This window comes from Chamaea fasciata, unplaced genomic scaffold (assembly GCF_029207755.1).
Source record: "Chamaea fasciata isolate MVZ Bird 193981 ecotype frontalis unplaced genomic scaffold, bChaFas1.0.hap1 SCAF_25, whole genome shotgun sequence".
Classification (NCBI taxonomy): domain Eukaryota; kingdom Metazoa; phylum Chordata; class Aves; order Passeriformes; family Sylviidae; genus Chamaea; species Chamaea fasciata.
Genome location: NW_027094110.1, coordinates 6,360,996 through 6,431,380, shown reverse-complemented (window position 1 = coordinate 6,431,380; position 70,385 = coordinate 6,360,996). Strand labels below are relative to the sequence as shown.

At 48.3% G+C, this 70,385-nt stretch overlaps 1 protein-coding gene and 1 long non-coding RNA gene across 4 annotated transcripts; one reads left to right on the top strand and one right to left on the bottom strand.

The window, feature by feature from the left end:
- The first annotated feature begins 31,918 nt into the window (after positions 1–31,918).
- IGFN1 (immunoglobulin like and fibronectin type III domain containing 1) lies at positions 31,919–69,329 on the top strand. 3 transcript variants are annotated; one of them, XM_066203764.1, is made up of 25 exons: positions 31,919–32,018; positions 37,179–37,316; positions 41,990–42,058; positions 42,513–42,635; positions 44,843–44,982; positions 45,526–45,625; positions 46,447–46,494; positions 47,042–47,087; positions 47,769–47,943; positions 48,492–48,605; positions 49,798–49,969; positions 50,581–50,853; positions 52,534–56,664; positions 57,886–58,010; positions 58,446–58,587; positions 59,067–59,363; positions 59,986–60,285; positions 61,175–61,348; positions 61,724–61,852; positions 62,291–62,590; positions 63,831–63,919; positions 65,019–65,214; positions 66,388–66,687; positions 67,148–67,474; positions 68,217–69,329. In XM_066203764.1, exons 3-25 carry the CDS (start codon positions 42,040–42,042, stop codon positions 68,228–68,230), a joined length of 7,734 nt encoding a protein of 2,577 aa, XP_066059861.1. In that variant the 5' UTR covers positions 31,919–32,018; positions 37,179–37,316; positions 41,990–42,039; the 3' UTR covers positions 68,231–69,329. The 3 variants fall into 3 exon arrangements, with proteins under 3 accessions (XP_066059861.1, XP_066059859.1, XP_066059860.1); XM_066203762.1 differs by lacking the exon at positions 31,919–32,018 and adding an exon at positions 32,091–32,256; XM_066203763.1 differs by lacking the exon at positions 31,919–32,018 and adding an exon at positions 32,094–32,170.
- On the bottom strand, positions 60,279–69,678 carry LOC136300992 (uncharacterized). Its single transcript, XR_010723783.1, has 3 exons — positions 69,330–69,678; positions 66,572–66,673; positions 60,279–61,081 (listed from the first exon to the last, which is right to left on the bottom strand). It is a non-coding gene; the product is annotated as an uncharacterized lncRNA (long non-coding RNA).
- Between the last annotated feature and the right edge of the window lie 707 nt (positions 69,679–70,385).

Here is a 70,385-nt window from a genome sequence, read left to right as displayed (position 1 = left end):
AAATATAATTTCTTGGGTCCTTTTAAAATGACCTGGACCTTTGTCAAGAGAGGTCCATGCTTTTCCTCCCCCAGCATTCCCCCCTCCTTGGAATGCTGCTTCCCTCACGATTTTTTGATTAGCATTGCTTGCTGCCGTGGGTTTTATTTCTTGTATCATCTTTCACCTTCCCCTTCTCCGTGTTCCACTGCAGCTACTGACCAGGACAATCTTTGGCCAGTCTGGGCAGGGCAGGACTGGATAATGTTGCTGACAGAAGACTTCGAGAAGCAATTAACAGCTTCTCCAGCATGCAGGCCCTGATTGGATAGTTATTCCCTATTTGTCAAAGAGCCTTCTTCTCCTTGAAAGGGAAGACTAAGGAGGGCCTGGACACAAAACCTACCATACATTTCTGCTCTGCTGGCTTTCTCTTTGGGCAGGATTATTTCAAGAATTGGTTCCAAGTGGTGTTTTTTGTCAGGAATGACCTGTACGAATGGGACACATCACCAGTGAGTGCTTCTACATCACTGGCACTGTGCTGAATGGTTCTGGACTTCTGGCCCTGTTGAACAGATGGGCTCAGGAGCAGTGGGAGAGAGCCAAAAGTCCCATTTCCTTCTACTGCTGTTCTGAGCTCAGTGACAGAGGGCTGGGAAGGATGTGTAATGCAGAGCAAGATTCAGCCCATGGCTAGAGGAGTGAAGAACATCTGTGGAGGGCTGTGCTTGCTCTTTCTGTGGAAACATGGGGACCTACGGTGCTGGGAATCACAAACCTCTGAGAGCAGCCTTTGTGCTGGGAAAGGGGTGGGAGCTGCTGTGCCAGCAGGCATCTGGTGCAGCACTGGAAGATACTGCTAGGTTAGGGGAAGGTGCTGGCAGGAGGTGGTCGTGTCCTGCTTCAGAATGCACCGGCAGGGATGGAAAGACTGACACCAATATCAGTAAGCACTGCACTGGATGTTCTGAGCATGTCTTGAACCACAGTCTGCTTGCAGGGACGTGGAGTCTCCACTGGAGTCTTGCTGCAGGCGTTGGAGCAGTGCAGAGGTGCTGTGAGAGCAGAGAAATGCCCAGAGCCAGTCTGCTCCAGAGGGAGCTCTGGATTGCTCATGATCCACCAGGCTGCCCCAGCCTTGGGGGCCAGGCTTCTCCTGCGTGGTGCTGTGCTCTTTACTTACCCCGAGCTCTTTCCAACTCCAAGCGTCTGTCCTGGCCTCACAGGTATCTCGTGGGTGGCAGTGCACATCCCAGCTCCCTTCCCAGCTCCCTTCCCAGCTGGCCCTATTTATGGAGTTTCAATGTTGGCAGGTAGGGAAGTGAGACATTTGAAGCATGAGGGCCTGTCCTGGTGAGGCAGGGATATTCATTTGAGCTGATGAAACTTCTTGTCATTGCCCAGGGTTAGGAACCTGCACATGTGTTCTGAACCATCATTTCCAGGGCACGAGTGGGCTCATTATTCAGGACAAAGCAAACAAGATGTTGTTAGAGTGGGATTTCTATCCATATAAATTATACCTTGTTATCATCACATGGAGGGCAGTCACATGTCAGAACATTTTTCCTGAGGGCTAAGATGACTTCACTCCCTTTTTACTTCAGCAGTTCGATCTCCCAGAGTTGTGTTAATCTGTCTTTTCCATGAAAGGGAAAGCTGGGGGGGAAGTTGCTCAGACACAGGTCAGACGGGCAGAAATGTCTCCTGTGGAAAGATTTAAAGACAGTGGAAAGAGTATCTTTTACAGCCCCCATTCCTGCTAGATAGGGGAAAGTCTCCTGAAAATTGATCTAGCTTCAATAGGCAGATTTCACAGCCCCTTCCCAGGCTTTCCTTGTTGGGGAATGCTCATGATGGGTAATACAGGAATGACCAGATAGTCCCTAGGAGTGGTCCCAGCTCTGCAGGGTCTCCCAGGAGCAGGCATCACCATTGTGTTCACAATATCCAGCTCTTACTAGTGCAGAGAGATGTGATCTTACAAACCACTTCTGTTTTTAATGTTTGTTCCTGTTATCGATGGGTAGTGCGATGGTTGGCTCTCTCACTTAAGGGATGAATATTATGTGCATGTTAAGAGAAGATTTATTGATGTATAGTTATGTCATTGTGATTTGTTGTTTAGACATCCTCTGTTCTCTCCATAGTCCCCTTTAACCCCCTCTATGGTTGCCAAGGGACTGCCTTGGTAGTCGGGACATGTGGGAGGAGGGTGTGTACCTGTGCCCCTTGCATCAGGCATTTGGGAGGAGGGAAGGCTTGTTACTGGGAGCCACGGCATGACAACAACTGAGCTCAAATCAACTTGCAAGAAAGCAGTCTCCATCAATGGACGGCAAAGAAGAGTTGATTGGCAGACTTTGGGAGGGGTCAGGGTTACCTGATGCGACACCAAAGGTATAAAAGGTGGAGTAGCCATTTTGTAAATGAGCTCGTGGCTGCTGGGTCACCAACTCCTGGTGTGCTGTCCTTTGTCCTTATTCAGTCCTTTGTTGTATTTTTGTTAAGGTTTTTAATAAATCTTTGAAATTTTTAACAGTGAGTGTCATTTCTCACAAATGGCAACTCAGTCCAGGATAAAAACCTCGTCTTCATCGCCCTAAGAGATTTGGAAAGGGATGCGCACCCAGCAATGAGTTCAGTGGCTCAATCAGCTTCTCTTTGGGTCACTGGTGATTTGCAGGTCGACACCCTGGGGACAGTGGAGGACTGAATAAGAAAAAAGAAGAGGGGGAAGAAGGGAAAAAGCCCCCTGGTGGAAACCTGCAGATGATCTGGAGGACTGTGAGTATTGCACATGTATAAGATGGAGCCAGGAGTGTGCTTGGGGTGTGAGTGAGGTAGTTAGTGTGTGAGGGAAACTTGGAAGAAAAAGCACTATCCTCATAATTTATTTGGCCAGATTAATTGCCCGTAATCTGGGTGCATGAACCCAGCTTCAGATGGTACTGCACGAGATCTGTACCGAGTGTCCGTTGAAGCTTAAGGACAATAGGATGGTTGGGAGGGACCCATTAGCAGAGAAAACCACAAGCAGGGGGCAGAACTCAAGAGAACCTGGGAACGTCAGGTTGAGAGTTACTTGATTTAGGGGGTGTTAGATCGGCGAGGGCCGCTGGTGGCAGGAACTGCCAGTTGGTGGGGGCCATGTGTGTAGACGGGAAGGGAAGGTTCTGGGCATGCGGGGCTGCCAGCAGCAGGAACCGCTGATCGGTGAGTGCCTGTAGACCAGAAGGGAAGGTTCTGGGTGCATAGGGCTGCCAGTGGTGGGAACAGCTGAGCAGTGCGGGCCGCGCTCAACAGAGGCACGGGGGGCTGCTGCCAGCGAGAATAGTCAAGTGGCACACACCATGCTCATCTGGGGCACGGGACCACGGCGGCTTCCCTGTGATACCCACCAGCATAAGGCTGTGGGACCACGGGCATCCACATGGGCTGCAATTGGTGGAGCTGGGTGCAATGGAGCCCCGGCACCATGAGCTTGCCTGTGCAGGGCTGCTGGTGGTGGCTGGGAGGCGCTGAGGGTGGTGGCACTCAGTTGGGCTGACCCAGTTGTGCAGGTTTTCCAGACCAGGGACTGCATGGGCGCAGAGTGAACAGTGGCCAGTGGGGCTGGCAGCTTGGCGCTACCAAGCTTTCTGGCACTTGCCGGCCCACCAGAGATGGCGGCGGTGCCAGGCATGGTTGTGCCTGATACGGTCGTGCTGCTGAGCTTTCCGGCGCTTGCTGGCCCAGTAGAGGTGGCAGCAGGCGTGGCTGTGCACGGTATGGTTGTGCTGCCAAACTTTCCAGCACTTGCCAGCCCAGTGGTTGTGTGCAGCGGTGCTCGGCGCAATACGCTTTTGGTGCGCGCTCAGTGCGACTAGCTTCTAGTGCTGCTGACCCAACGAGAAGGGGGTGGCGGCAAATTGGTGTGCTGAGCATGATTGCACACGGTGTTGCTATTAGTTACGGACTGGCCGAGTGGTACGGATGTCCCCAGACCACGTGCAGGGACTATTCCACTTGGGGCGGTGATGCTTGGTGTGATAAGTTTCCAGTGTGCGCTTGGCATGATAAGCTTGCGGTGCGCGCCCGGTGCAGTAACTTCCGGTGCTGCGAACGCAGCCAGAGGGGGTGGCGGTGACTCAGACGTACTAAGCGCAGTTACACCTGGTGGTGCTAGCAGTCGAGGACCTGATCAGTTGTACGGGAATCTCTGAACCACGTGCAGGGATGGCTCCTGGATCACTGCAGTCCCAAGTCCAGGGCATCAGCCGTGACCCCAGGAGGTGGGAGAGAGAGAGAGAGAGAGAGAGAGAGAGAGGGAGAGAGGGAAGGGAGGCATGGGCCTTGCCCCTGGACTTCCCTGTGTGGGTGGCTGTCTGTGAACCCCCCATGCTTCTGGAGCAGGCTGCTAGGGTGAAGCTTGCCCTTCCTGGGGCTGCCACGGTGCAGTGGTGGTGGCAGAGGGGGAGAGCGAGGGATGGCATTGAAGGCATCACTGTGAATAGGGAGAGAGGGATGGGGGGGCTGGTGCAAGCAGTAAGCGATTAGACCAGGGCAGAGATAGCCTTAATTCTTTGTTGGTTCTCCAAACCTGGCCAGGTTGTTTTATTTTGCACTCCTAGAGGAAGGCAAGTTTCCTTTTTACCTTTTTCTTTCTTATTCTTCTCATGGCTGTTAGGAAGGCAGCTTTCGTAGTAAAGAGCTGCTAGAAGAATGGGACTAAGAGCAAATAAAAAAATCCCCAAAGGGAGGGAGAAATGAAAGGATACCCCTAAACCACCCCCAGGAAAGAAGACTAGTCTGGTGGAGATCTGACCCCAACACCAAGAATGAAGATAAAGTTATCCAGTATTGTGTGATAGAGTGTACTGAGAAGGAAGCTAAGTTTGATCATGTGCACCGGTCATGGTGTGAATTGGATGAAGAATGGATGTGTCAAGTTTTAAACATCCATGTAAAAACTAAACTACAACCCCAGTACAGATCAGGGAGAGGAGATTTCCCACTGAACAACTCTTCTAGCTCTAGCCTCTCAGTCCTGAAGCTCAAAAGAAAAGAAGGCCACATCCACTAGCCCTTGGAACACCCCTATCTGTGTAAAAACCAGGCAAGGAGATTTTCCTCCAACAGTTGGAGGCTCCTGCAAGATCTCAGGGAGATCAGTGAGGTCATTGAGGACATAGGCCCTCTGCAGCCCGGCCTACCCTCATCCTCAATGCTTCCAAGAGACTGGAAATTGGCAGCCACCTCAGAAATGCTCCCAGATTCATGTCCTTAATCTCATCAATTAATAGACAAGCCCCTCTAAAAAGGTATCATTGACAAGTTATCCCCCAAAGGAATGAAGAATTCTCCAACTATTTGCCAAATGTTTGCTGCCCACATTCTCTTGCCCATCCGAGAGAAGTGTCCTGACTTTGTTATTCTTCACTGTATGGATGATATTTTAATATGCATTGAGACTGACTATAATTTGGAGCTCATTTTTAAAAGGACTATTCAAGCAATTGAAGAAGCAGGACTTGAGATTTCCAAAGAAAAGGTTCAGTGCACCTGCCTGTGGACTTACCTTGGACTCCAAATTGGTGAGTGGACCATTGTACGCCAGCAGCTCACCATCAAGGACAACCCAAGGACCCTAAGAGACCTTCACCAGCTGTGTGGCAGCATCAGTCGGGTTTGTCTGCTGCTGGGAATCACAACCAAGGACCTTGCACCACTTCTGAACCTCCTGCGAGGCTGCGATGACCTCAGCTCGCCACGGACCATCACACCGGAGGCCCAGGTAGCAATCCAAAAAGTATCGGAGGCACTGTCCATAAGGCAAGCCTACCACGCTGATCCTACCCTGCCCTTCCAATTTGTCATCTTGGGTAAGTCACCCAAGTTTCATAGGCTCATTTTCCAGAGGGACCCCACTCTGAGGGACCAGCTTTTAATCATAGGGTGGGTCTTCCAATCACACAAACCAAATAAGACCATTACACAACACCCCAGGAGCTGATGGCTCAGCTCATTATAAAGGCCAGAGCACGTTTGCAGACCCTACCAGGGTGTGAGTTTACCTGCACATATCTTCCAGTGACATTAGGTAGTCTGGATGCTTTGCTCCAGACCAGTGAACACCACCAGTTTGCTCTTGACAGCTACCCAGGCCAAATTTCTATCCACCTACCAAAATACAAATTATTTAATGCGAGTTTTAATCTGCTACCAAAATCATTAAACTCCTCTAAAGGCGCTGACTGTTTTTACTGATAGGTCAGGAGGATCCCACAAGTCAGTTATGACTTGGAAAAATCATAACACTCAGGAGTGGGAGTCTGGTGTTCAGATTGTTCAGGGATCCCCACAAATTGCAGAATTGGCAGCCATTGCCAGAGCCTTTGAGAAGTTTAATCAACCCTTGAATTTGGCTACTGATTCAGCCTATGTTGCTGGGATAGCTGAAAGAGCTGAACTTTCTTTATTAAAGGAGGTGTCCAATCCAATTTTATACAGCTTACTCTTGCAGTTAATTTATCTCCTCTCCCACTGAGAGCAACCGTATCACATTATGCATGTGAGGTCACACACTGACCCCCCAGGACCAGTTTCAGAGGGCAACTGGAGGGCGGATGCTTTGGCCATGGCAGTGCAGACCACCCTGCCAGACATCTTTGGTCAAGCTAAATTGAACCATCAGTTTTTCCACCAAAATGTACCAGCCTTTGTTCATATATTTACAATCACAAGAGAACAAGCGAGAGCAATTGTGGGCTCCTGCCTCAATTGCCAAGATTTTGCTTTGCCATCTGTGGGGACTGAGGTTTAATCCCCGGGGCCTCAAGAGTTTACAACTATGGCAAACAGACATCACTCATTATGCTCCCTTTGGGACACTTAAACATATTCATTTGTCTATCAACACCTTCTCTGGGGCTGTGTTCGTGTTGGCCCACACAGCAGGAAAGGCCAAAGATGTCATCTGGCATTTTCTCCTAGTGTTTTCCACCTTGGGCATTCCCCATGCCATATAAACTGATAATGGTCCTGCTTACACCTCCCAAAAATTCAAGCAGTTCCTAAATCAGTGGGGGGTGAAACACACCGCTGGCATACCCCACTCCCCAACGGGACAATCTATTGTAGAGAGGGCTCACTGTACCATCAAGAGGTACCATCCCTTGATCAGCAGCGTGGGGAGTTGAAACACTATCAGGCATACAAAGACTATGCAAGGCTTTTTATGTCATCAGTTTCCTAAATAATTCATTTATGGAGCCAAATCTCCCCATCATCAGGCACTTCTTGAACACCAGCAGAGCTCAGAGAAGCTGCCTGTGCTAATCAAGGACCCTGAATCCGAGCAAATAATGGGCCCCTTTCCATTATTAACCTGGGGGAGAGGGTATGCTTGAGTGTCTACAGGATCTGGCCCAACGTGGATTCCAGGCAAAAACATCAGGCCGTAAATTGAACCACCAAATGCAGCACCCAGACACACTTCTGATAATCAATCACAATCTAAAAAAGGAAGATGATCCTCCGCTGCTTCACTTACTAGGATTGAGACTCTTTTCTGGATTTTGTCTAAAAGATACTAACAATTTGTATCCTAGTCCTTTATATTGTTACCTGTTTGTTGTACTGTTATACCCTCTTTCTTCCCACACCCCTTCTGCTCAATATAACCTGAGGGAATGGAGTGGGGAGATATGAGAAGTTAAAATTACATAAGTGTAAATGCCCACTTCTAAAACCCCGTTTTTTTAAACTCACACATCAACCTGTACTTCCCTCAACTTTTACTATGCCCGCGATGGAAGTGGACCATCAGTATAAAGCTCTGGATGCTCCTCATCCTTCCATCAGCTGGTGCATGGATTGTCCCTCAGCCCAAGCAAAACATCTGGGTCACACTGGCCAAGACTTTACAGCTGGAAAACCTATGCCTGTCCATGGGCAGCCAACACTGGACCAACTTGGACCATATTAAGTCCATTATTAGAAAAGATGTGACACCAATTAAGAAAATTTACAATCCAACTGTCCTGGGTTGTAGTGTAGGATGTGCACAAAGTATTCTATCACCATCTTCATGAACTGTTGAATCCAATTGTTGGAGCAGTGTTTTTCCAGGCCTCCTCCCTCTGGGCTATCTTCTGTTAATGGCCCATCAAATGCCTTGCTGCATGACTCATAGATAACTCCCTCCAGGAGCTATCTCTCTTTAATGGGCCATCAAGGACCCCCTGCATGACTCATCATCCCATTGTGAGATGCTCCACCCAGGGGGAGGAACCAAGGATTCTCACCTGGATATAGTCTGGGATTTGGGACAGTACAGGGGGCCCTTACCCACTGGATTCCCAGAGGACCAGAGCTACCAGACCTTTCTACAGGATCGCTTGCTTCACGAAGACCACCTCAGCTGGACTGCTTCCATCACCCTGTTCAGGTTGTATTCTGACTGTCAGTGATCTTTTGTACTATTGCATTTATTTTATTTTACCTTTTTTTTCCTTTCCTCCTATTAAATTGTATTTCTGACTTGGAACCTCTCATTTGTTTTGCTTTCAAACCACTACACCAACAAATTGGTGCAATTACACCAGCCTCACACTCTCTTCAGCCTTACACTCCATCCCAAAGTGTTACTGTGGGGAGTGTTTCTTATCTGTGGAGACCAGGCATCAGTCAGGATCCCCTCATGCCCCCAAGGGGGTCCTTGGAGCCTTGGCCAGCTTATTATCCTCACCCCAAATATAACTCTGCTTCAAAATTGGGGAAAAAAATGGGAAATTGGCATACCAAAAGAGATCATATACTGAATTTTGTGTTTTGAGTCCAAGATCCCCCTAATTAGGGTTTTTTTTATTTTCAAACTCCTGTGCCAGAGTTGGAAAGAAGAGCAGATCTCGCAGCTCAGCCTTGAAAGGTGTTTATTAAATTTTTTATCTGAAGGTCAGCACACCGCCCTACACCAGGCTTAGCACACTGAAAGACACCGCTGCCAAGAACACGAGACCTGGTGTCCATGGTCTCTTAAAGGTTTCTAACCCAATTAATTTTTGAAACGTACTATATTTACACTTTTGTACCAAAAATTACTACTAATTCTAGAAATGCAATTTTTTACATCACCTACATTCTACCGATGTCTTTGTGCCACTGTCACAGCAGAAGATGGAGTAGAAGAAAAAGGAGAAGAACTTAAGACACTGCCCAAAATTCTCCATCTTGCTTCTATCTACTTCCATTCTAAAAACCCAAACCTAAAAAATTTCACCCTGTGATAAACTAAACTACTATCTGATTTAAATTTTTGTTGTTCTCTTTTCATCTATAAGTGTTGGCAATTTTCCCCATGGGCTAAGGTCAAAGGCAATGCTTTCCTGGGGCTCTGGCAGGGGTCCCAGAGCCCCCAGGGCAGTTTGAGGTGTTTTCCCTGTTCCCTGGACTCTAACATCTCCCCCTCCTGTTTGAACCAAAAACACCTCTTTGACAACTTTGTCCATGGATTGCTGAATGCACCGAAGTAGACACGGAACAACTATTGAAAGGATTACAATGACAATTAATACACATACAGCTGTTCTATAAATTTCCTTCCACATTAGTGAAAGGTCAAGTAAATTGAACACACCATCCATCCAAGACTCGGTTTCATCTCCAAGTTTGTTCACTCCATTTTCCAATTGCTTTATACTCTCATGAATAGATTTTGAATGATCCAACAAATTCATACAACACTTTCCTTCAAATTGTTTGTATCCATGTCCATGCACTAATAACAGATAGTCAATGGTGGCTCTGTTTTGGAGAGTTGCTCGTCTTCCACTGTCAACATCAGTTAACAAATCACTCAGTGCGAGAGAGGTACCACAGGCGTGCTTACTCAACCAACAGCCCATTTGATCCAATTGTTTCAAGGCCGCTCCTGCTGCTGCCTGTGGCAGAAGCAGAGCTGTTATAAATCTTTGGCCTCTTTTCCATGTGCTAACATTATCATCACAATTGGGATCACATTGAGTAACAGATCTTTTTCCTCTATGTTTTTGTTCTTTTATCAATGCCATGTTGGGCGTTAGCAAAGAAAGTCTCCCAGTGCTGCATGGACCACCTTTGACATTTGCAGGGATGGCAGGCCAAAGTCTGTCCCCACAAATGAAAAAGATCCCTCATGGCAATTGTGCTGGAACGTGGTTGGATGGTTTGTTCATCTTCTTTGTGTAATTACACCAAGATGTTGCATTTTTATAAATGATATGATTTGGAGTGACACCTAACATTTTGTTCTCACTCTGTTTTGACCCTGAAAAACTGAATATTATACAAAAATCCATTTCCACTGAACCAAGAATGTCCAGTTCCTGAGGTTTGTAAAGAGCCACAGGAAGAAATTTGGTCCAGACACCCCATCCATCCACTGGGGTCTAAATGAACTGCAAAAATTTTGAAGGGATGTTGCCTGGAATTGGCCATTGGTCCACTGGCAAACCTACTAAACATGTTGAAAATGGCTTCTTTGGCCTTGAATGAGTCAGACAAAGGGTGTCCAAGTCTGACGCATTGGCTAGAGTTCCCAAACATTTTCCCTTGGATGATTCATGGGAAAAACCGCCGCATTGCTTAAGGCAATCAGTGAGATGACAAGGCACAAGTATAATACTTGATTGAACTTCATGTTCAATGGCCTTATTTTTCATGGGAATCTCTGAAATGCAGCACTACACCACATTCTCTCACAGAAAGAAAAAGAAAAACCAAGCCCAAAAGTCTTTGCACGTAGAACAAAAAGATGGTTGCAGTCTTGACACTGGTTCACGTCTGCGTGCTCACTTCTCTGTTTCCTGGGCCAGCCTCTGATGGCTTCTGGACTTGATAGGGCTTCACGTATCCTGCCGAAACCCACTTTGGTCCTTCTCCTGTTGAGACACAAGCATAACCTAGTTGGAATGGTCCTTCAATCTGCCCTGTCTCTGGGTTTCTGATCAAAACCAAAGGATTTTCCTTCAATTTCGCCTGTGTGCTATTCAAGCAATGCCTGATGATTAGTGGAGTAGGTTCTGCAAAAGAGCCATTCAAAAAGTTTAAAACCTATAAAGCTTTGTTCAATCTCATGTAAGGTGTTGCCTCTGCCTCTCCCTTCTTCTGTTTATTCAAAAGGGATTTCACAGTTTGGTGCGTCCTCTCAATGATTGCTTGACCTGTGGGGGAATAGGGAATGCCAAAGGTGTGATTAACAGCCCATTTTTTTCAAAAATTTATCAAGAATCTTTCACCTATAAGTTGGACCATTATCTGTTTTTATTTCTTGAGGTACACCCAATGATGCATATGCTTGCAAAAAATGTTGACAGGCATGTTGTGCTGTTTCACCTGTGTGCAGAGAGGCAAAAAGTGCACCTGAAAAGGTGTCCACTGAAACATGGATATTTTTAAGTTTCCTGAAGGATGGGTATTTTGTGGTATCAGCCTGCCATAATTGCAGACTCTGCAATCCTCTTGGATTTACTGCCCTTGTGGAAGCAGAAGGCTGCATGAGCTGACAGTCTGGGCAAGCACTTATGATTTCTCTCACTTGAGATGTGAAAGCTTTCCATCAGTGCTTGCGCATTCTGATGAAAGAATGCATGGCTCAACCTGGCCTGTTCAAAGATGTTTGGCAGAGTGTTTGAAATTGGCATGGCCAGTTCATCTGCATGTGCATTACCTTCTGCTAAAAATCCTGGAAGAGAAGAGTGTGCTCTGATGTGAGAGACAAAGTATTTGTGTTCTCTTTGCTGCAATAAGGTTTGCATGCAGACAAGATATGAATATAAATCCTCATTATCGACTTCTCTCAAAAGTGATCCTTCTATTCTTTTAACTAATTTGCCACAACTGAATTTGATGGAAATTGTGACAGCCAGGTTACTAACTGGAATAAAGGAGAGTTTCAGTCTCAGTGTTTTTACCTTGGGTGGCCGCAGCTAAGGCTCTCTGGAGCTTTCTCACCTGGGGTGTTGGCTTAATAAGCATGCAAACGCTGCTTCCCCTGCACTCAGTGACCTGCTTAGTGATACTGAAACACCCAGGCACACAACACTGCAAAACCGAGTGGCAATAGACTTTTTACTGCTTGCCCATTTGACATGGCCGCCAGGACGTGGAAGGGATGTGTTGCTTCAACCTTTCTTGGCACTCAGAATCCATCCACGTAAAACATCCAGAAGCTGAGGGAGCAAGTAAAGGACTTAAAAGTGGAAAAGATCTCAGACTGGGTTGATGAACTTTCTGGATGCTGGGGGTTGACAGGATAAAGTTTATCTTTTGTTAAAGGGATCCTGTGGGTTGTAATCATTGTTTTTATAATTTTATTTACGTTTCCCTGTTTGGTTAAGTGTCTGCAGAAATCCATAGGGGACGCCTTTTTAGTAAAACAACACAGGGGAATTATGGAGGCCCTTGGGCCTATCAGGGGAACTTCCAGGGCAGTGTCCTGCAAGAATCCACCATAGGCTTTGAGAATGCCTCACCCCTTAGGGTGAGAGAGAAAAGGGCTTCCTCCATGGTGCTCAGCAGCACTATGTTAATTACCTCAGTTTTGCTCTTCCCATTGGCCTTGCCCACCTCTATTGTTCATATATGTCCTGGTTCTAGAGGGTTCTCCTTTCCCTGTTTCCCCACTGGTTTTTGCATCACTGGTCGTCCGCCCTCATATTCCTTATTGGTCATTGCCCTTTGCCCTGCCTGTGCACCGCCCCTGTGCCCCCTGATCACTGGCCCCTGATTCTCTGCTCCACCCCCACTTGCCCTTGTACTTAAACTTGGATCCTCCTTTGATCTCTGTCTTTTTGTCCCTGGATCCCTTCTGTGCAGCTGCAATAAACCCCGCTGGAACTCTATACAGAAGACCCTTCCTGCCTTTCCTTTGCTGACCTATCCGTGGTGTGTATGGATTAAGTGACTGTGCGTGTGCCTGCCTGAATGGCTTCCTGAAGACACTTTCAGGGAGGTAGCGGCAACCCACCATCTACCCATGCTGCTACAACTACTCTGCACCCCACTCTGTTCAAAATAAATCCTGGAACTGAGAAAAACACTAGCGTAGAGTATGCTTTGTTTTACTCCTTCCTTTTGCCACCTCCCACCTTTTTCTCTTTCTCTATGAACACTAATTTTTAATCAAGTGTAACACGTGACAGTCATTTTCCATTCAAATTTAGAACTAACAAGTGCTACTCCTCTTTCAAGTTAAGAGAAGAGCTTAGGTGTCAAAGGCTTGGATGTTTTTCCATGCATATACAGTGATTTACCTTTCCCTCATTCAGTCCAAGATAATATCTTGATAAACTCTGTTTGAAAGTCACTGTCACCCCTGCAGAGAAGCCTGGGGCTTTCCTTGCCATGTGTTCCTGCTCTCCAGGGGACTGTGAGCTACCCTCTACAGTAATAAGGACCACAGGTATCCCCCCTTCAAGTAAAGGGTAAGAGGTGCCCCTTGACAAAACACAACAGTTTAGCTACTGTCACCCGCACTTTCCCTTCCTATCTTCTCAAAAACCACTGACAGTGATCCTCAATAAATCCCTCTAATCCTCCTCTTCATGCTGGTCAAGCTCTTGGAGAAGACTAGATAGCAAAAAGGCACTCAGTTTTGTGCCCTCCTGCCCTTGTAAGGTAAGAGGAAGGAGGCAAGAATCCAGCATGGTCTCTTTTTGAGTATTCTCTTTCCAGGAGGGCTTTGGGGAGTGCTGTTTAGATGCGTGCCAGTGTGTGTGAGTCTGCACATGCTGTGCCTGTAGGTGCTGATGTGCACTAGCTCTGCACATGTCCCTGGGTAGCATGCCCAGAGACATAGCTCTAGATACACAGCTCTGTGCATCCAACTGCTGTCCCACCTAAGAAAACAGATGAGTGTGTGTGTGTGTGTGTGTACCTCTGTGTGTGTGTGTGTGTGTACCTGTGTGTGTGTGTGTGTACCTGTGTGTGTCACTACTGAGCTCTGCTGGCTAAAGTAGCCCCTAGCTCTCTGAGTACACTCTGTTCTCGCAGAAAGAAGAATTTGCCTCTCTGTTTCCCTTTTATAACTGTTAAAGCAAAAAAGAGGCTGCCCACCCCGGAAAAAAGAAGAGTCATCTCAGGCATGGGCAGTCCCCTTTGTTTCTTTTTCTCTGGGAGAACTGTCCTTTCCATGATCCCAAGGGTTGGATAGCCTAGCACAGCTGAGGACCCAGCTGGGTACAGGAAGAGCAGGTGTCTGTGGCCAAAAAACTTTTGCTAAACCTGGAAAGTTTTGGGGGATGCTGATAGCAAATCCTGATATGATGTTGCCTTCCTCTAGTCACTGTCCCTGTGCTGTTGGGTGGGTAACTGCTTGAGGGCTGTCTTGGTTTAGATAGACTGGTATCTGCTAGGGAAGACTGGAGTCTCCCTTGGACTGTAAGCCCCTCCCCCATTTTTCCAAATTATTATAAATTTGCAATTAAAAGGCTGTCAGGCAAAGATTTTGGGAATAGGTATAGCAGTTCTTTACTAGGGATATAAAAACACAGATGTTGTAGTACAGAAGAATAAGCAAGCAAACAAACCAACAAGAAATCCTAGAAAACCCTGACAGAGTCAGAAATACAACCTGACACCCTGTTGGTCAGGGTGTTGGAAACAGTCCAGAGTGAGTCGTCCTGGAGTGGCAGATGTGGTCTTGTTGCAGTAGAGATCGTCCCGTCAAAAAAAGGGTCCAGTAATGGTGAGATGGGTCCGGTCTTCGTCCAGGGATCCAGTGGAAAACTGGATGCCTGGTGGTACTGTGGCTCCTTTTTATCTAGGTGAAGATGGTTTGGCTCCTCCTCCCTGTGTGGAGCAGCTTACAATAGTATGATGTAATGTGCCATGTCATTGGTGAGCTTTAATGGTCCATTAGCAGAAGATATCCCCGTGGGGGTAGTGGAACAATGAAGAGAGATAAGCCACACTCCACCATCTGATAAGGAACACTGACCCATTTAGGCAGAGATAAGCAACACTGCTCCACTTGGTTTCAGCATATGGAATAGAATAACATGGGGTTTTTTCGGTTACAAAACCCAAGGCAAGGGCCTTTAACAGTAGTTACCAATCCTGTTTGTCACCTTTGTCAAACAGTCACCCTCTTCCATCCTACATGCAGTCCATGGTGTGAATGTGGCTGTGTTCCCCATCAGTGACAGCAGTGGCCAGATCAGTGACAGCTGCTGCTTGTGTCTTTCACTTGCCAGCACAAAACCACGGCATCTTCTCTTGTCCCGGGAGAAACCCATGCCACTGGCACATCTCCACAGCCTAGTGGGGCAGACACCCAGGTCATGCCAGCGCAGACAAGCCTGGAGCCTTCTAGAGACCCTGAGAACCAAAGATTGGGAGGTGTGTGTAAGCTGGTGAACATTGCTGCCACAAGAAATCAGAGCCTGGATAAATCTACCTGTTTATTGAAGAAAAACAATTTGTGCTTTTGTTTTTTTTAATGCTGATGGTTTTGTTTTTCCATGTAAGCTCAACTAGGACAACTGCAGTGTCTCTGCCAGGTGCGATGGCCAGGGGACACCTGCCTGCAATAGCTCATAAGCCAGCATTGCCATTCTGGCCAGGCTGGCAAGAAGATTGCCTGACCTCTGCTGCTTCCCCTCTTCAGAGTACTTTCTAAGACAGAATTAAGAGGCCCAGTGAAAGAACCCAAGTAATAAACCATAACATCCAGATCAGGTGAGAAGTAATCAGAAAAAGCCCCCAAGATGTCCAAAAAGTAGAGCCAAGCTTCCACCATCCAGGTTGAGGACCGTTTTAAGTAACACTTTGGGTAGGGAATTAAAATTGTATTGATTATTGATGTAATTGTCCTAGTTTAGTAGATAGGGACTGCAAGTTTCTGTTGAGGGGAAGTACACCTGGAACAGTAAAAAGTGCTGTGGTGATTCACTTGGGAATTGACAGGTGGAGTAAGACACAAGAACTAGAGGGCAAGACCAGGTTGGCCCCTGTGCTCACCACTGAGAAGATGATATAGCACTGCTGTGGGCAGCAACCCCATAGGCATGGTAAGGTGGGGGTAGAAACTATACCAGACCTCTGTCATTCCTCAATTGTCTTTTCCCCTCTAGAATTCAATACAGGTACAATTGACAAGGGGAGTACAACAGGGACTAGATGACAAGACTGATTTTTGGCCTCTGTACTCATCACCAAGATACACCTGCTATGGGTAGCAACCCCATGGGCATGGTAGATGAGAGTAAAAGCCATACCAGACTTCTGTGATTTCCTTTTCTCTGCTCCAACCAATTCATGTCACTAACTCCACCAATCATTTTGCTTAAGGAATACCTAAAGGTTTTGGGTTTTTTTCCCACTGTCCTCACCCACATCAACAGATGCTCTTATGGCTTATCCAAAATTAAATTTGTCTCAGGAAAAGTAGGACTGGATCATTGAAATAAATAAAAAAAAAAAGAATTAACTGCTTGAGCCAAATAACTTATAGAAAAGGAAAAGGAGAGTTTGTTATAGATGGGTAATGTGATGGTTGGCTCTCTCAATTAAGTGATGAATATTATGTGCATGTTAAGAGAAGATTTATTGATGTATAGTTATGTCATTGTGATTTGTTGTTTAGACATCCTCTGTTCTCTCCATAGTCCCCTTTTCCCCCCTCTATGGTTGCCAAAGGACTGCCTTGGTAGTCGGGACATGTGGAAGGAGGGTGTGTACCTGTGCCCCTTGCATCAGGCATTTGGGAGGAGGGAAGGCTTGTTACTAGGAGGCACGGCATGACAACAACTGAGCTCAAATCAACTTGCAAGAAAGCAGTCTCCATCAATGGACGGCAAAGAAGAGTTGATTGGCAGACTTTGGGAGCGGTCAGGGTTACCTGATGCAACACCAAAGGTATAAAAGGTGGAGCAGCCATTTTGTAGATGAGCTCGTGGCTGCTGGGTCACCAACTCCTGGTGTGCTGTCCTTTGTCCTTATTCAGTCCTTTGTTGTAGTTTTGCTAAGGTTTTTAATAAACCTTTGAATTTTAAAAAGTGAGCGTCGTTTCTCACACTCCCAGAAGAGCTAAATATGCCTGAACAGGTAGAGCTTTTAGAAGAGTTTGGGTATGGATTAGAGACTTCAAAAGTTTCTTTCCTTCTGTGTTTCTATTTTGTGACACTGTGTTTCAAATTTGAGTCACGATTCAAGGCATTGCACAGGGATTAGTGAACAGCAGAGCCCCCTTCTGTAGATGTCTGGTCCAGAAGGGATTTATTTCAAACCCAGGGCAGATAATTACTAAAGTGTCTCTGCCGACTCACCCCGTGTTTGCCCCAAAGCAATCTCAGCCCATCCAGCCCTTGTCAGACAGGGACAAGGCAAATGTACATTACCTTGAGCACTCCTCACCCAGATAATCCACAGCTCAAACAGTGCTGCCACTGTCACCATCCATCACAGCTGCTGAAAACACCTCAGGTACTTCTGCTGGCTGACAGTTCTCTTGCTCCCTGGGACCTAGGAGGCCTCTGACACAGTTCAGAGAGCCAGGGCTGAAGCACCAGAGCTTCTGGAAAAGAAAGGGACTTCATTTGATTACTTTTTCTTCTCCTTTGACAAGTATTTCAGTGCAGATGCTGAAAGCCTTTCAATTCACTAAAATCTGCCCATGTATGGTATTTCTTCCAAAGTCAGTCCCTTTTCTGGGGGTCTCTCCATAGGGCTGATGAGTCACATTCTGTGTGTGTCCAGTCCTGTTCTGGGGTAGAAGAATCAATTTAGTCACCCTTCACAAAGGGCTGACAAAGTCCCTTGGTGCTGGTCATTCCTGTGAGCATGATGAGGAGCTGGGAGGGGCTGGTTGGCAGGACATTATTGGCAGCTTGTTTATACTCTGAAGAGGCTGCCCTGGCCCTCAAGCTCTTCTTTTCTTTGGGCAAGTCCTGCAGGACTGTAGTGCCCACCTAGCCCCCATTAGTGCCAGCCCCATGGAAATCCTGCTCAGGTCACTCAAACAGCCAAGGCACACCTGTGAAGGCCAAGGGTAGTGCCAAGGAGCATTCCAGCAGGGAAGGTGGCTTTATGCTTCCCCTGAGACTGAATCACAGAATCATTTAGGTTGAAAAAGACGTTTGAGATGATTGAGTCCAAGCTATGCCCAGTCCCCACCTTGTCCCCCAACCCAGAGCACTGAGTGCCACATACAGTTGTTCCTTGGGTACCTCTAGGGTTAGGGACTCCGAAGCTCCCTTGGCAGCCCCTTGCAACGTTTAATAACTCTTTCTGTGAAGAAATTCCTCCTAATGTCCAACCTTCCCTGACACACCTTGAGCCTTTTTTCCTGAGCACGCTAAAGCTGCAGAAGGCTCTGAGCCCTGACTGGACAGGGGTGATCACCTGTCCCCATCACAGCTGGTTGAGCTTGTGTGATCTGCAGGATTGAAGGGATAGTACACACCCAGTGTTGTGTCCTGAATCCCTCTCTTGCAGGGAAATGCTTGACTAACCCAAGCAGCCCCTCTCTGTGTAATCGTTTAGGCCCTGGCAGCAGAGGCAGGTCGGTGCTGCAGCCAGGCTCAGCTTTCCTGCTCCAAACCAGAGGCTGCCACAATGGTGATGGACAGACAGGGAAGGGACATGAGGGAGCAGAGGGGAGGGTGTGTGTGCCCCTTTCCCTTAGCTTCTCCCACCCCGAAGGTGTTTATCCTAGTGACAAGTGCTATGGGCCTTTCATAACTGCTGCATTAGCAGAGGATCAAGTGGCACTTAATGGGAGCAGTCTGCCTCATAAAGTGTGATGGGAAAGGTCGCCAAGGTCGAAGGGGAAACATTTTCAGCAGGCTGACACAAGCCTTGGCTTCTGCCTGACAACAGGTGCCAGTTCGCTGGGCTGCCCTCCCCTCCAGCGATGCTGCTGCCCTGTCCCCTCCCATGTGCTGGCTCAAGGCTCTGCAGCAGTGCCAGGGAGTGTCTGTGAGCTCCGTGTGTGGCACACAGGGAATAAACCTCCTGCAGAACGCAGGGAAAAGGAGATGTGAGGCCACCGGTTGGCTTCTGAACTAGGGAAAAAAGGGTGTCAAGGGTGTGACAATGCTTCCTTGTGAAGCTGCTCCAAGCCAAGTGGGTAGGTTGAGCACGGCTGGGCCCTTCACTTCAGAAGGAATGAGAGGGATCTGTCTTTACAAACAAACTGTGGGTAAAGCTAGATACTGAGAGATGAAAGAAGCAATGAGAGGAACCATAAATCCCATAGGAAAAGAAAATGGGGGTGAGGGGGTATACTTTAGAAGGGAGGTTTGTATGACGAAATTTGGGAAGTCAGCACCTCTCAAGTACATCAGCCAATGAGGAAAGAGAGAGGGAAATATGGCTGGGAGCCTGTGTCCTCTAAAAATTTGGGAGACCCCGGGGGAAATGCCCCATGTCCTCTTCCTTTATTTGGATAAGGTTACAGGACTCCTCTGTCTCCTTTTTGGACATAAACCTCTGGTGCTTGTGGATTAATTTTCCTGACGACTTCAATGCCACAGTAAACAGCTTCACTCCTTAAGGCAACTGGTTTTGCTGGGGTTTGTCTCTCCCTGTGCTGGACTTATGTTAGGTTTGCTGAAATGAGGTTGCTGGATCTCAGCCAATCTACAGTTTGATCACCCCCAGTTTGCCCAAGCCAGATGAAATCTTACTACTGCCCCTGGCAAGCCTATCCCTTCTGTCAGACACGTATTGATGGCTTTGCAAGTCTTACTTGCCCTCCTCTCTTGCAGCTTTGGTGTCCCATCTGTCTTACACAGTTTCATTTGGGACAATGCAGGGTATTCAGTCCAGGCCAAGTTGCTGATGACAAGCTAATCAAAGACCAAGCAAGGGAGGAGCAGCCTAATGAGAGAGAAGTGGGGGAGGAAGGGCAGTTTGCCAGGACTGTGCTGGGAGACTGGCTCAGTGGAACTAATTGTGTGCTGATGGTCGAGGGGAGGCCCTCCCCTGACTGTAGGGCAGAGGAACAGAGCCCTGCTTCCATGGCCTGTTCTGGGAGACTTGGGATAGGATCACACCTTCCCAGCTCCAGGGTTTCCTCTACAGGGTCAATCCTTAGCTTTAACCTGGAGTTTACTGTCCTACACCATTGGAAATAGGAGACCTCGAGAGGACAGTATGGCCATGTCAGTGCAAACAAAAAGCAAGGAGCAGGAGTGGCATCTTCTCAGGACCAGCAGTACTCAGGCTGGAGGTCCTGTGCCCCCAACAGCTCTGACCATGAGCCACAGGATCACAGAATCATTTATGCCGCAAAGACCTCCAAGATCATCCAGTTCAACCATTAACCCAGTTCTGCACAAGCCACCACTAACCCACATCCCTAAGCTCCACCTCCACTTGTTTTCAGGATACTTCCAGAGATGGTGACTCCACCACTGCGCAGGGCAGTTCTGCCAGGGTTTGATCACCCTCTCAGTGAAGAAATCTTTCCTAATACTCAGTTTAAGCAGGCCCATGCCATCTCCTTCCTGCAGTCCTGTGAAGGGAATGGGGCGTGAAAGGGAGGTGGATTCTGGCACTGGCTGGAATAGAGGCTCTGGTGGATCATTTCATTTGGAATGTGTGTGCTGGGAACTCAGGGGTTACCCCAAGTACTCACAGGGAGTCAGCACAAACAGCCAAGTGCTGCAGGTGGTGATGGGCCTGTGCCAGAGCTGTGTTAGCATGGCCCTGGTCTTAGCACCTCACCCTGGGTCCACTTCATCCAGATAATCAAAGCAAGGCAATTCCTCACCTCTGGGTAATGATGGAGTGCAAGAAAACATCATTCATGAGTATGAAGAGACTTTTATTTGGCTTGCTATCTGCTGTTTCCATGCTGAATTTCCTATCTGAATGGTGGCACCGAGACTTCTTTGATTCACAACCAAATTATTCAGTGCATCTCACCAAACATGAGGAAACAACTGAGAGCTTCTGCATGCTCTCTGTAGCTCCAAAAGGGACTGTGGACTGTAGAATGGTTGTGTCTTGTGTGTTTTGTTCTGAAATCTGGAGAAAGATTTTTCTAGCCTTTGCCTCAGGAATGCTCATTTCTCAAGCTAAACGGTGCAGGAGCTCTGCCCACCTCCTCAGGAAAGTATGGGGATTTCTGCTGCAGCAGACCGTTCCTAACCATAAGGCATGGCCCAAAGGCTGTTGTAGCAGTTGTGTTTGGCGCAGGCTCTGCCAGGGATCTATCTGTTTGCAGGGAGAGCTCTGTCCTTGAGGCCAAGTGCCCAGGGCAGTCAGTGGGTGCAGCCGCCTGCACTGCCCTCCCTGCGCCTGTGACCTCTCCTCGCAGCTTCTAAAATTCCTCTCACCATGGGGGGCATTTCCTTATTATCAACACCTGCTTGGACAGGCAGAGGCACTGACCCCTTCCAGAGCTGCTGGGACCAAGAGCTTTGGGGCATAATTCTGTGGAGGTGTTAAAGCTGGCTGTGGGTAATTTATGTTCTGCAGCAGGGACACAGCCCCTGGGTACAGGGCGCTGGGGCAGGAGCTCTGCTGTCAGCTCTGCTGTCAGCTGGGTGTAGAGGGGGGAGGAGGGGACACTCCTTGGTCACACCTTCCCACATTCTCTGTCACAAGTCAGCAGAGTCATGAACCCTAGGAAACAGTGGTGATTCTGTGGCCCCAGAGCCCCCAGCAGGTCCCATGAAATGCTGTCAGCGGCACCTGCACACAACTGACGGAAGGACCACCGTGGCAGAGAACTGGCACACACAAAAGGTGTATTTCTGTTCGGATGAAACACTCATCTGGGATTTCTGTCTAAAGGATGTGGAGGTCTTATAGTGGGTAAGAACTGGGACCTCCTGTTCCAATGGCTTTTCTGGCAGGATGTTGGCAGCCTGCTGTGACACTGCCTTGTTCACCCAAATGTGTGCACTGGGGTACCCGGAGCTCTCCCCATGGCCCTGCTGCTGGGCTGGGACATAGGGACCATCATGCTGTGCACACAGTTCACTGTAGGTTGGCAATTGAATGAGAACGTCCAAGGGTCAGGACAACAAATTGCCAAAATAGCTGCATAGCAAGTCACCCCCATCTGGCATTTACTGCAGCCAAGAGTTTCCGAGCTCAGTGTCTCCTGGCCATTTGTCCTCCCAGATCTCCTGTCCTTAGAAAAGGCCTCTGAATTTGAGTGGCAGAAAGCTGTGACACCGAGTTTCCATTATAAAATAAATCTATCATAACTCTGTCAGTTACCTTGTTATTATAACCTTGTTATTCCAAGCAGTAGGCTGGGCTAACCACATCTGGTGGCTAGAAGTCTCCTGATATTCCTCTTTATGGACAGTTATTCTTCTCTCACCCTGTCTCCCCTTCTGGTATTTATCTTTGTAAGATATTTAATGTTTTTTATCTCCCATCTCTCTTTTGTTGGGCTGAACAAAGTAACCTTACTCACTCTATTTTAATACAACTTGCCCTCCACTACCTGAGCAGCCCATGGTGCCACCTCCACACATCCTCCTTCTTGAGAAACTTGGTTTTCAACATGGACAAACTACTGGGTTTCCTAGATTGGGGTGGAGGCCTCAAAAATTGGGATCAAAAGCTGGCAGTGATATTTCCCTAACAGCAATACTTACTACCTCATGCTGGAATTGCATATGGAGTTTTCCGTCCACGCTCTCAGAGTGATTTCCATTCCTGTGTCCTCTGTTCTCCAGTCAGCTTCGTCATCACCATTTTTGCCGTCATTGTGATTTAAAATGGAGGCTTCACATATTGTCACCTTCTCAGGGCTGCAGAGTCAACCAATCTCATCTTCTTTTTTTTTGGCCTAGATTTTTTCACTGCTTGTCTTAAGGAATTTGTACTGTCCTTCCTAGGTTGGTATTTGTCAGTTCTTACTTAATCACTTAACCAAAGGGTTTGCAAACAGACCAGGTTAGAAAGGGCATAAAAGCTGGAAAAACATCCCTTCTCAGGCTCATCAGGACAAGAAACCTGATAGAATCTGTAGGTGTGAGGAAGACTTGAAGGGAGTACCTTGGGGAATCAAGGTCATAGTAGAAATAAAAATAAACTCTTTTTTTTTTTTTTTTTCCATCTGTGTTTGGTGTGGAGGTCCCTATGCTTGGGTCTTTCATTTGTGAGTGTCTCCACTTAAGTCAGTCTCAGACTGAAGCCTCAGGAAGCTATGGGATGTAGAAATGAAGGAAACCAGCAGATTTCAACAGAGACATGAAAATGGACCAGAGAGAATAAAATCTGCCCCAGTGCAGGAATGAAACAGCTGAACTGTGGTCTTATACTTAAAATTGACTTTGTACAGTGACAAAAGACTTGAGGATCAGAGTCAGGCCCCTGAGTGTAGCAATTCCCTGGCAGGAATGGCATCTTCAGAGCACCTGCACAAGGTCAAAGGAACCTGATCACTCATGGATTTCCTCCCCACTAAACACAGATGGAACAACATGGATTTTCTCTGAGCACATCCAAATGTATTCCTTTCATAAGCCAGGACTCCTCGGTTATTAATAATAGCTGATATCAGAGTGCAGCATGGCAGCAATTCCTCACAGGGTCTTAATGACAGACTTTCTGGTAAGCAAAACCATTAGAAGAGAAATGTTGTCAGGAATCCTAAATCCCTGACTCTGGCATGCTGAGGTTTGGAAGCTTACACCTCTAAACTGCCTTGTGGGAGATGATTTGTCAGTATGGTTTTCTGCTCAGGAGTTCTCCTTTCTGCAGTGCTTGCCCTTCTTCATGTCATGCCTTTGCTGACAGGCACTGTCATTCTACCTTCTCCTTGAGCTCTCTTGTATTAATTTTTGTTGCCTCCTTTTAGCCCCTTATCCATTTCCATGTATTTCACATAGCAAGTTTCTGCAGTTCTGCCCTGGTACTTGTACACATAAACTTCACTCTCATCTCATGTTCACTGCTCAAAGTTAGCACAACCATTCCACTTGGACAGGAGATGTTCTCAGGTGGGCACCAGCTTGAAGATGAACCAGCTCTGTGTGCCCATCATAAAGCTCTGGACCCTGAGCTAAATCCAGAGACATGTGGCCAGCATAGCAAGGGTGGTCACAGAGGGGACAGAGGGTCAAACTCTTCTTTGTGCTTCCAAATTACGACAGACAATGACCACAAGTTCCATTTCAGGAGGTTCAGGTTGGGCACTAGGAAAAGGCCTCTCCAGGAAGCTGGTGCAGTCCCAGGACAGGTCATGAGGGACGGGGAATCTCCATCCTTGTGAGAGTTTGAGGTGTTTGCTGAGAATCAGTGGAAAAGCCTTGGCTGCTCCAATCTGGTGTTGCCGATAGTCCTGCCCAGTGTGGGAGGATGGACTGTGGACCTCCAGAGCCCTGCCAGGCTAGGTGTCTTTCAGGTTCACCAGGCCTGAACAGGCTTCCCAGGGCAGTGGTGGAGTCACCATCCCTGACAGGGTTCGAAACACATATGGACACCTGAGGGCAGGGTCTAGTAGTGAACATGGCAGTGCTGAGGGAATGTTGAACTCAATGATCTTTGAGGGCTTTTCAAACTTAAATGACTCTATGATTCTGTGACTCTGTGACTTTGCTTGACCCTGAGCCTTGTAGGAGTGCTCTGCCCTTGCATCTCTGGAAACAATGCTTAGGACAATGTAAAATGGCAAATACTAAACCCTTTTCAAGAATTACAGTAGATAAATAAATCCTACAGGCCTCAGCTGCTCTGTGGAGACTCCCAGCTTTCCTGCCACCTTCTGACCAGCTCTGGGACCTGTGGATGGTTTGCCTGATAGACCAAAGAGCCGAGGGTTAAAGAACCTCTCCTGGGTGAAATATTTAAGGAATTGTTAAAACCCCTTGTATTGAAAGGGGTCCCAATGCCTTGAGGCTTACAAAGTTAAACTGGGGCCAGTCTTCTCCTTTCCCCCTCTGGTTGAGCTCAGCAATCAGCTGACATAGTTAAGCTGATAGTCATTAGATTTATATGTCCTTTGCTTCTGGCATTCTGTTCTGTCTGCTGGGGCAGTTTTGGGCTGGTGACCTTTGTGGCATGTGGCAAGGCCAGTGAGTCTTGGCTTCTGCCGCAGATGGCTGTGGCTTGTTGTTTAAAGAAGTTTATTTCTCAAGGCTGTGGTCAGCAGTGAGCGATGCACTTGTGCTATTTTTGCAGGCATACCTAGAGAGTCAGGAAGGAGGCCAGAACCATTCCAGAGAAGACAAACTGCAGATCTCGATGCCCTTATCAATGAGGTGTATGTTCATAAGCTACAAAGGAGACACAAACTGTCCAGCAGGATAAATAAAGAGGGAGAACAGGGAGAAGAAAGGCACCTGGAATATCAGATAGTCACTTAGAAGATGATGGATAGATGGGAAAATACTACACCAGGAAGAGAAAGCTGGATTTTTAGTGTAGATGTATGGGACAGAGAGCTAAAATTGTGCTTTGAAAGACAAACATGCACAAAGCCCAGAAATTTTGTCTTCATACACTTGCAGAAGGTGAGCAGCAGCAGTTAATGGTTTATTGGATTTCTCCCTGCTTTTTAGAACTCCTTAGAGTTTTCCTCTGGGTTGCTGAGAATCTTGTTCCCTGTGCTGGATTGACCCTCCTGCATCAGCAGCTCACCCTCTGCTCTGCTGCCAGTTTGGAGTGGGATCCAAGTCCCTCAATACTGCCATGAAAGGGGTGGGAAGGATGGCCAGGAGAGCATCTCACCAGTGCATTCCTGCTTCCAGTAAGGATTGGGCAACTGTCAGTGTGACCCAGCTGCCCTGAGGAGCCAAAGGGAGTCCAGACTGGTAGTGGAACTGAGGAGTACAGGTCAGCTGGTTTGGGTAATAAACACATGAGGTTTCTTCCCTTCTCCTCTCCACTGAGGGCTGCCTGGACAACTCAGCCCCTCTGTGGTCACTGTGGGGAAAGAAACTTTGCTCTGGTTAGACCTTCAAACTGGAACTCGCTGGGTGCAAAGAGAGAAGTGAGTGGTGAGTGTAAAATGAGAGATGCCTGAAAAATAAGGTGAATGAAGCTGAAGAGCACATGAATGAGAGCATGATCCATTCACTGTCATGGTCACATACAGCCCTCAGCCACCTCGGACACTCAGTCTGTCAGTCCAAGAGATTGACAAGGACATGCTGGATTTGGAAATGCCCAAACTATTGGCAATTTGCTTGCCCTTCAGTTTGCCCCAGAGCAGCAGCCCAGGTCTGTCTCAATGCAGGGTTAATCAGGGCCTTTGTGTGGGTTTGGTTTCCTCCTGCTCAGCTCCTGGCACTGGCACTGTGTGCTCCAGCCACCCTACCCAGAACATGGAATTCCCTCATCCATCACAGCTCTGACACAGGATCCCTCTCTGACACCCACCCCTCCTTTCCTCCCTTCTCCCAGTCTGACCAGGATGGATCAGCACCCCTGACATTATCCTACTCCTTTCAATGATCTATCCATCCACCCATCCATTCCCCATCTATCCATCTCCCTGAAAAGTGACCTTCTCACTGTGTCCCCCCCCAGCCCAGAGCCTGCCTGTCTGTCTGTCTGGGAACAGCAGGACGTGCCTGGGGGTGGAAAACACTGAGTGTGTGTGACTGTGGGTCACCAAAGCAATCCAGGAAAACCAACTCCTGGAAACTGCCAGAGGCAGTTTGTAAACTGGGCTGCAGACACGAGATCATCAGCCTGCTCAGTGTAAGACATTTAAGAAGGGGAAGATGATTTATTTGAACACAGAATGTTTTCATTCACTCAGGATAAAATACAGGTACCCCTTAGCAGCAAGATGTGTCCCAGTGGTTTTTCAAGCATGCAGGCATGGGAGATGTGCATCCAGATGATCCCAGTGATGTCAGGGAAGGCTCCAGGTACTCAGCACTTCTTAGGTCTGGATGTTTCAAACTGAGGTGACTTGAAAAGTGAAGTTTTGCACCTTCAGGAGCCTTGAAGTGGCTTCATTTTCTCCTCCTGCCTGGGCCAGGCCACATGGCCCTCTGACCATGATCTTCCTGGGCATCTCCATTTCTGGACTTGGCTCATCCATGGGGCAGAGAAATAACTGGCAACAAGAGACTCCTGTGGTTGGGTTCACAGCTGGTTCAGCTTCACAGCACAGCCCTAGCAAGAAACTACTTTGGCAGAGACTTCTGAGATCTTCCTTACTGCAACTTTGATCCTAAACAGAAAGATTGCTGCCTGTGACACTTTAGAAAGTCAGCGTTAGTGTGAAAGCAGGGCAGTAGCTGCACCTGAAGGGATGAACCTGGATGGGGACTTTTGTGCTGGACAGCATAGATCAATTCACTGCACATGCACAGGAATTTTGATTAAATTCCTTGGGAAAAGTTTTGCCTTTGAAAAGCCTTTGAAAGTTAAGACAGTGGGATCTCATAGATTCATTCTAGAGGCTGAGAAAGTGTGGAAGGGAGCAACATCTCAGTTTGGATATCAGAACAACAGAAACTCACAATAAAAAAGGACTTTCCTCTTCAGTTCCAAAGTAGGGAAGGGCACATTCATGAAATGGTAGTTTTTCCTGTCACATGCTGGGGAGTGGGGGAAGAGGGAGGTAAATCCCTGTTTGCTTGACTGTCCATCCATTGCTGGGTGCCTTCCCTGCCTGCTCCCTGTCTCTTTCCAGGGCTCTGCTCCTGCCTTTTCCTGCAGCCATGGGCAGGGAGGGCACATGGGCACACCAGTGTTCCTGAGGGCACAGACTGGCAGCGGGGATAGAGACCATGCAGGCCTGGAAAGCAGCAGGAGAGCAGAACCACCACAGGGGCAGGAGAGTTTACAGAAGGCAGAGTGGGATGGGAGGGAGCTGGGTTTGAAGTGCTGAGAGCCCCAGTTGTGCAAGACTTGGGTCTTGACCTGATGTGTCACAGAAATGTTCTCCTGGAATCCATGGATAGGCCTGTGAGGGCACTAACTAGGGCCTAATTGCCCTCAGCAACCTCACTTGGGATCCCTTCTTACACCTCTGCCCATGGCCAAGGGGCTCTGCTAAAACTCAGGCCTGAGACTTCACCCCCTTCCTGTGCTTTGCTGCAGTTGCACTAGTTTTCAGGGTTTCCTGAATTGTTTTTTGGCCTTCCCAGGCTGATCTTGGACCTGACTTCTTCCCTGGCCTTTGATGATCACAGGACTGTTGGTGGGGACAGTTGATGGAACCTGTCACCATCCCCTCCCTGCTCACCCACTTCAGGTGCTGGGTTGAGTTTACCTGGTCAGTAAGGTTCCTGTCCTGCCTCTGCCGGGGGAAATGGGAACAGATCCCCAACACCCAGCTCTTACAGGCTCTTCCTTGCTGAGGTTCCTGGCCTGGCTCTGTGCCTGGCAGTGAGCAGTAAGTGCTCACATTGGGTCCCTGTCACGTGGCAGTACAGGTCACACCTGGCTCCCGTGGGCTGTGTGGGGACAGAACTTTCATGGTGTGGTCAAAGCCCTCACAAGACCATCAGAGATCCTGCAAGTGCCAGCCAAGCCAGAGTGACAGGGTGATGCCAGACCTGCCCTGGGCCAGGGCCCAAGGCAGCACTTGTAGGCTGGGCACTGCTGGGTGTCATCTGGGCTGGTTTGTGCTGGGGTGGGAGCTCAGGTTACCCCAAGAGCAGTCAGGGCTCACAAGGGCAGGCTCCTCTCTGGCTCTGCGACTGGCTCAGGTCAGCTTAGGACTTCTCCTCTGGTATGGACTAATTCTACCTGAAGGAGCCTGGAAGAAATGAATCAGAAACCCAGCTTGGTTCTCCCAGCTTGGTTATCTCTGCTGTTTAGGTATTGGTTCATCTTAAAGTGACTGAATTCTTGGAGCATTCCCATATGCCCCTGCTATTCAGAAGCTGTGATTATTGATCTGGTGGGAGTGTGGATGGCTGAGAGGTGGTGGAAAGGAACAATATTTGATAAAGAAGCTCTGGGGACAATGATCCTGATTGCAGCTGAACCCTGTGGAAGGCTCCCAGTACTTTTGGATACTGCAGTAACTTCTCTGCCTCACATGTGCTCCCAGCCCTTTGGTCCAAGGCTGTAGGACAGCTGGGAGGGGAGTTTGGCTTTCCTCCCTGGGAAAGGGCAATGGAGGGGATGGATACCATGCACTTTCCCTGGTAGAGTTTCTGTATTTCAGCATCTTTCACTTCAGGAAAGATGTGTGTGCTGAGCTCCTGGCTGTGGACAGGTCACTCAGCTGCTGGGCTTGTTCTTCACAGGATCAGCCTCTCCACAGCCAAAACTTCCAGTGCTCCCTGCAGGAGTGTGGCCTTTAAAGGTGACAGTGAGTTGTACAAGCTCAGGTATCTGAAGGGACTGTGATGTGTCACACTGGATGACTGCTTGAGGGATGGCAAATGTCATAAGAAATATATCTTTGTCCCCTCAGAGAGGTGCTCTGCCACCAGCTGCATCCTGGGTTGGTGTGGAGCTTATGCTTGGATCTCAAACAATGCTGTGGTGTCTGAGTGTAGGACACTCAGTGTGCTGGAGGTCAGAAGACTGTCTGGGATGTGACAGTTGTGACAATGTGTACAACTGCCTCTGGTGGCCATAACCACTTCTTTGGGACTCGACATTGAGCACAAAGCTTGAGAAGAGCAGAGAGGGGATTTGTGTTTAGTCTGTCACAGCAAACGCTCAGAGTTCTCAGACTTCATGCACTAGTGGGTCATTTCTGTTTTGTCCTCATTTGATGGAGAAGTGAGGGGGTTTTGTGCCCTCAGTGCAGCTTCTAAAAGACAATTTAATGGCTGCAGTTGAACATAAAGGGGGAGAGGGCCAGGGCAGGCTGAGTCAACAGTGTTTGAGCATAATATCCCATGGGAGAGTAACAGAATCAGTCTATGTCATAAATAACACTGAATGGCTTATTTTGGCAAAGAATTTTCATTCCTGACAAATGCCATTTTGAGGCAGCCAATAACCACCTGCTGATTTGGGATGAAATTAGATTTGGAATGCTCAGGTCAGCTCAGATGGAGTGTTTGGTGGGTTTCCAGTGGAGTCGGTCTCATGTCTGATAGGAAATAATCTTTATGAGGCTGTCAGAGGCAAGGGAATACCCAGGCTTACAAATCTTTGCACTGTTTTATTGGGAAGGCCCATGTCAGAGAACTGCTAAGTAAAGCACATTACATAAGGCTGCCCTTCGGGGTGCTAAGGTCTTGTAACTGGGACATATTTTCAAGTCTATCAGAATGATTTCAGCATCTCCTGAGTTGTCAGTACTTCTCTGTTTTTTGAAGATGTTTGTTCTCTTCTACCACATTAAATGGGACCTCCTGTGTTTTGCTGACTGTGAAGGTGCATAAAGGTGTGTAAATGTGATCCTTTGGGATGTGTCACCTGCACTTTCAGGCTTAAATCTGTTACAGTACAAGCTCAGGAATTTGTGCCCCAGCCCTGTCCTCCACAGGAAGGATGTTTAGCTATGGAGGGGCAAGGTAGGAAACCCTGAGCAGATTTCACCTGGCTTCTGTGGTATCAAGGGACTGAGAATCTGAACTCAAAAATCTGGTTAATCTGAAGTAAAAATTAGGGAATTATATTCCTGTTTGGAAAGTACACTAAAGTACAGAAAAACCTTCTGTCCTGCTTGTTCATCTTCCTGCCTTTGCTGTTCCTTTGTACAATGAATGCTTTGGAAGGCGTGGTACACCTGAGGTACAGTTTTATCCAGGGCACGACAGGCCCATTGTCTGGTGTGGGGGAATTGCTTTCACCACATAGAAGCGAAACCTTTGGAAATTATGTTTCCTTTAGGTTCTTGCCTCTCGTGTGGGCTGAGACTGGTGTGGATCCAGGCAGGTCTCGTGCTGGGGCAGGGGTTTGCCCACCTTTGAAGCTGGAAGAGCTCCAGGTACAGCCTCTTGCACAGGCACATTGGCTTCCTTGAAGAGGACAAGACAGAGAAAGCTGAACTTTATCCTAATCTGCTTTTTAGAAGCACTTATGTGCTCATGTCTACCTGGAAGCATTAGCCTCTGAAATGACTGCAACTGGCATTCTTCCAACATGTGACTGTCCCTGAGATGGGCAACAAGGGCAAGGAAACACCTGAACCCTGCAACCTGCAGCCCTTTGGGTGACCCTTGGGTGCACATTGCCCTCTGCAAGCTGAGGAAACAGTGTCTATTACGTCTTCATTCCCTGCCTGGGGTCTTTTACTTTGAGCCTCTGTCTTGTTTTTCTCAAGACTTATTTCCATCACTCCAGGTGACTCTGAATAAATTCTCACAGCAGAGGAAGCCCTTACTAGTACAAGTCTACTGAGATGTCTGATCTGCATTTCCACCCTGACCTTTTTGTTTCTAATTCCCTGTTAAAGTAGGTTTTTTTCCAAAGGTGCACAAAGGACTGTAGGTAACAGCAGCTGCTCTTGGCTGTGTAACAGGAGTGCAGGCTCAGACTGCTCAGTGTGTGCTACAAATTCATATTAACACTGTGAGATAAATTCACTTTGACACTGTGAACTGCTGCTCTGAAGGGCTCTGTCCGTCCCTTACAAATCCGACGTTTCAAAGAGTTTTCTTAAAAAGGAGTGTATGTGAAGAAGTCTCATCTTTAACCATGCTTGGCCACTCACTTTTATCTGAAATTCAATTTTCCTGTTCTGTTAGGGACCCTACTTATTCCTGGAATGGGATTCAAACCAGTTGAACTCCAGTTTCCTTTAAAACACGGAGAGCCCTTCAGTTGCGTCGAAGTCTGTAACAAGTTGCTGCGAAAAGGAAACGCAATCCACAGACAAAGCACCGTCCCACTGACTTGTGAAATGCTGAAGAATTACGTTCATCTCAAATTTGCTCAGCACCATTACTGGAATGGACGGAAACGATAACGAATAGGAGGCAGGTGCCCGGGCGCCCATAAAAATCCCAGCGCTCTGGATGTCTCGCAGGCTCGTTAGCCCGGTGACAGGCGGCCCCGCCCGCGGCGACACCGCGCCGGGACAGCGGCGGAGGAGGCGGCAGGAGGGAGAGGCTGGGGAGGCTCCGGCCCGGCCCGGAGGGACCCGCACTGACCCCCCCAGCCCAGCCCTGGCTGCAGCTGCGGCTGCCACAGCGCTCGGCTAGAGAGGACCCCCGGGGGGACAGCCGCAGGTGAGTGCCGGGCACCTGCTCCGGACCTGCGGACGTGTTTGCTGCGAGCTCTGCTGTGTTTGAGCTCCGTGTGACCACCTGCACAAGGCAGGAGAGGTGGGAGGACATCCCGCCGAGGGACAGAGCCCGCCGAGGGACAGACCCTGTTAGAGGTACAGACCCTGGGAGCGTCATTCTTGCAGAAAGGGGAGCTCGGTGACCCTTCTGAGGAACCACAGGATTCATGGAACAAGTGGAGGTGAAAGGGGAGAGATGCCCTCTCTTTTTCTGGTTTTCTCTACTATCATGTTTTTCTGTATTTCTGTGGGGTTTTTTCCTATATTTCTCTTTTTGGGAGGGGAGTCTAAGCAACCTGATGTTCCCCCCCCCTTGGTGGGGGGTGGAACGAGCTGAGCTTTAAGGTCCCTTCCAACCTAAACCATTCTATGATTTTATAATTCTATAATTTTGGTTATTTCTCCATTGGATGCTGGCATAATTTTCTGTCTCAAGATTACACTTAATTCTGATATTTTAGTGCTGGGTAAAGAGAGTGTCTGACGGTGAACAAACTTCAGAAGGAATGGGGCAGCATTCCCAGAAATGGGAATCCCCTGGCACCTCTGTAGGTGCCAGACATTCACGGGTGCCGGCACAGGTAGTGGGAAGGTGGCACATGCTGTGGCCTCTTGAAGTTCCAGAGAGAATTTCTTACCATTTATTTCACTGTCAAACTTTCCAGCACTTCAGGGAAGGAAACATTAAAACAGCTGGTCAGGCCATGTTGGGGCTTGTTTCATCTGCCACCACTTGCAGGTTGGGGCACAATAAATCCTGTAACAATATAAAGAACTCAGAACTGGGGGGGTTTGCTGTGCCTCTGGTTTGAGGCAGAGAGGGGAGCTGAGATAAAGCCGTCGATCCCTGGTTGCATTTTATTGTTTAATATACTGCTTGCAGTGAGCTTTATCAACCCTCTGCATGCCTGAGCTGCTCCCAACACACACAGTTCATTTTAGCTGGAGAGGGACATTTTAACAAAGCCTGATGGCCATGTAGGGTCAAATGGAAGTGGTACAGGCATTCCCCCCTCATTCCCTGCATTCATTAAAGCCCAGAGGGGCTTAAACCCTTGGTTTTTTCAGTGTCTCAAGGCGGGTAGAAAGTCCTGGTGGAGGGATATGTCCAGTAATAAGCTGGTGTTTAATCACCTATTTGGTGAGTCCTTATTAAATGTCTGTTGCCCACTATTTTGTTTTGTGAATGGAAAATGGTAAGTAAATCCCAGCCCCGGGATTGGAACATGCAAGGAAGGTAATCATGGGAGCAGCTGTTACTGGGAAAAGTGGGAATGTTGGGTTTATAGGCAGCCAGACTGACTAAATCCTAGACTGTGCTAGCAAACCCCTTCAGTCAGCCATGGATGCAAACACTAAACCAGTGAGAAGAGAACTGAGCAAGAGAACAGAAGGAATTCTGTGTAGTGTGGGGATGAGGGAGCTGATCTGCACTGTAAAAGCAGAACACTGGTGCCTCTTGCAGTCATTACCATCAGAGCCAAGCTCTGATCTCCTTGTGTTGTGTGAAAGTTCAGTGAGCTGCTGTGGGTCTCACCCTGACTCTGTGTGCAATGACAGCAGCCCTCAGCTTCCAGGTGACAGAGGGACACACCGGCACCTCAGGTGAGGAGGGAAAATAACCACAGGTTCGAGCCTAAAACAAGTCCCTTCAATTTCTTCTGGACTCTGCAATGTGGATGAACTGGTGTTGAGGGACTGGAATGGGAATGGGCATCTCCCACTGAAAAGAGCGGCAATACTCAGTAATTGGAACGTCACATTTACTTAAATTCAAATGTTGTGGGTATGGAAGACTCACTCACATGCATGGTGTGACTGTTCCTCATCCTGGTGCAGGACGTTCTCCTGGGAAAACCAAAATGCTCTTCTGTCACCCAGCTGGCCCCTGGCCTAGTCTGAACAGACAATATCCCTGCACGCACTCACTCATGACCAGCATAACCAGCACTGCTGAACCCACCTGCTTTGGTGTAGTGTGTTGGGTGGTTGGAGGGCTGCCAACGCCTGTAATTTTCACTAAATTTGGGGCTTTTTTCCATATTCCATGCCCATTTTCTTGTATAGTGTTTATGGGATTCTCATTGCTGTTATGTCAGTATGAACTTGGAACACGACTACTGAGTTTTGCACATCTTCACCCATTTCATTTGTGAATATTTCTGCCCCAAAGAAGCCTTCCTGCCACCACCTCCACCCTTAGCATGGTCAGGACTGTCCACCAGGCTGCAGGGATATGGGGTGTCTTGGCCTGGTTTTTGATCTTGGCCATTTGTTTATGGACTGAAAATCCAGACAGGGTTTTGGACCTGCCAAGTCTTGGTTTCTTGAGTTCTTGCCCTTTCTGAGCCATGTGGGTGCCAAAGTCTGTAGGAAGAGCAGTGCCAGTTGTCACTGGTCGGAGCAGGAAGACTTGACACCAGTATTCCAAGAAGAGAATTACAGGGAAAGCAAAACGTTGGAAGAGTATTGTTTCCAGTTAAAACAGAGTTTTAAATTCAACCTGAAATAACTGTCCTTACAGCGCTTGCCTCTTGACATTTCTGCACTGCCCTTCCTTAGACAAATGGACTTTTGTCCAGGGAAAACCGCGTCCCCTCTGCAGGGAAAGCTGTGCCCACTGAGCGTCCTGGCCTTGCTGTGACATTCTGCAGGCTCCCAGGGGCACGTGGTGGCTCAGCCCTGGCACACATGGGTTAACAGGGCCTTGGGTGGGCGGGTGGAAAACAAGCTGTGAAATGGAAGAAGGTCAAGCTCTTGGAGGAGGTTGCTCTGTTGCAGATGGTTTTAAATTATCAGTCCCTCTGGAAGAGAGGCCCCAAGAAAACTGTAAAACCAGGGCTGGAAATGAGGCAAAGCATGATCAGGTTTGTGGGATCAGTGGAGCAGGAGAAGTTGTGGCTCTCCTGAGACTTGTTAGACTCCGCTGTCTGTCTAATTAGGAATTCCTCAGTTATTGAGACCCAACAGCTAAATGTATTTGGAGACTAAATACCATTGGCACTTTTCTGTGGGGAGCAAATGCCTGGAATGGGAGAGCACATGGGAAGAGGAACAGCAGAAATCCCTGTGGCTCTGGATAGCTCAGGGCCCCCTGGGATAACTCTGCTCCTGCTGCAGCTGAGGAGAGCTGAATTCAGGTTTCAGTCGAGGCAGGTAAATGCTTCCTGTGGGAGCATACCCAAAATCTTACTCTCTTTAGAGACTTGTCTGGCAATGGGGTTTATTAAAGGTACAACATCCAGGCAGCAAAACCACAAACTGCTGTCCTGGACCAGCAGGACTGATGTCTGAGGGAGCATCTTTGGGATGATCATTGTCCAAAGCAGATGAAAATGCTGTGGGAGTCCCACATTGCTAGAAAACAGTGGCTGCTACCAAGAGGATTTTCCAGCAGCAGTCCAGATTTCCCAGGTCATTGTTGGCTTTTTTTCTTGCCAACTCAACTTTCAAATGGTTTAAATTTTACTTTATAATTGCTTCTACTTTATACTTTTATATCACTGCAAAGGTAACAGGGGATGTAGAACAGAAGGATCTTAGTCCAGGCATCAGTTTGAGCAATTCCATTTTCCTCTGTTGAGATGCTTTTCTCATGAACTGGGTAGGTTTAAATACTGTCACCACCAACAATGGTCAATAAAAAGAAGGAATGAAGAAAATTACTCCAGAATTCATCTTTCACATTCATCTTTTAAGTTGTTGGTTGAAATAGTGATTCCCAGCCCTGCAAGGGTTTGTGATACCTGGGTGAGAATCTTCTTTCTCAGACAAGTGAAAATGGTGTTCTTTGTGGTTGTGCTGTCTTGATTCAATCTAACAGGAGTCTAAGCTGTGGCACCAAGGGTTTTCTGTGTGTTCCCTTTCCATTAGCCTCAGATTTTAAAACTATCATCTTCTCGTAGGAAACCAGAGGAAAGTCTTCTGCTGGATCTGCCAGCCCAGACAGCCTGTGAACCATGGCTGTCACAGTGAAAACACTTCTCTTGCCACCTTCTGGAGCCAGCCCTTCCTCTCCAATTGAGCATGAGATTTAATATGAATTTACTCCCCCAAAGCAAAGGAAAGCAATGACTGTGTGCTCTCAGGCTGGAGAGCAGCCTTCAGGCCAGCCAGGTTTTGTTGCCTGCAGGTCAGGCTGCTGGGAAAAGGGAACCTGCAGTCCCAGACTGGCCATCTCTGTGAGCATCAGGAGCCAAGCAAAGGCCCCTCTGCTTTAGGGGTGCTTTCTGAGCAGAGGAAGGAGGGTTTACAAGGTCTGCAAGAGCAGACCAGAATCAAAAGATTTGGGGTCACGGTGCACTGAACTTGTACTTCTGGGATAAGCCTGTCCATGGAAATCAGAGATCCCAAGGTGCTTTGGTTTGGGTTGGAAGAGAACTTTAAGACCATCTAATTCAAACTCCCTGCCATGGGCAGGGAACCTCCCACTTCTGGAATAAGTGGCCTTGTTTGCTGCTCGTGGGAAAGGGATCAACCTGTGTCTGTGTTGGAAGGAAAGGAGCAAACTGAGGTACGTCTTTTGGCTGTAACAGTGAAGCTCTTCTAGAGCAACTGGTTTTCTTTCAGGCCTCTTGGAATAGCACAGACTGAGGGACTCTTCTGCTGAGGGCCAAGCCCAAGGCATGGTTGCCCCACATACAGATGCAATAATCCACTGGTATTAGTTCTCCGCTAAGGAATTGTGAAATCTTAAGGACTTGTGGCCTCTGAGAACCTGTCTACTGGTGTGTCCTACGTAACCTGGTACACAGCCTGTCCTTTCCTTGGGTCTGCACAAGTGTTTGTCCTTCTTTGAGGCACAAGGTCTCGCATGGGAGATGCAGTGTGGCCTTGACTGATGGTCGCATCTGGCCAGGCTGGCCCGGGCTGTGGCCGGCCCTGCCAAGGGCTCCAGGGCACCTCCCCTGGGCTGGGGCAGTGTGGGGCTATAATGAGCCCCTGGGCTGCTTCAGCTCAGTGTGGAGACTCCCGGCAGCTCCTGGGCACAGCCTCACCTTCTGTGAGAGTGGAGAGGTGGGGGGGGACAACAGATTGCTGTTTCTTTTGCCATTTAGTGACATTTACACCAGACTGCTGAGGGGCCTAATCTTCCTTCCCACAGGTCACTGATATCTGGGAGCAGGGGACCCGCTAGACAGCTATGAAGAGCTCTGTGCTCTGAGTGAACAAAGGCACTGTGGGCCCGGGGATGCAGAAGTAACTTCCAGAGGATCATCTCAGAAGCTCAGCCTGTAGAGTGGTGAGTTTGGCCATGCCACCACCGATTTGGTGGGGGTGATGCAGAGCTGGGAGTGGGAAGTGACACCTTTGTTGTCACACTGAACGTGGTTTTGTGTTGCAGTAGGCCTGGAAATGGTTGTAAATGTTCTGGGAGTAGTGGGTTCCTGAAGTGTTTGGCTCCTGTAGGGTATACTGATTTCCCTGGGAAGATGCCAGGCTGTTGAAGATCTGCTGTCATTGTCCCTTGGAGCTGGCAGGGGACTTGTGGCACAGGTACACTGGGGTTCCTAAGGGTTTTCATCCTGGGCAGTGAGTAGGGATATGCTTTCTTTCCTTCCTGGCAGTGAGACACTGTTGTGTTTGCTCTGTGATACTAGCTGTAAATCTATTGCCTGTATCTAAGTCTGTTTCTGTTATGAAAAATCTGTGGGGGTGTTGTGGCCATGGACAGGCACAGACTGGTTCTCATGCTGCCATCCCATCCCTGCTGCTCCAAAGGGACATGGATTCACTGTCCTGCTCACTGGTGGGGCTTAATGGCTTTTGCTCCCTTAGAAAATAGGGATGCTGTGTGTCTCCTCTTGGCCTTTGGTATCAGTGCCACTTTCATACATAAATGGGTACAGGGTATCTAGTTTGTGTGCCTGTGGATCCTGAGCAAGCACTTAGGTCATGTTCATAATCCCTGGGGCAGAGGAGAAGATCAGGTCAGGTGTAGATTTACCAAAGGGATAAGTCACACAAAATCTGATCCTTGGGCATTCCCCCCCACTCTACACAAGACCTCCATTCATCACTGGAGAGCTTGTGATGTTCCCCCTCTGTGACCTGCTCGGAAGTTTTCATGAAGTTTCCCTTCTGTAGTTTGTTTGCCTTCAGTTTTGTGGTTCTAACCAAAGCATTTGAAATTTTCCTTTAAGATTCATCTGAAGTGGGAATGCTCAAGCTCAAAAGATTACTTCAAGTTAACAAAAAATCACAGAAAGCCAACCCAAAGCTAAAAGAGAAATTTTGGGTGAAATATACTCACTGAGGATCTGGATCTCTGGGGTAAAGCACAGCTAGAATTTGACTGAGCTCACAATTTGGTATTTTGTTTAGAACATTTTCTGTGTCAGGACTGCCCTGATTTTCTTGATTTACAAAGAGAAATTCAAAGAGAATTACAAAGGGAAAAGCTTTGTCAGGGGAGGGTTAGGATGGATATCAGGGAAAGGTTCTTCCCCCAGAGGGTGCTGGGGCTCTGAACAGGCTCCCCAGGGAATGGGCACGGCCCCAAGGCTGCCAGAGCTCCAGGAGCATTTGGAAAATGCTCTCAGGCACAGGGTGGGATTGTTGAGGTGTCTGTGCAGGGCCAGGAGCTGGACTAGATGGTCCCTGTGGGTCCCTTCCAGCTCAGCATATTCCGTGATTCGTGCTCCTATGAAAGAGAATGCTTCCTCTGTTGCTGATTACTTTACTGGTTTAAGTCTGTGCTAATGTTTTTGTCCCCGCTGTGTCTGTGCTTGTGCAATGCTCGTGGCACATCCTGAGCCTCTGCATCCCTCCCCTCCCCATGAACCACTCACTCGCTGCGTCTCACTTCCCTACAGGTTTGGCTAATTTTGCTCACCCGTCTGCCAGCAATTATGTCACATCTTGTCTGTGTATTGCACTGTCTGAAGCCCATAAATAACACCCTGTGACACCCCCAAGACCTACAAATCCTCTGACTCTCAAATGTTTTGCTTATTCACTCAGCTGATTTATGGCCCCAGCACTGGTGTCCAGTCAGGCTCACAGGGAACGGTCTCTTGCTGTGTCTCATCCAGACAGATTGATGAACATACAGGATGAAGGGCACCCTCCCACCCTGCCAGGCTTGCTGCTTTATTTTAGGACGTTAAAAATGTTGTCAGTGGCCAAGGGCTTGCTCCAGCTCTGTGCTCAAAGCCATGGAAGCTTTTCCTCTGTCTCCAGTGGGGATGTCCCTGGAGCTGCAAAGCAGACACACTTCTGCCTGGAATGAGAAATTGCCAACCAGATACTTGAACAGGGCTAATGCATGACAGGGATGTGTTTTACAGAGGAGTGAGAGTCTTGAGCTGCTTCCAGTGTCACCCCGTTGTGCGGGGGGTGTTAGTCAGCAGCATTCACCTGGGGAGGGGTGACTCCCTCTTGGAAGCATTTGTTCCATTGAGTAAATCCTCCTCACGTGGACACCAATTCTTCAAGCGCTTGTGAGTGAAGATATGAATTACACTATAGCAATTTTTGGAAAGATTTTGCTGTCTCATTTTACAAATTCTGTGATTTCTTTTTCTAGATTGAACTGGAGTCAGAACAAAACCACGGTCATTCATGTAACAAGGGAATAAAAGTTTTAAAAGTAAGCAGGGGTAGGGTTTAATGACTGTGCCAACCAGGGTGTTATTTTCTGGTCCTTATTTAATACACAAGACACTGGAAATGCAACGTGGTTGGATTCATTGCACTGAAGGAATGTTCCCTTCACATCCAGCACTGTCATTTTAACCCTGCAATGAATGTTTGGCATTACACGTTTCCTTCTCATTCTCCTGAAGTCAGGAATTCACAGGAGTTTAAGGACTTACAGGAGCTTATTTTTAATCCAAGTGAATTTCTAAAATCTTTAAGACTTTGTAAACTCAGCAGTTTATACATAGTGCATGTTGTGCACTGAGAGATGAAGCCTCTTACTGCCTGTGCAAATATTGTCTGTATTTGGCGGTTTTACCAAACTAGATTTGAATTTAGCCCTCTCTCAGTAGTTTCTAGTTAGGGTAACACATGTCCACTGTCACACCAGGCTGAGAATGAAACGTTCTGACATGAAACATTCGGAGATGTAAGGAAAGGCTTTGGAGCTGAGTTTGGACCACGTTGCTGTTTCAGGGTAGCTGCTCCTCACCACTGCCCAGCATAGAGGAAAGGAGTCAGGAGCAGGAAAAAATAAATGCAAGTGTAACATAAACAGAGCTTAGAGGAAAGCTGCTGCAAGCTGGTGTCAGGTCATCCTGTTTGGTGAGTGTTGTAAGCATCAGGCATTCCAGCTCCAGGAGTGGTGACATGTTTAGGAAGATACAAGAGGCAATAGGGGATTATGTTTGTTGTTAATAGGGTTCAGTACTGTGGAGGACAAATTAAATCCATAAGAGAGTGATCAAGAGCCTCTCAAAATCTCAACCATTCACTGTGCAATGCCCTGCCTGGGGCAGGACAGGGTGCCCTGGAATCAGCTTCTTTTCAGTTCAGTTTTGTGTCTTTTCCTTCCCATAAGCTCCTCATTCCCTTCAAGTTTTAAGACAACTCCCAAGGGTTTACAGAAGTAACCGTGTGACGTGCCAGACTAGCAGCACATAGATGAAATGCAAACCCCTTGTAGTGGGAGCAGCAGAGGTCACCCAGATCAGGCCAGGAGGGGACAGGAGAGAGGGCTTGGCTGGTGCTCGCACAGCCCTCTCCCATTTCTCAGTGCTCCTGTCTCAGTGCATTTCCATGGAGGCCAGGGAGGCTCACAGAGATGTCAATTATTGCTGAAATTTGGAGAGTGTGCAGAGCCCCAAAAAGAGATTTGTGGTAAGGACAAACTGGAGCCAGTGATTTTTTGTTAGGAAGGTGTCTGTGGCTCTTTGCAGCTGCTGAGTAATGGCAAAAAAAATTTTGGTTCAGAAGCTGACCCAGAAGTACTGTGAGTGACACTCTCTTTGGCATGGCTATGGGATATCCAGCACAAATTATTTTTGTTCACTAAGTTGTCTATTACCTTTAGCTGAAACCAGTTCTCACCCAGATAATGCAGCTCAGAGTTGAATGTATCCCAAGGATATGTTGGGGTTATCCCCTGTGTTTTCATCAGGTGCCAGGTGACAGAGCTCAGCTGGATCAATGCCTGGTGTAGGTGTGCTCCCAAAGTCCCTGTGCCTTTCAAAACTGATGGATGTTTCATGTTCCTATGTCCCTCTGTTGACTGAAGGAGTGCAGAGGCTAAACAGAGATAATGCAGAACTAATGCCACAGGCAATCCAATCTAATTGCTCTTTCAGAGCTGCAGTAACTCTATAGTTCCTGAGCATCTCTCACATGACAGAGAATCTGCTTTCCCAGCTTGCTGCAAGGCAGGGATGTGTTACATTACACATTGTCCAATTTAAAATACAGGGAAAGAGACTCCTTTGGCAGAAGGTCCCCTGAGTGATCCATAACAATAACTCCTTAATGACAAGCTCACACTTCTCCATTCCCTTCTAAAGGCTTCTCGTCTGCTCTCAGGTCTGTTGCTAATTTAACCAAGCTAGATGAGATCAGGATGTACCTCTGCTCCATGCCCCAGTTTAGACATCCATCTCTGTGGTTTTCTTCTCAGCAACTGCTCTTGCCATCCATCAGAACCCACCACGTGAGTGCCATGTGGTGAATATTTGCCTGAAACAGGAGAAGAGGTCTTTAGAGGAAAGCCAGGTGACACAGAGGGATGCCACTGGATGTGTACATTTTCCATTCAGCCCTGCTAATCATCCTCATACCCTGGTTGTGTTGGGCATGACAGGCTGATTGGCAGATCTGTCTCTACTTGGCTGCAAGGATGTGGCAAGTGAGGAAGGGCAAACTCTGTCACTAAAGGGAGCAGTGTTAAGGTCTGTCCTTTCCCTTGCAAACTGTAAATAATGAAATTATTTGTCTTTTTCAAAGGAGAACTTGTAATCTGTTTGTGCTGACCCCAGAAAACTGAGCAGAGCATCATGAGCAGCCATCAGACAGGTGAGAGAACAGACACAGCTCTGGGGAACCCCTGGGAATAAGCCCAGCTTGCTTCTCTACCTTGGAGACGTCAGGGGCTGACCCACCATGCTCTGACTTGGCAGCAGGTCCTTTCTTGTGACAGATTTTTTATTTGGAACAAGAACTGATGCAAAGCTTTCCCTGTTCAAACTGTTGCTGGAGCTGTGAGTTCAGGTGGTCCTGGATTAAGACTTTGATTGCAGAATTTCCCACTTGAACACAACTTTGGCAAAGCCACCACAAAATCCCAGACCTTGATGCCCAAGCCTTGGGACGTGTGTACAGCCTGTGGCACTGGAATGGGTGGGACCTTTGTGGTCCAAGAGGAGCTGAGCAGGAGCAGTTATTGCTCTGCAGGAGGCAATGCAGACTGAGAGATGCTTTCTGAAGGACAAACATGTCAATTGAACGCATTTTGTTCTTGCCTTTCTAGTAAAAATCTTCAAGAAGTCTTCTATCCCAGGAGTTGTTATCACTCAGTTTGTGAATGACGTTCCACAAGGATGCAGTACACCTGATTTTGAGAAGAAGCCACTCACTCTGACACTGCAGGAAGGTGAGACTCTTGATAAACAGGCAAAGCCACACATCTGGAGGTTTGACTCCATGTCCCACCTACATGAAAAAGTTATCATGATTAAATCAAGCGAGTTTCTAAAGTGATTTGACACGATCACAAAAAAAGTGTTGTGCAACCAAAGTCTTTGTTACACTGATGACAATTCCTTCAGTACTCACTAAGGTCTCCTCAGTTGTCACTATGTGTATGCAAAACCAACATCTGGCTCTTATGTGTACAGCAAATCCCATGAATTCTGCAGGAAGCTCTCACAGTAAGGATTTTGCAGCAAAAGATTAGACACACTGAAAAAGTTGGGGTTTTTTTTTGTTTTTCTGTTGAAAGAATTTGTGTTCAGCACTAAAATCAGCTGCTTTTTAAAGTAGGATACACTGACTGCAGGTGCTGTTTAGGCTGTAGCAGCCTTCCAGTGCCTAAAAGGGCTCCAGGGCAAGGGCCTGGAGTGCCAGGACAAGGGGAATGGCTTCCCACTGCCAGAGGGCAGGGTTAGATGGGATATTGGGAAGGAATTCTTCCCTGTGAGGGTGGTGAGGCTCTGGTACAGGTTGCCCAGAGAAGCTGGGGCTGTTTCAAGCCTGGAAGTGCCCAAGACCAGGCTGGACAGGGCAGGGAAGGTCTCCCTGCCCATGGCAGGGGGTGGAATGAGATGGACTTTGAGGTCTCTCCTACCCAGGCCATTCCACGGTTCTGTGATGATTCTGTAAAGGAACAACATAAGGATCTTGCACAGAGCAAGATCAGGCAGCTGATGAGCCAAGAACTGCAATCAATGAAGAGCCTCCCAGAGGTATCTCTGCACCTTTTTTCTTTTTGGTTGGTGTGGAGTACCTGAGAACATCGTGTAGCTCCTCTTCCCTGCCAGGACTGAACCAGCAGCTTGGATTTCGGTGTTGCACGCTCACCTGTGGATTTCCAGGAGCCACTGAGGTTTCATGAAGGAGCACAGTGGCCTCTAGTGGAACCTGCCCCTCTTCCTCCTCCTCCACCTGCATGTTTCAGGCACTACCCAAGGCTCCTGGCTAAGTTTTCATCTGTCTAAATTTTCACCTGTGCAAATTTTCCAAATTACTTACTTTTCAACAGGTTCTTTGCAGTTCCCACAAAAACTGTTTGTGCATTCAGGTTGGTCACTAGTTCTGTGTCTGTGCAGAGACACCATGAGGGCCTTTAATTCTGTCATCATCACCCCAACTGTGTTCAGTGCATGGCTGAGTTGATTCTCCTGGCTGGGTGGCCTGTGACAGATAGCAAGCATGGGAAAGTGCAGCCAAAGTGGCTAAAATGTAACACAGGCATAATCAACTGGAATCAGTCTTTAATACCAGGTAGTACTGCAGTCTCAAAGGCTGGAAAAGGCCTTTTGATAAGGATCTGTTGGCAGGAACTTGTTCCATCAAATGAGTTTGGTAGTGGTGACTGTAGAAAGGTGTGAGAAATATTGCCAGACTTTCCAGGGAGAATCTTTAACAGTGTTGGTCACCTGAAGACCAAGAGCATTAAAGAATAAGAGAGTGTGATCATTTTCACCCTGAGGTGTTTCTATGGATAACTCACCTCCATTTCTATTCCCAATCACCCACACAAGTCACTTCTCTGACTTGTTTCCCAGTGTTCCCTGTGGTTTTGGAGCCTTTTGGAGAAGAGGTTTGTACTGGGCAGTGGGAAAGCTGTTGGAGATTTCTGTGGTGGGCTGCAGAGTACTCAGGTTCCTGGGGCGCAGGGATAAAGGAGAGGAACCCCCTTCTCCCTCCCTTGTCTCTTCAAACAGCAGAGCCTGGTGGGTTTGTAGTGCGAGGTGGTGCCAGTTAAAGACTGGAGAAACAGTGGGATTTGATCGAGAACATGTGTGATGAGAAGGGATTTGGACATTTTATGGGTAAAAAGCAAGGCTGGGTTCAACTTGCTGTCAGGCTTCTGATTTCAGTGATGATCAGAGATGTCAGCAGCCACACCTGGCAGATAATTGCCACATTTTAAAGGCCTTTTATGACTGAATACAGACAAAACCTGAATTATTGATGTGCAAAAGAAGATGTTATTGTTATTTTTGAAGAACGTTTCTGCATAAAATAACAAAAAATTACTCACTCTGGGCATCATTCTTGATAAAATAAGGGGCCGGGCCTGAGAGTCCTCCTGTTCAAGCCTGTCTTAAATAACTAAATTCTTGTCTCTTTTCAAAGGTAAAAATGCCGTTTTCAAAGCTGTGGTCAAAGGTGTCCCAGCCCCTGAGGTGAAATGGTCACGTACACTAAAAGGAATGGATGATCCTGCCAAATATGAAATGTCCTTCAATAGTGCTACAAATGAATTCATTCTGCAGGTAAAGGTCAAATATTTCAGAAAGGACTTGTGAAACTGAGAGAAATGGACAAGAAAAACCTGCAGTGGGATGAGGGGAAGCAGAGAGGTAACTCCAATCTCTGCTCTCTGTGTGAGCAGGGACAGGACCCCAGGGAAGGGCTGGAGCTGTGCCAGGGGAGGTTTAGGATGGATATCAGGGAAAGGTTCTTCCCCCAGAGGGTGCTGGGCCCAGGCTTCCCAGGAAATGGGCACGGCCCCAAGGCTGCCAGAGCTCCAGGAGTGTTTGGACAGTGCTCTCAGGCACAGGGTGGGATTGTTGGGAGAGTCCTGACTAGGAGCTGGACTGGATGATCCTGTGGATCCCTTCAAACTCAGGATATTCCATGATTCCACACGTTCCCAGCTCTGAGATAACACAAAGATAAGCAAACAAAGCTTTTTAGAGCACTTCTGGTAACAGAAGAAGCCCTGAGGTGCCATTGAGTAGCTGCTTTATGAGAAGCTGAAAATGAACTGAGCCCCAGCCCTTTCTGTGAGCATTTTCTGTGCTCTCCCTTTGAAGATCAAGAACCTGGTTCTGGATGACAGTGATTTGTATCGCTGCTCTGCTGTCAATGCCTATGGAGAGGCCTCATGCTCTGCTGGTCTCAGGATCGTCCAAGGTAGGACTGGCAGCTCTGGGCTCCACAGGCCCCGTGGTCCCAGGCAGTGGCTATGCTGTTCCCTGGGTTGGGTGTCCAGGACTTTGTCTGGGTATTCTTGGTGTGAAGATCTGGTATTCCCCTCACTGAGGACTGGAGATCTTTTGGTGGCTCCCTGACATTGTGAACTTTAAGGCAAGGGGGAAGAAAGTGGAATTGTGCTCACTGCACTGGTGCATAATCAGACACCCTGGATTTAGTGCTGAACTGCCGCAATCGTCTCGTTATGTTGTTGAACGAATCAGTCCTTTGGGAGGGATCCATCCCTCTTGTGTCTGTCTCCGGACCTCGTTCCTGCTTCCCTTTATAGTCAGTGCAGAGAAATGGGCACCTTGTGGGTCAGATATAACTGATATTCTTGGAATCCGCTTGAGCAGAAGATGGATTATATTGGAAGTGTCCATGTCACCTCTGTGCCTTTCTAGTAAGTTTAGAAGGTGCCTACCTGCAGTTGCCATTTCCACCTTGGCTCTCCATCTCTAAAACAGGATGTTGATATTTCCTCCCATTGCTTAGACCATAATATTTGTAAGGCAAAAATGCTCTCCTCCTCTGTGTGGAGTTTCCAGCAAGCACAGAGCCAATGGCAGTAGAAATACCACCTTTATAGATGGAGATTACTGGGAGCAAATGTCAGATTGACAAGGAAATCCAGACTGGGGTTTCCCTCTTGCACTGGTAACCGATACAGTGGTTTCGTGACTCATTGGTTCACTGCTGTTAATCTAATCTTGTTCATCCTATGGCTTGTTTTCCTTCTGTTTTCTCTTACAAATGATCAGTTGGCTTTAAGAGGAAGGCAAAATACGTTCCTGTTCATGCTGCCGATGGTAAGTTAAAGATCTATATGTGTATTATATTATCGGGTGGGCAGAGAAAAAAACACTCTTTCTGCCACTCTACTGCTACCGCAAACTTGTCAAGGCTGGAGTAAGAGAAGGATTAATGAGCCTCTAATGTTCTGTCATCTCTGTCTGATTGCTCTTTACTTTTTGTGAAAGTGATGATTTTAGACACAGTTTTGAGCTGTTCTAATTAGTGATTGTGGAATCACTAGGAAAGGGAAAAGGGATTTGGGGATGTTAAACACATCTGGATCAAACTTGTTAACATGGCTGAAAATAGTAGGTCTCTAGAGGGAAGCCCATTAGGGAGAGATGAACTTCACTGGCACTCAAAGGATGAACATGGCAGTGAGAACTGACTAAGTTTCATGACAGTTTTTTGGTAAAGTGTAAAAAAAAAAAAAAATCAGAGGAAAAGACCTCAGCAGAATGACCTGTTCTCAGTGGCTATTCTACATTATTTTCTTTGGGGGGAATGTATTTCACAGTGCTGGGTATGTGACTGTTTGTTGTTTCCCCACTCTTGTAACAGAGCTCAAGAAGACACTGCTGGACTCCAAGAAGCTGCTGAGGAAGAGGTAAGGCTCTGGAATGAGGGCCATGCTCCCACTTCTGGATGTTTCTTGGTGGTAGGGGACAGCTCCAGAGCCCTTCAGGGCAACATTTCTTGTGTCCAAAGTTGTGGTGAGACTCCCTACGGAGAGACAGGCCAGAACAGCTTAGCACTGCCCATTGGACTGAGATAAACACAATGTTCCAGCCTCATTTTGAGGGGTATTTCCTCTGCAACACGAGGTTCTGACAGGGCAGCTGTGTTTCTTTGTTTATGTGTTTAACTCACGAGTAGCTTCCAGTCCAAAGGACAACTCTTCATGCACTGAAGGCTCTGGCTCCCAGCCCAGCTGCACTGCCAGGTGCACAGGGCAGAATCCTTCCCTTCCCAGGTGGGAAGCTCTAAGGATTGCCTACTGATAATGATCTTTGTGCAGAATCCTCATCTGTGCTAGGCAATTGGCCAAACTGTGCTAGAGCCTCTGGTGATAATTCAGCAGTGTGGAAGGTGTTCCCTGGCACCATTTAATTTATAGTACAGATGCAGAAAACCTGCTCTGGAAGAGTCCCAGTTTTTCCTGCCTGCACCTACAGGGCCAAGTGAACAACAGGAATAATGGAGAGAGATGAAAGAGAATTAGGCATAGAAAAGCAGGACATGTTGTCCGTGAAAAGGTCTGAATGTTTCCCCCCACCCCGGTTCTCAGGGTTGCAGCTCCAAAACCAAAGCCCCTGGACAAAGAAGCTGTGTGGCAGCTGTTGCTACATGCAGATAAGAGAGATTATGAGAAAATCTGTATGAAATATGGAATTGCTGACTTCCGTGGGATGCTGAGGAAGCTGCAGGAGATGAGGAAGGACACAGAGAGTGAACAAGACAAGGTAAAATAAACTGAAACCACTAATTTTTAACAAATTGCAGCTTCTGAAAACAGGCTAAATCTTCCTAAAATGCTTTGGAGTTGAAAATTTTGTTGTATGACAGTGATTTATGACAATATTTTAAAGAAGTTCCACTTCTTTACTCGTGCAGGTAAAAATGCTGATGAGTGTTTTGAAGCTCAATTCACAGATTGTAGGAGATACTGACCACAGGGGTGTTCAGTTGTCTCTGATAAGAATTTGGACCACAAATTAAAAAATTATATGTCCAAAAATTGACCTTCACATACAGGGGCATGTAGAGACCTGGGTGGGCAGTGTGGGAGTGACCAGGAGGCAACACGTTAAAAAAATAGTATTTACTGGAGGAAACTGTGACAACTTACAGACACTGCGACTCACTGTACCAGATCTGTGACTTGCAGATACTTCTGCTACATAATGTTAGAGGTAGCTCTTTAAAGCAGATTTCACATTAATTCAACAGCTTAAGAACTTCTGTCATGGCAGCTTTATCATTTACTATGTTCTTTATTATTTCTTGGCAGTTAATTCACAGTCTCAAAAACTTTGAACACATCAAAGTCAACAAGGAGGGAAATGCTACATTCAGCCTGGAAATGGAGCTGAAGAACAGCAACAGCAACGTTTACCTGCTCAAGGTGAGGGGGATGAGTTGGGCAGCAGCAGCTCAGAGCAGCCCCTCAAGTGTTCTACAGAAAAGGCTTCATCCGCTAGGCAGTGGCTGAGAGGAAATAAATGCCTTAAAGTTGTCTGTCTTTTGCTGATCTCTGCTTGGTTAGGGAGCAGTGTGGGTGTGGAGCGATCTTTGGTGGTGAATAGGCCTGGGGATTTGTCGATCCAAGTACAGAGCATGCAGTCAGTTACTGACATCCTTATGTCTTCAGGAAATTCATAGAACAGTTGAGTTGGAAGGGGCCTTTTAAAGGTGAAGGGACCTTAAAACTCATCCCATTCCACCCCCTGCCATGGGCAGGGAGACCTTCCACTGTCCCAGGTTGCCCCAAGCCCCATCCAGCCTGACCCTGGATGCTTCCACGGATAGGGCAGCCACAGCTTCTCTGGGCAACCTGTGCCAGGCCCTCACCACACCCATGGGAAAAAGCTACTTTCTTATATCTAACCTGACCTTCCTTCAGTTTAAGACCATCGCCCCAACAGTGTCTTTCAGGCTGCCGAAATTCCGCAGTTTCATAGAAATTTTATTCACTTTCTCAAGTGTGTTACTGCACTATAAATCCCTCTGTGAAAGAAGATCTCAGAGATGTAAAACATTTGTTCTAGATCCATAGCCCCATGGATGGGATCCGCAGGTGCTGGGTGCTGGGCTGCATTTTTCTGAAAGATACTTCTTAGTTGAATTGCGGTAGAGGCTTTAATCCAGGGGAAATCAGAATGCCCTGAAGGAGAGGACAGAGTAACTAGGAATCTTCTGGATCAAATACATGACATGAAGCCTTTGAGCCACAACTTGGACAATGTAACCCAAGTGTGCTACAGAAAGTGGTGAACTCTCCTGCTCATCCAGCTTTGAGGATGCTGAAATCTAAGCCAAGGAAGTGCTTTGTCTTTGTAGCTGCAAAAACTGCGTGTTAATTAAGCTTCAGATCCTTATGTGGGTAGTGAAGAGCTGCTGTTTTGCTGAGTTTCAGAGCCTGGTGCCCTGCTCTGTGCAGGATTCACTGCCCAGACAGTGCCTGTGTGCTGCAAAGAGTCCTGGGCACTGTGAGGTTACTCATATCAGCAATGGGGTTGTAGCACCAATCCGTCCTGGTCTGTTTGAAATGCCTGGCACTGGTTGAGCCTTTGTGAGGACACTCCTCCCCTCCCCAGGACGGCGAGCGGCTCCGGTACGGGACAGGGGATGAGTACAGGAAGCACTGCCTGAGGAGAGTTGGGAGAAGGTACTACTTCACTGTCAATGATGTGCAGCCAGAGGACGCGGGTGTGTACCAGGTTAGGGTGGAGGACGTCCCTGTCTTCTCAACTGAACTGGATGCTCAAGGTAAGGAACTCAGTTTGATGGATGTGATGTGCAACTGTGACAGAATTTTGGGGTTTTTTTCTGGAAAATGGTGTCTAGGAGCAACTGCAAAGCTCAGTAACTCCTGCCCACCACAGAGGACTGTTTTTGTGCTGCCCAGTAAGGGCTCCTTGTCTGGTACAGGTGAAAAGGAGTAGGAGGGTGATTAAGTGCTTTAGGTGCTGCCTTTGCAGTCCAAGGGAGCAGGCCTAAGCTCAAGTACCAGTCTGGCTGTGGGTGACAGTGAGCACACCCCTTAACCTACCCCATATCACAGTTTGCTTCTGTAAACTCAGAATAATAACAACAGACTCAATCCAGGTATGCTACCGGAACACAACAACGACTCCAAACTGGCAGCACATCAGTGCTGTGAGGTACAAATGTCTCAGAAGATAATAAAGACTAAAACCTACTTTTCTGCTTCTCTGCAGAATTGGGCACAGAAGCACATCTGTGTTTTTCATTTTTCTTAGTAACCCGATGCTCAGAGGCACCACAATTTCCTGTTCTTTCCTCCTTCGGCTGTAACAATTTTACTTGGAGCACAGAACTAGCTGTTTCCTTCCCATAGCTCTTGGTTTCCCCTGCAGCCATCCCGGCGCGATTCCGGCAGCCGCTCTCCGACGTGCGCTGTGCTGAGGCCGGGGCTGCCGAGTTCCAGTGTGTGCTGTGCACGCCCTGCCACGAGCCCCTGTGGCTGCACAAAAGCCACCCCCTGCAGGCCAGTGACAAGCACCAGATCTCTGTGACACCTGATGGCCTGACCCACAAGCTGATTGTCAGGAACGTGGGAGCCTCGGACAGCGGCCTGTACACGCTCGACGTGGGACAGGGCTCCTCCAGCGCCTGGCTCCTTGTGGAGTGTGAGTGCTTGGCAGTGGGTGGTTCCCATGGTGTGTCGGCACAAAACATTCTTCACACTGCCTGACGGCTCAGGGAAATGTTGCTCTGCTGGGAAATGAATTGCTGAGCCTCTGATTCTGAAATTATGGCTGAGAAAACTGCAGGTGTTCAGTGTAGAGAAGATGAGAGTCCAGAGAGACCTTGGAGCCTTTTCCAGTGCCTAAAGGGGCTCCAGGAGAGCTGCAAAGTGACTTTGGAAAAGGGATGGAGTGACAGAACAAGGGGGAATGGCTTCCCACTGCCTGAGGGCAGGGTTAGATGGGATATTGAGAAGGAATTTGTGGCTGTGAGGGTGGTGAGGCCCTGGCACAGGGTGCCCAGAGGAGCTGTGGCTGCCCCAACCCTAGAAGTGTCCAAGGCCAGGTTGGACGGGGCTTGGAGCAACCTGGGATAGTGGAAGTGTCCCTGTCCATGGCAGAGGGTAGAATGAGATGAGTCTTATGGTCCCTTCCCATACAAACCATTTTGTGATTCCATGATTCTAAATTCTGTTTGGAAAAATGAAGGTCTGGTTAGACCCTCTTTCCTCTTCAAATGAGACCAACTTTTCCTCTTTTAATTAGTCCTGACAAATCCTATTGGCTTATTTTCTCTACAGCTATGATGAAGTAGCACATTCTCCATCAGTTATTGAAAAAATGCTCCCTACCTCCCCACATGTTTTTGAGGAAGCTGTCCCAGTGATGACAGTGCAGCAGGCAGGGGCTCAGGGAGTTTTTGATACTCTCAGTTCTACACTATCAATGACATTCTTCTTGCTAGATAATATTTTTCATTCCAAATTAGAGTTAAACATGCTAGAAGGAGCTCAGAGGAAGCTGGGAAGGTGGGAACACTCAGTGCAGGCGCATTGACAGTCACCTGGCTTATATTTGTTTGCTTATGAAAGGTGGTTCCTTTGGTTCCCCTTGACTCTGGTTTCCTTTGGGATCCTCCTGCAGTGGTAGCAGGTGGGGTCTCTCTCACAAAGGCCTCTCCAAAGCAATGTAGGCTTCTGAAACAAAGAAACTGCCTGTGGATTTCAGTGAGCTGTGAGCTCTGATAAATTATATCCAACCTGGAAACCCAAAGCAGTGAGTGACCTGCTCTCAGAACAGCCTGAATTTCAGATTAATCCAAAGCAATTCACAGATCTGAAAGCTTTAGTCCTCAGGTTGGGCATCCCTAAACCAGCCATTATCCAGATGTGCAAGCTGCCTCTAGGGCAGTGAAATCCCAGTTCCAGGGTGGGAACTGATGGCTCCCCTGTGCATGGAATATCCTGTAACTCCTCCATAGCTGGAGGGTGAAGACAGGTGGAATTAATGAATCCCACATGCAATCTCAGCCGCTCTAAGTCAGACCTGCTATGCTGGAAGTTCTTCTGTTATTTGTTTGTTTGTTTGTTATAATGAGCATGTTTCCATTAAAAATAATGCATTTTAACTAAAAATAATTGTCTTTAATTAACATTTCATTGTCTGAATGTGGCATTAAAAATTCAGAATTTGAAATGATTTTAAATTTATTTAAATGTATTATGTATGTGTGTACTAAAATGCTTTGGTTGTTGATCCAGTGCATGTCCTATTGATTTTCTGTTATTTTGTTCTCTCTTCTGTAAATTTTAAATCTGCTCCTGTGAAACAATGCAACTTCAGATGCCAAAGGAAAGAGGAGACAGGATGAAGGAGAAAAGTTTGAAAGGGAGACATCTGAGTGGCTGAAAGAAACAATGGCAGACAACGAAAGGGTGAGGAAGCTTCGGCGCCAAGAAAAAGCTGCTGATGAAGATCATCCTTCCTTTTCCACATCCTCTGGTGTGGAGAAAAGTGGCTGGTACAAAACAGGTCAAGGCAGCAGCCAAGGCAGAGGCCAAGGACAATCCATTGATTCTGATGATGGAAGCCAGAGATTTTTGGGAAAAGAGGGGCTACGCAAAACCCACATAAATGGAGAGTTAGGGTCTGGGCAGTTTTCTGGAGCAGGTCTAGATGGAGACTCAGCAGCCAATGATGGCAGCATCTTTGGACTAAAAGGCTTAGGAGGCAGAAGTGGGTTAAGGGCTGTCCATGGCATGGACTCTGTGTCAGGCACGGCAGGTCCTGGTGGTTCAGTAGGAGGGGCAGGTGAATGGAATTCTGTGGATGGCAGAGGTCAGAGTGTGCTGGGTGCTGTTAACATTGAGATGGATGATGGAGAAGGTTTGGGCTCTCAGCATGACAAGGATGGGAATTTAGGTGATGCCAGTTACAGAGCTGGTTTTGGGGGTGCTGGGAGGTTGGGCGGTGGAAGTTCTGTGCCAGATGGGCTTGATCCTGATTCAGCTGGAGTTGGAGCCACTATGAGTGATCTATTCAGCAGGACTGGTCCAGGAACTGGAGCTAGGGGGAATGCTGCAGGTGCTGGAATGGCAGAAGGGTTGAAGTCCCACCATGGCAAGGATGGGCATCCCACTGTGGGTGATATGAACAGAGCTGGTATAAACAGAGAGGGACAAACAGGGACTCCCTATGGCAAGTATGGCCTGACAGCTCATGCCAGTGATCAGTTACGGCAGGCAGAAAAATCTGTCTCACTTTATGGGCCAGGAGGCCTTCCAGGTGGAGATGGGGCTACACCTGGTTCAGGTGCCAGTTCCACAGGAGAAATGGAGGTTTTGTATGGTCCAGATAGTCAGGCACTGGAAGCACGTGCTGGTGCTGCTGGTGGAGCTGGTGCTGCTGGTGGAGCTGGTGCTGGGGGATTTGGATCTCCCTATGGAAAGGATGGTCTTCCAGCTGGGGCTGGTTTTGGTGGTGTTGGTGCAGGAGGACTTGGAGCTCCCTATGGGAAGGATGGTCTTCCCATTGGAGCAGGTGTTGATGGGGGTGAGGGTGCAAGGGGACTTGGGTCTCCCTATGGAAACAATGGTTTCCCAGCTGGTGTTGGTGGTGCTGGTTCAGGAGGACTTGGAGGGGCTTTGTATGGTCCAGATGGTCGGCCACTTGGAGCAGGTGTTGGTGCTAGTGCTGGTGGCGGGGGATTTGGAGTTCCTTATGGAAAGGAGGATAGTCTCCCAGCTGGAGCTGGTGTTGGTGGTGTTGGTGCGGGAAGATTTGGAGCTCCCTATGGGAAGGATGGTCTTCCCATTGGAGCAGGTACTGGTGGAGCTGCTGGTGCAGGGGGACATGGATCCCCCTATGGAAAGGATGGTCTCCCAGCTGGTGTTGGTGGTGCTGGTTCAGGAGGACTTGGAGGGGCTTTGTATGGTCCAGATGGTCGGCCACTTGGAGCAGGTGTTGGTACTAGTGCTGGTGGCGGGGGATTTGGAGTTCCTTATGGAGAAGAGGATGGTCTCCCAGTTGGAGCTGGTGTTGGTGGGGCTAATGCAGCTGCTGTAGGGGGATTTGGAGCTCCCTCTGGAAAGGATGGTCTCCCAGCTGGGGCTGGTTTTGGTGGTGTTGGTGCAGGGGGACTTCGGTATCCATGTGGAAAAGATGGTCTCCCTGCTGGATCAGGAGTTGGTGGAGCTGCAGATGGTGCTGGATCTCCTTACGGAATGGATGGTTTCCCAGCTGGAGCAGGTTCTGGAGGAGCTGGTGGTGCAGGGGGACTTGGATCTCCCTATGGAAAGGATGGTCTCCCAGTTGGAGCAGGTGCTGGTGGGTCTGGTGGTACAGGGGGACTTCGATCTCTGTATGGAAAGGATGGTCTCCCAATTGGAGCAGGTGCTGGTGGTGCAGGAGGATTTGGGGAGGCTTTGTATGATGGTCAGCTGCTTGGAGAAGGTGTTGGTGGTAGTGCTGGTGCTGGTGCAGGGGGATTTGGATCTCCATATGGAAAGGATGGTCTCCCAGGTGTTGGTGGGTCTGGTGGTACAGGGGGACTTGGATCTCCCTATGGAAAGGATGGTCTTCCAGCTGGGGCTGGTTTTGGTGGTGTTGGTGCAGGAGGACTTGGAGCTCCCTATGGGAAGGATGGTCTTCCCATTGGAGCAGGTGTTGATGGGGGTGAGGGTGCAGGGAGACTTGGGTCTCCCTATGGAAAGGATGGTCTCCCAGCTGGTGTTGGTGGTGCTGGTTCAGGAGGACTTGGAGGGGCTTTGTATGGTCCAGATGGTCGGCCACTTGGAGCAGGTGTTGGTGCTAGTGCTGGTGGCGGGGGATTTGGATCTCCCTATGGAAAGGAGGATAGTCTCCCAGCTGGAGCTGGTGTTGATGGTGTTGGTGTGGGAAGATTTGGAGCTCCCTATGGGAAGGATGGTCTTCCCATTGGAGCAGGTACTAGTGGAGCTGCTGGTGCAGGGGGACATGGATTCCCCTATGGAAAGGATGGTCTCCCAGCTGGTGTTGGTGGTGCTGGTTCAGGAGGACTTGGAGGGGCTTTGTATGGTCCGGATGGTCGGCCACTTGGAGCAGGTGTTGGTGCTGGTGCTGGTGGTGGGGGATTTGGAGTTCCCTATGGAAAGGAGGATGGTCTCCCAGTTGGAGCTGGTGTTGGTGGGTCTGGTGGTACAGGGGGACTTGGATCTTCCTCTGGAAAGGATGGTCTCCCAGCTGGGGCTGGTGGAGCTGGTTCAGGAGGACTTGGAGGGGCTTTGTATGGTCCAGATGGTCAGCCACTTGGAGGGGGTGTTGGTGGTGCTGGTAATGCAAGTGCTGGGGGACTTGGATCTCCCTATGGAAAAGATGGTCTTCCAGTTGGAGCAGGTGTCGGTGGTGCAGGGGGAGTTGGGGATCCCTATGGAAAGGATGGTCTCCCAGCTGGAGCAGGTGCTGCTGTTGGTGGTTCAGGGGCAGTCAGGGGTCCCTATGGAAAGGATGGTCTTCCAGCTGGAGCTGGTGTTGGTGGTGGAGGAGGAGTTCCATCCTATGGAAAGGATGGTCTCCCAGCTGGAGCAGGTGCTGGTGTTGGTGGTTCAGGGGCAGTCGGGGGTCCCTATGGAAAGGATGGTCTCCCAGTTGGAGCTGGTGTTGGTGGGGCTGGTGGTTCAGGGGAAGTTGGATCTCCCTATGGAAAGGATGGTCTGCCAACTGAGACTGGTGGTGATGGTGCAGGGGGAGTTGGGGGCCCCTGTGGAAAGGATGGTCTCCTAGCTGGGGCTGTGGCAGGAGCTGCTCATTTTCCTTTTGGAGGTGAGGAAGAGATGGGATCTGGCCATGGCATGAATGCCACGCTGAGCAGAGCTCTGGGATATGCAGGTGGGGCAGAAGGAGAGGGCTTTTCTGGGAAAGGCTCTGCACTGTGGGGTGGAGGGTCTCCCTATGGCAAAGACAGAGGATCAGCTGTAGCCATGGCTGGTGCAGGTGGGGTTGGGAGGTTGGGAGGGGATGAATGGGATTCAGTCCGTGGTGAAGGAGGTGTGAGAGGTGCTGGTGGACTAGGTGGTGAGTATGGGCTGGATGCCCATCTTGGCAGATCTTCGAGAGGTGACACTGGAAAGGGCACTGCCAGTGATGTCAGAGGGCCAGGGAACAAAGGGTCAGCTGGTGACAGAGGGTCCCTGTCAGGTCCAGGAGAAGCCAGGGGAGAAGGCAGAGATTTTGGACAGTTGGGCTCCCTTCATGGCACAAACTCTGCCTTTGGAGGAGCAGGGAGTAAATCCCACGACAGATCTGTTGACGGGAGTAGTTCAGGTGGGTTTGGTCAAGGTCCACTGAGTTATGGCCAGATGTCAGGTCCTTCTGGGGGACCTCCTTCAGCAAACCAGAGAAACCAGGAACCTGACCTGGATCTTAAAGCAAATAATTCCCAGAACAACACAGAAAGCACAGGACAAAAGAGACGGAGTGTCCTGGATGATCTCAAAGGTATGTGGTTAACTGGTGACTCCTGGTCTTTGCATTATGATACTCACATTCCTAATCCTGCAAAGAAATGGGATGTTATGGTTTAGATAAACTCAACTGTGTGTAGAAATTTGGTTGTCCCACGATCTGTCCCTAATTCTCCCACTGATTGGCTGTTTGATCTCACAGTTTGCTCTGATCAAAAATGCCTTAAAGGTCTAAATGATTTTCTTTTTCTAAATGGTCTAAACCAGGTCACATTTCTTCATTTGTGTTTCACATATCATAGAACAGACCAGTTCATAAATATACCAGTTCCCCTAAGGTTTCAAGGCATATCATCAGGTTTCTTTGATAATGTTCCAATTCAAAACTGAAAGTTTCACTTTATTTTTCAAACACCAACTGCAAAGAACTGTGTTTTCCAAGTTCTGGGAACAATTCTGTGCCTGCTTATATGGGATTATATAATGTAAAGAGCTCTTTTCTCTTGTAACATCAGGGATAATGTGTTGCATAGAGTAAGAGGGGAATAATGTGTTTGCAGCCATTTGAGTAAGACCTGTGGCTCCACCAGCAATATGATGATGTGAAAATTGTAGGAGTGAGAAATTTCAGCTGTATAATCAGAGGGGAGTATATTCAAAAGTTAGGAATTATCATTGTTAAACTATAAATATAAACTATAAACAAGGAATTAAAATCATCAAAACTGCGGTTCAGGGGGAAGGAGTGGGGTATACATCAGTGAGGAGATGATGATGGGAATGCAGAACTTGGGTAGGGGAAAAGGAATTCAGGGGTGGAGAACAGTGTGCCTGGGGCTGTTGAGGGGGATGTGCTGGGCAGCCCCATGTGTGGTCAGTGCAGAGGAGGAGGAGGATGAGGCAGTATCCTCCACATCGTGGAGAAGCCTGTTTTTTTCCACTGGCTGTAGAGAGAGCCAAGACAATTAGCACAGACATAAACTAGAAAATCCACAGCTGGATAATGTGATTTGTGATGAACCATTCCCCATGCAGTGGATGTTGGGGTATAGTTGATGTTGGGATGGCTGCGTGTCCCTCAGGGCGCTGAGTGTACCCAGCTGGCCCACAGCAGGGTGGCACAAAAGCCTCTCCTGACCAGAGGATGTGTTTTTTTAAAAAGCTCTTTTCCCCTCACGTGCACGTGCATTTTCAGCTCTAGGTGTCTCTCTGTAACACAGACTTAGCTTCTTTCCCTTCCTTTGTGCCTGTTCAGTCCCGCGCTGTTACCTCAACAAGCAGCTGGCAACCGTGCGAGTGCTGAAGGGGGACCCAGCTGAGCTGTCCTGCACTGTCAGCAAGGACAACGTGACAGGAACCTGGTTTAAGGATGGCCTAAAGGTGGGTTCCTTGAGCTTTCTGCTGGCTTTGGGTAGCAATGCTCTGCTCTCTGGCTCTACTTCCTAAAGGTGGTGTCAAGGTGTCCATCCCCCTGACAGTCACCTGCATCCAAAAAGGGGCCCTGGAAGGGTTCACAGAATCCCAGAGTGGTTTGGGTTGGAAGGCACCTTAAGGATGATCCAGTTGCAGCCCCTGCCCTGGGCAGAGATATCTTCCACTAGACCCAAGCCCCATCCAACCTGGCCTTGGACACTTCCAGGGATGGGGCAGCCACAGCTTCTCTGGGCAGCTGAATACCAGAATATTGTCATTAAACATCCATGATATTAGTAAGTCTTTTCAACTGCATTTCAAACTGTAGTCTGTCCAGTTTCAGTTTGGATTGCATTTTTACTTTTTCTATAAAATGATAGGTCTCTGTCCTTTACTTTGTAGTTAACAAGCCTGGATGGAGTCATCTTTGAAAAGAAAGGTCTTGTCCACAAATTGATCATTAACAAAGCTGAAGATATTCATGTTGGGAAATACAGGTTTGAAGGTGGAGATGTAAAAACTGAAGCTTCTATTTTTGTTGAAGGTGAGTCTACTGAAACCACCAAGGCAGCACGAGATGGGCTTTAAATGTAATATATTTACTCAGAGACATGTCATTGGTTATTGAGACAACTTTATTATAATTACAAGATAAATTACAAGATAAATGGGAAATGTGTTTTGTACAGGTTGCTTCATTTTGCATTTTCAAATTTAACGAGGGACCCTTCTGTCAGCAACTCAAAGTTTTTGGGGTGCACAAAACACTTTATTAGGGGAGTCTTCATTCTTGTGTTTAGAGTGTTGCCTAGGAAAAATTTTCTCTGGTGAAAGAACAGTGTGATACCGCAAAATTTTGTGATAATTATCATGTAGCAAAGTACAACTAAAGGTTCAGATCCAGTGTTGTGAGCTTCTAAGCATTTCTGGCAGCTCCATGAGGGGATCTCTTCTCTCCAAGGGAGAAGAAGGCCTTATCCTCCTTGAATTGTGTTTTTCAATTACCTTGTATCACCTGCTTAGATCCTCCCCAGGTGGACAAAGTCCTTCTCAAGAACTTGACCAGTGTCCCCATGGTGGCCAAGGCTGGGGAGGGGGTGAAGCTGCGGATCCCATTCGAGGGTCGGTGGCCCATCAGGGCAGTGTGGCTGAAAGACAGGATGGAGCTGGGGGATGACACCAGGATCCGTGTGGACAAGACAGACACCTGCACCACGCTGTCCATCTCCAGCTGCAACAGGAGGGACTGTGGGGATTACAAAATTAGGCTCAAGAACGACAGCGGTGTCCTGGAGATCAATGTGAAGCTCGTGGTGATAGGTAAGATCCTGTAACATTCAGTGCAGCTTTCACTGTAAAGCTTAGGCCGGGAATCCACTGCACTGGTGACAACCTTATTAGGAGTGACTGGGCATTTTGAGAAGATTAAGACTCTGTCTACTGCCCCAAAATCAGGGTACAGGGAAAAATTGCTGAACATGCTTCTTGGCCTTTAGTACAAGGGAACACAAACCTAGTTTGGTTTTTCATGGCCTGGGCAGCTGAGTTTTGAATGTTCAGACACTGTGGGAGATGTGGCTGTACACAACATGCAAATCTGAAATAGGATATCAAGGTCCAATTCAGCCCTCCCATAAAAGTCTGGGCTCCTTTGGGAGACCAGAAATGATGTCGTGCCTGTATTAGCAAGCTGAACTGGTGCAATGCTTATGAGAACAGTTGACCCAGGGACAGCAAGGGCCTGGCTTTCCATCTCTTCCATCAAAAGTTAGAAAAGTCCAAGTTTGGAAGAGGCAATTCAAGTGCCCAGCCCACATCCTACAGCTGTGCCTGTTTTTCATCAGGAACAGTCTCCCAGTTGGTGAGCAACAGACAGTGTCTGCTCCCAACCCAGGAGCAGATCTGGGTCTGGAGCCGGCTGTGTCTCTGTTCATCTTCCCAGACAAGCCACAGCCCCCAGCAGGACCCATCAAAATTGTAGAAAGCTCTGCCAACAACATCACGATCCAGTGGAAGCCCCCAAAGGACGATGGGGGCAAACCAGTGCAAAGGTACATCGTGGAGAGGCAGCAGGTGGGCAGGAACGACTGGGAGACTTTGGGAGAAACCCCCAGGAGCTGCACCAGCTTCACCACGAGCAGAGTGGAGGAAGAGATGAGCTACTACTTCAGGGTGAGGGCCATGAATGCCGAGGGAGTGAGCGATGCGCTGGAGTCAGGGGAAGTGAAGGCAGCTGGTAAAGGTGAGGAGCACTTCTCATAATTCATAATTCAAATTGGGAAATTCGTTATCAAAGCTGACAGCAAAGGAAATTCACTGCATTGTGGACTGTTGCTACAGATCTCAACTTCAGTCTTCATACAAATCTGTGGTTACCCAGCAAGAGCAGCAGTTTGCTGTAGGCTCTGCTGATGCTGAGTGAGATGTAATTATTCCTTGGTCATGCTCCATTCTGGATTGGAAAGGAAGTTTCTTGGGGAAATGCAAAATGCATCAAAATCAAAGGAAATTTTTCCCAGTGTGGCTGCAAAGGGAACATGTGATGCCTTTTCTTAACTCCACAGGCAAAGGAGTGTCTCTGTATGTGCAGCACTTCTCAGCATGACCCCTTCATTCCCCCGATCTCCAAACAACTGAATATTGTCTTTGTCTTCCATGGAGTTTAAATACTAGAACAGGTTTGCCATGAGCACAAATGCAGTACTAGAGAGAGCAATGTTGAGTTCTAAGTATCTTCTTTCTCCATTCTCATTCCCATGATTCTGTATCTTGAACACTTTATCAGAGGGCAAGGAAAATCCGTTTTGTTACCAATTCCTGTTGTTGAAAGCAAGTATGATGCTGACCGGTCATATCATGTAAGAATGACACACCCCACTGGCAGAGGAATTGTCAGTCCTGATGATAGCAGGTCTTTTGTGAAATCCGAAGTCAGGAACAGAGTCCATGCTGGATCCAGTTTGTGTGGTGAACAGGATCCACAGCTTCAGGTCTCAGCCAGGTTTTCAAAGCACATCCATAGGAATACCTTGGGGAATCTGGAAGAAGAAATTGAAGACATTACATATAACACCATTTTATGTTGCAATAAAAACATACCTGTTAATAATGAAGCCCTTATCTCTTTGTAGCTTCCCCTGGTGCCCCAGATCCCCCCGAGATCATCAGTGCCAGCAGGGACACCATCACCATATCCTGGAAAGCTCCTTGTAAAACTGGCGCTTCCCAAATTATGGGATACATTGTGCAGAAACGCAAGAAGGGCACTGTGACTTGGCTGCCAGTCACCAACGTGCCTGTCAAAGGTGGGTAGTCTGACTCCTGGAACAGCCTGGTGGATTTGAAAAGGCAAAAGTGTCAGCTGGGTTTAAGAGCTGCTTAGGATCTTACATCTTTCACATCAAGGTGGCGATGGGTGACCTTGGAGGTCTTTTCCAACTAAATGATCCTGGGATTCGGTGGTTCAAGGGCTGTTTGATGTCAAAAGAAATACAATGAACACATCCCAGAAGATCACATGCACTTGGCTAGCAAATGTCAGGGGAATCAGTGACAGTTTTATGGCTCTTGAGAATTTTTCAGTCCCTAATTCTGCCTGGAGTATGGCACAACTTTGTTGTGTCACCTTTCCTGATGGGGAACAGCTCCCCTGAGGCAACACACTCCTCTTCTCTCTGCAGACAAGAAGCTGAAGGTGACCAGCCTCAAGAATGGTGTGCAGTACGAGTTCCGTGTGGCAGCTGTCAATGCTGCTGGCACAGGACAGCCCAGTGACCCCTCAGAGCCTGCCTTTGCCCGGGACCCCAGCAGTAAGTGCCCTGCCCTGTGCTCTACTTCTGGGGTATTTGTGGAGAGGAGATGTTTTTAAATCCTCTGTAAAAGCATATGGAGACAAGGATCAGTAACTGGCGAATGTTTCGTGTCTGAGAATCAGATGGAGGAAGGAATGGAAGGATTTCCCGTAAGATGTCCAAGTCAAGATTTGGTAAATCCCAGTGCGGGGTAATGTGCAGCTTGGAGGAACACTGAGGATGGGCCGCAGAGTGTTTTGGAATATGGCAGATTTACTGCAGGGCTGGTAGGAGCAAGGACCCAGATCCAGCTCGGAAGAACTGGGACAAGATAAGGCAGGACAGCAGGGTGGAAATCCAGTGCACTGCAAGAATGTTGCGGAATGTTCAGGCAGTGACTAAGAAGAGGGAAGAGAAATTCTAGAAAAATAGTTTAAATAAAATTTCTCCTTCCAGAATCTCCAGGCCAAGTGCGGGACCTTGAAGTGAGCAGCAGTGACAGCACCAGTGTCACCTTGACATGGAACAAACCTGAAGTACAAGATGGGAATGATGTGAAAGGCTATGAGGTGGAGATGAAGCCCTGTAACAGCCTCAGGTGGACCAAGTGCTTCACCCTTCCTGCACAGAGCAGCTCGTGCAGGATCCAGGGCCTGCAGGCAGGGGAGAAGCTGCTCCTGCGTGTGAGGGCCCTCAGCGACAGCGGCCCTGGGGAGGCCTCGGAGCTCGAGGCTCGTGCTGGAGCTGCTCCCGTGGGTGAGTCAGGGGCTCTGTCCCTGGGCATGGGGCACGCTCAGGGAGCAGGAGCAGCCAGGGCTGTGGGATACCACCATGAGCTGCTCCCAGGCCCAGCCTAACACAGGGGCAGCACTGCTCCTCCTCACCTTGGGGTCATCTGCTCACTTCAGCAGGACAGTCTCAATATTAACCGATGCTAGAGATGCAGTGCACAGTGCTCAGCTCATTTGGAGGCTCCTTCTGATAAAATAACCCTCAGAACTCCATTTTCTCCTTGGACTTAACATTTTGTCACCTGTGCAGGGCCACACTGCAGTCACTAGACAGAACCCATATGTGCCTTACCCCTGCTTGTGCTCTTCCAAGGAAAAAATTGATTGAAAACTCAATTTTTAAACGATCTTCTGAAATGAAACATTTTTTTTTTTCATTCTCTTAAATCACAATTTTTATGCTGTTTTTGAATACTTTATTTTACTTTTTAATTGTTTCGTTTGAAAGTTTTCACCATTTTCACTTTTCCGTCTTTACTTACAATCTGCAGCTGTTTTTTTCCTGCTCTTTGGAAACATTGTGGAATTACAGACATAAGAGATAATTATGTGAGGGGTTCATCTTCCTTTACTTGGATCCTAAGTGAAAATGCCTACTTTGGCATATGCCTGGAGACCCCATTTATCAATTAAAAAATAAATCAATCAATCTAAAGCAGGTGTTCAGTTCTATATTAAAAATACTAAATACAATTTAGCACTACTGTATTTGGTATTCTTAGAGAAATACTAAATGCTGTAGTATATTGATGAAAAAATATTTTAAATGCTAAAAAAGACTAATTTAGATAAACTCTGGCAGCTTTCTTGTGGATGCTCTGTGCTCTGTATTGCATGCATATTTTATAAGTGTCCATTGGAATTTCCTTTTTCCAGACACCATTTGAACACAAAAGATTATCCCTGTGATGAGATAACATGTGGCAAAGAGCCAGTTTTTCTGTGACTGAGACATCACATGAATACAGAAATTGTTGTCAATGTATTTTTGAATGATTTTCCCCTTGTTTAGTCATAGTGATAAATAAATAGTAATGAAATTTGAAAGGTTTAAAGTCTGGGACTGAATCAGGGAGATTTTTCCTACTGTGAATTCCTCACCAGACTCTACCAGCTGGAAGAGGCACCAGGGGGTGGAACACCATGATTGTCACCAATGACTGCACCAACATCCACCTTTTGGGAGTAATCTTTGTATTTTCCAGTCTCTCCCAGGTTACTGATAGATGACACAGTGAAAAGCTTCCTGGTTATAAAAGCAGGGAATCCCATCCGGGTGAAGATTCCATTTGAGGTGGGTACTCAGGGCTTTGGAGGAATTCCCTGCCTGGTTTCATGATGCACTCAATAGCAGACAGGAAAACTGAGCCACTGTTTTTATATAATAGAATTTTGCCTACGAATCACTGGGTAAATAATTTGGCCTGCCTGTGCTGTGTAGACTTTCAGGGTGAGGAAAACACGAGCCAGAATTGAGCTGTCAGTCTTTGCATTGGTGTTCTGTGACATTGTGGTCATTCCTTAACCTCTGCAAACAAAGCTCAGTGCTGTCCACCTAGCCTTATCAATGTTATCATCATCTGGTAGGTACTGCTCTGTCAGACTTCCCAAATCAGTGATTTCCTTCCCTCAGAAGGCCTTGAGGCAGAATTCCCAGAAACACCTTCATTGTGCTTGTCTCACCAAGCAGCAGCACTTGAGCTCTGTGACTTGAGAACTTGGAGGCACAGACAGAAATCTCAGTGCTTTGGTGTAAGCTTGAAACAGCACAGGCTTTTCCTCGTGGAAAGTGTGGTCAGGCTTTGGAAGGGGCTGCCCAGCAAAGTTTGGAGTCCTCATCCTTGGAGGTGTCCAAGGAATGCCTATACGTGGCACTTGGTGCTTTTAAGGTGGGAAAGGGGCACGGGTTGGACTCAATGGTCTCAGAGGTCTTTTCCAGCGTTAATGATGCCATGATCCTGTATATCTGGGATACCAGAGGAGGATGATGAAGTGTGTGTATTTGCTGACCTTTCTCGTAATCTCTGGGAGAAGAGACCAAAGATGGCACAATGGAAATAAAGACTTAGAGGATGTTTTTTCTTTACAAAACCAGCAGATCTTTTTTTAAAAGCAGAAAATATTAACTCTTGAAGTCATCTGTCCTTGATCTGGCATGGCTTGTTCGACGCAGTTCTGAAAACTTTACTGTGATAACATCCTTGAAGGACAAAAAGGAAAAAAATTGTAAAGAAACTGTAGAGCAGATCAGGGCTCTCAGATCCATCATGGATCTATATTTCTAAACATTACTGTGTCATGGAGGTGCATATTTGGGGTAAGATAATGAAACTAAAGAAATAAGACACAGTCTGGAAGTGAAACAAGTGGCTGTGACTCGTTGTTGTTTCCAGGGATCTCCCGAGCCGGTGGTGACCTGGTTAAAGGATGGGCTCCCCCTTCCCAGCCGGGCTGCTGTGAGCACTGAGGATGGAAGCACCCAGCTGCTGCTCAGGGCAGCTGAGTTCAGTGACAGCGGCACCTACACTGTGGAGCTTGGGGACGGGCTGGGGAAAAGGGAAGCCTTCAGCTTCCAGGTTCAAATTACAGGTAACTCACTGCCATCCATCCAAATCTACCAGCAACTCCCAGTCAAGCCAGGCTGGGGCATGAAGGGACTGAGAGCAGCCCTGAGAGAAGGACTTGGGAGTGCTGGTGGGTAAAAGGTGGACATGCCCTGGGCTGGTCCCGCAGTGTGGGCAGCAGGGGAGGGAAGGATTCTGCCCATCTGCCCCCTCAGGTGACACCCCACCTGCACAGCTGCCTCCAGCCTTGGGGACCTCTAGCAAGAAAAGATGTTGAGCTGCAGGAGCAATTCCAGGGGAGGCCATGGAGATGCTCCAAGGGCTACAGCCCCTCTGCTCTGGAGCCAGACTAGGAGAGCTGGGAGTGTTTACCTGAAGAAGAGAAGGCTCTGGGGACACCTTAGAGCTCCTTCCAATGCTGAAAGGGGCTCCAAGGGAGCTGGAGATGGACTTGGAACAAGAACCTGGAGGGACAGGACAAGGGGGAATGGCTTCCCACTGCCAGAAGCCAGGGTTAGATGAGATATGGGGAAGGAATTCCTCCCTGTGAGGGTGGCACAGGTTGCCCAGAGAAGCTGTGGCTGCCCCATCCCTGGAAGTGTCCAAGGCCAGGTTTGGATGGGGCTTAGAGCAACCTGGGATAGTGGAAGGTGTCCTGCCCATGGCGGGAGGTGGGACTGGATGAGTTTTGAGGTCCCTTCCCACCCAAACCAGTCTGGGATTCCATGATTTACTGTGAATAGGCAGAAGGCCACTGAGTTTGGCAGGTGGCATTGATGCAGTTTGGCTGCGCAGGCACAAGGGAGAAGCAGTTTCCTATGAGATTGTCTAGGCACTTTGTGATCTCACTTTTCTGCAGGACAGAGCAATCCACTGACTAAAATTCCTTCCAGGGTGAATGAGGGAGGTCAGCAGAGGCTGTGGGTCACTGAGCACAGCTCTCCCAGCTGTGACCCCAGGAGGGGAAGCAGCCCAGCTGTACCACCCTCCTCTCCCCACTCAGCAAGTGCAGGTGCTGTGCAGCAGCAGCTCAGTTCATAGCAAATGCATTTGTGTGCCTGGAGAAGGAATGGAATTCTGTCCCTTCCAGTGACCAGGATGGTCACTGAGCCCCAGACTCAGTGCAACAGACTCCAGGTTTTTAGGGTTCTGTGCCACTGTCCCTACAGCTGTGACATTGTGTGCCCTCCCCTGGCAGATATCCCTCAGCCCCCTGGAGCCATCCGGCTGGAGGAGAATGTGCCCAACACCGTGACAGTGACCTGGGACCCCTCAGCATCCGAGCAGTGGGAGGAGAACCTGTATTACACCGTCCTGAAACGGGAATCCCAGAAGGGTCCGTGGCATGTGCTGGGGGACCTGATCTACAACAACAAGTTCACCTTCACCAGGCTGGTCCCAGGCAGGGATTATTACTTCAGGGTTGTGGCAAAAAATGACCTGGGAGCCAGTGATCCATCAGAGACTGTGCAGCCCTGGAGGATCTGGAAAAAAAAGGGTAAAACGTTTTCAAGTATTTTTCTGCGTTGCATTTTGTTTCTTTCATTGCTTCTAACACCCCACCCTCAAATGGGTCTCTCCTCCTGGGAATATTCAGTTGCCCAGAATAGGAATGCAAAGAAATGCTCTGAGGAATTCCATCTGGGCAGGGAAGATTTGTCCTTTCTGCAGGGACATTGTGCAGACTGACCCTTCATTCCCAGCCATTCTGACATGCATTTTGCACCAAAATTAATTCCCTGCAAAATCTAAGGCCTTAGTATTGTAGAAACCAAAGTTTCTGACTTCACAGTTAAATGTTTGGTAATTCTGAGGAGCAGCAGATGTTACAATCCATAGGTGCATGTCATCTCTGGTAATTTGCAGAATTCCAGACACTCCACAAACAAACCCCTGCAAATTCTGCACTGCTGGGAGCAGTATCTGACTGTGTGTTTGGTGCTGTCTATTTTTCACAGCTGAACTTCGAGTGAAAGCACAGAAATACAGGGGAGTTAACCAGAACCAGCCCCCGAGGTTCCTGGTGCCGCTTAAATCCCACGTGGTGGTGACGGGCAGCGAGTGTCACATGAGCTGCGCCGTGGGAGGGCACCCCCCCCCAAAAATCACATGGTACAAGGACAGCAGAGACCTCTCCCGAGATCCAAACTACTTCTGCACGAACGACTTCGGAGTCTGCTCCCTGGTGGTGCTGGGGGTCACCAAGCAGGATGAGGGGGAGTACATGGTGGAAGCCAGCAATGAAGTGGGTCGTGCCTTCAGCAAAGCCTTCCTCGCCATCAAAGGTAACTCTGCAGTGCTCCTTCCCTGCTGGGTCCAGGGGTGTCACTGCTGCCCAAGGCCTAAAAACGGTACCCAGCCAGCTCCACCTGCTGACAAAGCAATGGTACATTTGGGCTGTTTTTCTGAATTCCTAATCATGGTACTCGTGATCAAGTACCAAACAGAACCAGAAATAAAAAGGCAGATGGGGAAAACCACTTGATTTCTACACTAGGTAGAGGTTTTGGCTGAGCTTGAGAAATTTTTTTAGAAAGAACACTCCCATCTTCATTAGGTAGGATAATATCAAGGTTAGATTTCTCTCCAGTGCAGGAGCTGCAGAATAAAGACCCTGGCAAATGGGCCAGGTGAGGGGTGCACTGAGAAAACAGCTGATGTTTGGCCAAAGCCAACACAAAGGGAGGAAAGAGAGGGACATGGTCAGAGGCGTTGGGATCCTGATGTGGATGGAAGGGCAGTGGGATTGGCTGGGGATAGACTCTTGGATATACTTACGGATAAATACTGTTGGTGACTATACCCAGTGAAATATCCTTTACTTGGAGTCAAATATTTTTCTTTAAATGCAAAATACCTCGCTGGGATTACAGGAGTGGCAAAATGGGTCAGTTAAACCCCTGTCATTCTCTGGCAGACTTTTAGGCCCTGTAACATATCAGCTTCCCCTGCCAGAGAGCCTTTCAGACTATTTCTGATCTCCTTCACTACAACTCTGAGCTGCTTCTCTCTTACTCTCACTTTCAGATTCCTCCCTGTAGCGTGGCCCTGCTGAGAACAGTCCCTGCATGGCTCTGAGGATGAGAAGCTTTTGGTGAGGACTCCTCCATATGAAGGCTGTGAATTTATTGTCAGATGTTCTTCACAGTCTGAGGGCATTACTTTTCAGATCTAGTAATTGCACTTTGAACATGATGCTGCATTATCATCCATACTGGGGGAAAAAAAGCTTTAAGCGCACTTTATTTTTTATTCTTTTTAATGATCAGGCTTTCCGTGAGACCTTTAAAACACAGCTTAGAAGCTTCAGGAAAACAGAAGATGAGAGGAAAAATAATTGGCCAAAATGAAACTTTCTGTGGAGAGCACAGGTGGGAGAAACCATCCTGCCATACCACTCACCCGCAACAAGGACAATCCTGGACACCAGGAATCTCTTGTCCTTTCACAAATGCTTTTTCAAACCAAAGCAATCACTTTCGATTCCACGTGATTCTCTGCAGGTTTGCCAAACCTGGCAGAAGCAGTTCTGCATGTGTTCTACTACCAGCAGCAGTGAAGCAGATCATCTCCCCTAACCCCTAAGTTAAAAAGAGCATCTGCCTGCTCATTTTGTCTGGGCAGGACATGAAATCTTAGACGAGCCTGGCATGGGGTAGGTGAAGCTCCCAGTGCAAATGCACTGGTAGGAAGGACTGGAAGTCTACAATCTATGTGTGAGCAGAGCAACTCCCAAACCCCACAACATGTGCTGTACAGAGTTTGTGCCAGTCCTGAACCACCCCCAGCATCACCTGTGCATCCCAACTGCCCCTGGTCATGACAGTGCTGGGAGCCTTTTGCCTCGTGCAGAAAGAGCTGAAAAATCCTTCCTGTTTGACCAGAAATGTGAGGGACCCCCAGGGACCTCCTGCCATGGCCAGGGTTTCCCATCACTGGGCCTGGACAGCAAAATGTTCTGGTGGCTGTAGGAGGGTGTCACAGCCAGAGCACCAAGGGTGCTTTGCGATAGGAGAGAGCAGAGCCAAACAGCTGAGGGGCTGGAATGTTCCATCTTCCTTGGGATTACATTTTGTACCATGTTGTACAGATGTAGCAGCAGAAGAAAATGAAATTAAACCACAAAAAAGTGAAACCTACCCGGAGTCCGTGTTTATTCCGGAGAAGGAATCCCAGTCAGTTCCTGGATGCCTGTCTGCTGCAGTTTCACATCTGACTGCTGCACACGGAATTCCTCATGGAATTGCTCCAGCAGCTCCTCCTCCTCCAGTGGGCTGGAGGCAGGGGGATCTCACCTGCAGGGCAGATTTCCTTCTTGACTGATAAACACAAGAGGCAAGTCCTGCTGAGATGTCTGCACCAATCCCAGCAAATCCTCTGCTGCTGCTGCGTTACTGAGAGCTTCGCTCGCAGCCCAAGGGGGAACCCCCTGCCGGGAATCACCTCCAGGGCGGAAGGGCTGATGTTTGTGACTCCCCATTGCCCGGCTGGCCTAGGCTGGGAGCCCCCTGGTGTACGGACGGTGTCCCCGGCCATGGCAGGGGGCGCACGGGGATGGGGTTTTGCTTCCTTCCCCGGAGCCCAGGCCAGGCCGCGGCTCTGGGGCTGCGGCCGAGGCCCGAGCGCTCAGCCGCCGCTCGCATGGGCCGCGCCCCCGCGCGCAGTGCAATGGGCTCTCCCGGCCCCGAGCGGGGCTTCCCCCGGCGCCCCCCGCACCGCCCGCACATGGTCTCTCCCGCCCCGCCAGCGCTGCGGGGCCCGCCCCCGCACGTCCATCAACGCCAGTGCCGTCGGTGATTGGTCACTCCTCAGGACCCGAGCCCGGCGCAGCCCCGCCTGAGCCAAAATGGCGGCGCCCAAGACCAGGCGGGGGGATTGTTCTGTTCTTCTTTCTGGCGGACCCGGGGAGCGGCGGGCCCCGAGCGCTGGATCTGCGCCTCCGCAGCGTCTCTCGGTTTGTGCCTCCGGAGCGTCCCGTGGCTCTGCTCGAGGCTGCTCAGACAGTGAACGCTGTACCGGCTCCGGGAAAGGCGCGGGCACCGGCCGGTGTCTTGGGGAGCGGCGGCAGCGCGGAACGAGACGGGCCCGGGGGATCCGAGCCCCGCCGGGGAGGGCTGAGAGGGCAGGAAAGGAACAGTAAAGAGAAGGAGAAAAGGACAAAGTGGCGGTTCGGGCGTGGGGCGGCAGCGAGAAGAG

Excerpts from the sequence above, each read along its gene's own strand:
- IGFN1 (XM_066203764.1), top strand. Across the intron at positions 56,665-57,885 it reads TGTCCTGGATGATCTCAAAG|TCCCGCGCTGTTACCTCAAC; the intron begins GTATGTGGTTAA and ends GTGCCTGTTCAG. Across the intron at positions 61,349-61,723 it reads CACCAACGTGCCTGTCAAAG|ACAAGAAGCTGAAGGTGACC; the intron begins GTGGGTAGTCTG and ends TTCTCTCTGCAG.